At 44.5% G+C, this 68,492-nt stretch overlaps 2 protein-coding genes and 1 non-coding gene across 4 annotated transcripts in view; 2 read left to right on the forward strand and 1 right to left on the reverse strand.

Annotated features, from left to right (window-relative positions):
• Positions 1 to 13,622: 13,622 nt before the first annotated feature.
• Positions 13,623 to 42,763, reverse strand: b4galt6 (UDP-Gal:betaGlcNAc beta 1,4- galactosyltransferase, polypeptide 6). 2 transcript variants are annotated; one of them, XR_009783916.1, is made up of 10 exons: positions 42,226 to 42,763; positions 32,110 to 32,226; positions 29,324 to 29,437; positions 29,127 to 29,251; positions 24,008 to 24,124; positions 20,646 to 20,833; positions 20,404 to 20,526; positions 20,094 to 20,195; positions 17,751 to 18,594; positions 13,623 to 17,475 (listed from the first exon to the last, which is right to left on the reverse strand). XR_009783916.1 is itself a non-coding variant. In XM_061737380.1 (9 exons), the coding sequence occupies exons 1-9, from the start codon at positions 42,338 to 42,340 to the stop codon at positions 18,447 to 18,449; spliced, it is 1,149 nt and encodes a 382-aa protein (XP_061593364.1). In that variant the 5' UTR covers positions 42,341 to 42,763; the 3' UTR covers positions 13,623 to 18,446. The 2 variants fall into 2 exon arrangements, 1 of the variants encoding a protein (XP_061593364.1); XM_061737380.1 differs by having other exon boundaries at positions 13,623 to 18,594.
• Positions 42,764 to 47,808: 5,045 nt separating this feature from the next.
• On the forward strand, positions 47,809 to 47,880 carry trnap-ugg (transfer RNA proline (anticodon UGG)). The gene has a single exon. It is a non-coding gene; the product is annotated as a tRNA-Pro (tRNA).
• A 19,542-nt stretch (positions 47,881 to 67,422) lies between these two features.
• LOC133458009 (uncharacterized) overlaps positions 67,423 to 68,492 on the forward strand; it is an 18,905-nt gene continuing 17,835 nt past the window's right edge. Inside the window, exon 1 of the mRNA XM_061737462.1 lies at positions 67,423 to 68,492. This exon is cut by the window's right edge and continues 433 nt beyond it. Coding sequence (XP_061593446.1) covers positions 67,423 to 68,492 — 1,070 coding nt within the window.

Here is a 68,492-nt window from a genome sequence, read left to right on the forward strand (position 1 = left end):
CCTCCTGCCCTGCACTTCAACATCAACAACATTCAATTCCAACGTTATTAAATAATGGTCGGATAAAAGGGAGTTAACAGGTGACACCAACAGATCATCAGTTTCAACACCATAGGTGAGAACGAGATCGAGAGTATGACCAAAACAATGCGTCGGCCCGTCCACTTTTTGTGAGATACCCATTGATTCTAGAAGAGAATTGAAAGCTAATTTAAGATTATCGCTTTCAACATCCATATGAATATTAAAATCACCCACTATGATGAATTTATCTGTACTGATCAATAATCCAGAAAGGAAATCTGAAAATTCAGACAAAAACTCTAGATAAGCGCCAGCAGGGGGCCGATACACTACGACTAACACAACTGGCTTCTCTGATTTCCAGCTCGGAAATTTCAGACTAAGCGTGAGGCTTTCAAACGTATTATGATTGCACTTAGGTTCAATTTTTGTTTGGAGACTGGAGTTATAAATTGCTGCGACTCCTCCGCCCCGGCCCGTGTTTCTAGGAATGTGATGATTAAAGTAGCCGGGCGGAGTTGATTCATTCAAACTAACATACTCTTCATCCTGTAACCATGTTTCTGTTAAGCAGAAAATATCACTCCTGCTCTCTGTAATTATATCGTTTACTAACAGAGACTTGGAGCTTAATGATCTTATATTTAGTAGTCCGCATCTAATTTTTCGGTCTCTTATTGGTACCAAATGTGCATTGGTTTTAATTTTTACAAGATTATTTTGGTTAACGCCTCTATAACGCCGCACCTGGTGAACTAGTGGAGGGCGGGGAACTGCAACTACTTCTATTTTGCTAGGCACCTGGTTAGAGTTACCAGTTACATCATGTAATCTTATAGTTTTGTTGGCAGGCGTTGGTCCTCGAGAAGCAGCAGAGAAGTGTGTTAAACTACAGCTCTGCATCCTGGCCTGGATCCTGCGATGTCAGGGAGAGGGTCTAATGAAACAGGCCAAATTACTAGAGACAAGAGCAGCACCATCCCGGGTGGGATGAATGCCGTCTCTTCTAATCAGACCGGGCTTTCCCCAGAACGTTTCCCAATTGTCAATAAAGGCCACGTCGTTTTCTGAACACCACCGATACAACCAGCGACGGAGCGAGAGCATGCGACTAAACATGTCATCGCTGGTCAAATTGGGGAGGGGGCCAGAGAAACCTACGGAGTCCGACATGGTTTTAGCGAAGTTACACACCGAGACAATATTCATTCTGGTTACTTCCGACTGGCGAAGACGGGAGTCGTTAGCTCCGACATGGATGATAACTTTACCATATTTACGATTACCCTTTGCCAGTAGCTTCAAATTTGCTTCTATGTTGCCCGCTCTGGCCCCCGGGATACACCTAACTATGGTCTCTGGAGTCGGCTTCACATGTCTGACTATGGAGTCGCCAATCAACAGGGTCGGCTTCTCAACGGGTGTGTCGCTGAGTGGGGAAAATCGGTTAGACACATGAAGCGGGTGGTGGTGTTCCGTGAGCCCTTTACTACGCTTCCCCCGAACCGTCACCCACCGGTCCTGACTGGCCGGCTGCTTGGGAGCTGCAGGGGAGCGGCTACCCTCAGCTGCTATGGGCCGGTCCGCCGCTAGCTTAGCCTGGTTAGCTGAGGTGGCTATCGGACTATGGTCAAATTGGCAGAACCGGACCTCTAACTGACTGAGCCTCGCCTCCAGCCCTGTAAATAAACTACATTTTAAGCACTTACCGTCTTCACTAAAGGAGGCAGAGGAATAACTAAACATTTCACACACTGAGCAGCAAAGAGGTGAAACGGTGGGAGACGGAGAGCCCATGCTAAGATGCTAACGGAGGCTAACGGACAGAAAATGTATTGGTGATTGGTGACAGTGAAAGTTACGGAAGAGAAAATGAGCGAGTGTTGAAATAAAGACAGTAATGTACCAGATATAGTGCTATTTTACCAGAAAACAGTCTAAGTTTAAGACAAAAAAGTCGGGAGAGATCTGTGCCTGCACGCCGTGCAGCAGCAACGGACCGCAACACCAGGAAGTGACGCGATGCGTGACGCAGTACGTTACCCAATCAGCAAGCACGCAAGAGAATCCAAGCACCACAGAGAATCCAAGCTGCACCTCATCCCATCAGGGCAGTGCCTTTATTACCATCTGAGCAGTTTTGCTTTTATATATATATATATATATATATATATATATATATATATATATATATATATATATTTCTCTTTTCTTTTTTTTTAGCATGTTCGAAATAAAGTTTTTCATTCACTCATTCATTCATTCAATCGGAGGGAAGAAAACCAAAAAAAAGGACAAATTAAGTTTTGGACTTTCTTCAACACTAAAGACAAAAAGAGATGCTGAGGGAGCTGGATGAAAAGGAGGAGGAGAGGGAAAGGAAGAGGGATGACCAGTTATCTAAGTTAATTGACATTTGTGGGAAGATGGAGGACAAAATGTAGTTTTCTTCATCATTTTTTCATTCATAATTTGAGGTTCAATTTCATTTGTTTTCATTTTATATTAGATCACACTCGGCTTCAGGGGAAAATGTTTTTTTTTATTTTTTTTATGCATTTATGGAATTACTCTGTGTCTATTTGTATTGATTTATTCTATTACTTAATACATATAAAATAACTACAAATGCATATCAGAACAACATGATGGATTTCACTAGGTATTATAACACTTATACCCCCCCCCCGGTGGTCGGTCGCTATCAATCTGGTTTTTAGCTCTGCAGTGTTACTACCTTACAAAAATGAAAAGGAAGCAGACAACCACGCAATTTAAAAAAAAGAAAAAAAGAAAGAAGGCAAGTGATGAGTCCAATGTGGCCCCAGCAGCAGAAGATATTAACAAGGCTGTAGCCACTGATGGATTAATTATGCAAGTTCATTTTAAGGTAAGATATCAAATCACCCTACCCTCTTATAAATCTGTTTAAGGGAAATATTTGACTTTTTTTTTTTACTCTCTCCCTCTCTTTCTCTCTTCTGCCCCCTCCCTCTCCTTTTTGCATTTGGACTTTAACTGTTTGAAGTTAAACTCGGATGTCCCTGTGATATTGTTGCACTGACATAGTGAATAAAATACGTTGCGTTTGTTAGATACGCTTTTTCTGCTCTCTGCTGCTTGCCCCATTGGCTGAATTGACGCCACTGAGGGAGGAGACGGAGAGAAACTCAGGCTTTATTGAAGTAAACCTGCTAGCGAGCAGGTTAGGTTCACAGGCTCAGTTGCCGTAGTAACTGACTCAGAGTTTGAGTTAACTCGCTTTCTGGAACTGAAAACTCTGGATTTCCCTCATCTCAGGCTTAACAAACTCAGGATTTTCACTAAACCTGCTTCCTGGAATACCCCTCTGGGGTCCGTTTCACAAAGCAGGTTCAACAAACTCTGAGTGTAATCCTGAACTCTTAGTTGATCTACTCTGAGATCGGAAACTCTGAATTTTCGGTTCCAGAACAGCGGATATGAGGTAATTTACTCAACTCTAAGTAGTTTCACCTGGAGTTAAGCTCGTGCGTTAGGGAAATAAAAAGCCATCATCAGTAGAGCGCTGATACAAGGATTCACCATGGCAACCAGCACAACAAAAGACTTTTTATTTTTTTTATTTTAAACTTTATTTATCATTTCAATTTACAAAATTCCTTTGAGGAAACATTAGTTTGCATCTGAAGATCCACATACTTCACGCCGTGTCCTTTTTCACCCGAATGGAATTAGTGATTTTAATGCGCGCATACGGTGAATTTGAACATGTTTTTCGAAAAAAGAGTAACACCGCAGCACAGAATAATATAAAATTAATTTAACAGATCTCTACATCATTCACCTGCAATCCTGTGGAACTCCTTGATAGCTTGGACAGGTCACCCGTCCCTTGAAATACGGAATTGTTCCGTAATTGAGAATTAAAAGTTGCGTTCCGTATTGAACCAATACAGACACATATTATGCCAGGGGTCTCCAACTCCGGTCCTGGAGAGCACCTATCCAGCATGTTTTAGATCTTTCCTGCTTCAGCACACCATGATACAAGGAGCTGTGTCAGCAACAGAACTGCCCGGACCTTGATGACAAGTTAATGACGACCATTGATTAGAATCAGGTGTGTTCATGCAGGGAGACACCTAAAACATGCTGGATAGGTGGATCCAGGACCGGAGTTGGAGACCCCTGTATTATGCTCTTATTTATTCATGTAATAATATACAGGTGGAGGTCGGAAAATGTGAATATGTTGCAAAACTTCATTCGTAGTAAATTCAACTTAAGTTGAAACAAATATTATTTCCCACTACATGCAAAGTGAGATATTTCAAGCCTTTATTTGTTATAATTTTGATGATTATGGCTCACAGTTTATGAAAACCCCAAATAAAAAATCTCAAAAAATTAGAATATATTATGAAATCGTTAAACAATTCAATCATCAAAATTATAACAAATAAAGGATTAACATATATTTCTTTGCCTGTAATGAGACTATGTATAATGTACATGTATAACGTGGTCTGATAACCATCTCCCGACGAATATTTAATTCTCTGCGCATTAATGCTGCACCTTCATCAATTGTGTCTTCATCAAAAGGACATGCCATGTTCGTGACAATGGACTTCTAATATATATACTGACTCTGTTTTTAATGACAGACGGCAGAACTTCGCCAAAACTCGCCTTCTGACTGAATGAATGAGGAAATGAAATGTGCGTGTGTCTCTGAAAGAGGCGGAGACGCAGAGAAACTCCAGGTTTCACGATATAAACCTGGTCCCGACCAGGTTAGGTTCAGAGCGTCTGTTACTACGGTAACTGACCAGGTTAGGTTCAGAGAGTCTGTTACTACGGTAACTGACCAGGTTAGATTCAGAGCGTCTGTTACTACGGTAACTGACCAGGTTAGGTTCAGAGAGTCTGTTACTACGGTAACTGACCAGGTTAGATTCAGAGAGTCTGTTACTACGGTAACTGACCAGGTTAGATTCAGAGCGTCTGTTACTACGGTAACTGACCAGGTTAGGTTCAGAGAGTCTGTTACTACGGTAACTGACCAGGTTAGATTCAGAGCGTCTGTTACTACGGTAACTGACCAGGTTAGGTTCAGAGAGTCTGTTACTACGGTAACTGACCAGGTTAGATTCAGAGAGTCTGTTACTACGGTAACTGACCAGGTTAGATTCAGAGCGTCTGTTACTACGGTAACTGACCAGGTTAGGTTCAGAGCGTCTGTTACTACGGTAACTGACCAGGTTAGATTCAGAGCGTCTGTTACTACGGTAACTGACCAGGTTAGGTTCAGAGAGTCTGTTACTATGGTAACTGACCGAGAGCTTAATTACCTCTCTTTGTGAAACAGGCTAGAGTTACCTCTCTTTCTCTGGTTTGAGTTACCTCCCTTTGTGAAACGGAAAACTCAGAGTTTCCCTCATTTCAGGGTTAACAGACTCAGAGTTCTCACTAAACCTGCTTTGTGAAACGGACCCCAGAACATGAACCCCCGAGCAATAATTACTTAAACATAACAGAAACAATGGCAGGTAAAAACTCCCCTAGTGGGAGTTTGAGGCTAACTGATATGTTCAGACACAAAATCAGAAATAAACTGGGTTTACGACTCTGACAGCAGCCTGATTACTCAGTTAAACAGCTGACTTTTCAGCAGCACCGAGACAAACTAACAAAAAAAAGCGTTGCCGCTTGAAGTTTCTCTCTCTCTCATTTTTTAACTTGATATTGAACACAAGCCACAGATCCAGCAGCACATATATCATCTCCTCCAGGTTCTACATCTTTAGTGTTGTTGTCTTCTTAGTTTAGATCACATAATCAAATACGTCACAGCAGCTTCTCCAACCTCCTACTTCTGCTCCAGGTGATGATTGTAGTGGAAAAGAAACCAGGACCGTTGAGTAGAGCCGAGTAGGTGCTGGTGGAAAAGCGCCATAAATGTATGATTGCCAGAACGCAGCGGTGGGCTGCTTCGTATAACCTCAAACCATTACCGAACTTTGGGCATACTGTCCTGATGGGAAGGTCTATAACCATATTCACCCGAATATCATGGTGGTGGAGGCGGGCCATCGTAACGTTTCTCTCGTAGCGGGGTGAGCTCTGTTTCTTCCTGATGTCACTTCCGCCTGTACCACCTTGGACTTGGGGTGCTCCCAATATCCAGAGCCACCTGGGGGCTAAAGTGTGAACCTGATTCTCCACCCACTCCACGTCTGTTTGCATTTTATTTATGTTTTAATGTCTTTGTAAAGCACTTTGAATCACCTTGTTGTTGAATTGTGCAACAGAAATAAACTTGCCTTGCCTTGGACCTTTACTAGAGCTGTCTGGGTGCTGCGATGTGGCTGGAAACCTGGCTGGAAGACATGAAAACAGTCATCTAGTGTCAGGACGTTATACAACTGTTGAAAAAGTGCTTTTTCTACGATTTTACTTTGAAACGGGCCGACAGATGTTCATAAGTGACATGTCTAGATAGATTGCTCAATCTTTAAAGGTGGCTTAATGAAGGCTGTTTTTAGCGACTGGGGAAAATACCTGAAAGCAGAGACGTAATTACAATCTCTGCTCTGAGGACATGCAACGTGCAATACTTAAAAAAAAAAGCACAAAAAAAACCCCTGAAGAAATGAAGTGTCTGTACTGGGACAAGATTTTTTCCAGTGATGAGTCTTGTTTTAAGTGTAATGAGATTTTCTTTACTAAAATGAGACATTTTAACTAGAAATAAGACAAATATTCTTGTTAAGATTTGGAGTTTTTGCAGTGTGGAGGGTGTGTTTTAGCTCGGGGAGCATGTCAGCAGCCCACAGTTTGGCGTAGACAGTCACCACCACATGCTGCTGTCCCTGTTTTCAGCTGAGGCAGCACCACTTCACCACAATGACTAACTGAGCTCACAGAGAAACAACAAAACAGGCCTTTTCAAAGGGCAGCAGCCCAAGCTGTGTTTGTTGGGTTGTTCTTCTTTTTCTCTTCTTTTTAATTTTCTTTACAAGAGCTTGTACCTAGTGGTTAGCACCGGGGGTCTTTCTGTGTGGAGTTTGCATGTTCTCCCCGTGCTTACGTGGGTTTCCTCCAGTTACTCTGGTTTCCTCCCACAGTCCAAAAACATGCATGCTAGGTTAATTGATGATTCTAAATTGCCCGTAGGTGTGAGTGTGAGTATGGCCTGTAATGAGCTGGGATAGGCTCCAGCAGACCCCCGTGACCCTGCAGAGGATAAAGCGGGTATAGAAAATGGATGGATGGAAGAGCTTGTACCGAGTTCTCTCTCCCTCTGTGATGCCCTATGTATTTGTATAGTGAAATCTTAAGTTGGGTGATTTTATTGTAGATTTAGGGTGCTTTCACACCTGTCACGTTTGGAGCAGTTGTTCTGAAACAGGGAGTGTTTCCCCCTAAAGATCGGTTGGTTTGGTACATTTGAAAACAGAAATCGCGCTGGGATGCGGGACAAAACAAGCGAGCTGAGATCTCCTAGGAGAGGTGGTCTCGGCTCGCTTCCATTCCAGACCTGGAGCGGTTCGTTTGCAGTGAGAACAGAATCCACACAGAAACCAACTAGCCACACTCCCTGCTCCATAGTTGTTGTTTTTCCCGGGGTACGGAAGAGGAAACTCCTTCCGCCTTCATTTCTGACCAACAGTTGGTTCTCATGGCATTAGTTAACAGCTTTGAACCGCTACAGACGGTTGCCTTGTGAACACAAACGCCACAACTGTATCGATTTAGACCCTGAATTGGAACAAAACAAACGGGCCACAGGTCTGAAAGCACCCTAAGTTTAAGTAGCCTAAATATTGATTTAACATAAATAGCCTGTCTGTGTATTTTCATTGTACCCACCTGTTCATTTTCATATAAAAGTCCATCTACTCTAAAAGCTTTGGTCATAATTATTAATAGGTAAGCAATGTCATAATTGGCCAATATTATTAGACACTCCCCCTGACAATGCAGGGTCCAGGCCAGGATGCAGAGCTGCAGTCTAACACACTTCTCTGCTGCTTCCCGAGGACCAACGCCGGCCAATAAAACTGTAGGATTGCATTATGTAATTGGCGACTCTAACCAGGTGCCTAGCAAAATAGAAGTGGTTGCAGTTCCCCGCCCTCCAAAAGTTCATTAGGTGCGGCGTTATAGAGGCGTTAACCAAAATAACCTTGTAAAAATTAAAACCAATGCACATTTGGTACAAGCCAGTTATGTGACTATTTGTATAGAAAAGATCTGTTTGAAGTCCTTCAGTCAGGGTTCAGAATGCATCATAGCACAGAGACAGCACTGGTTCCAGTCACGAATGACCTCCTTATGGCCTCAGATAAGGGATTAGTGTCCATACTGGTTCTACTGGACCTCAGTGCTCCTTTTTGGCGCTTTTGCATTAGTACCGCCTTAGCCCGGCTCGGCTCGTCGCGGCTCTTCCCGTTTGTCCCCCTGTGTGTTTTTCCACAGCCAGGGGAGAAGTGGGGGGTGGGGTGAAGCTGCTGTGACGTACTCGATTGCGCAACCGCTTTGTTCATGTCGGCGCTGATCAGAAATCAGCTGGAGCCGCGAGCGGCTGAGAAAAAAACAGCCCGTCTACATCCCTTTTTTAATTCTCTCGACAGCCACCAGGTTTATGAACATCTGCACCTCAGAGTTGGATCATCAAACAGACGTTTTGCGCTTAATAATAAAATCGCTGCGAGCCGCGGGTCGCTCTCGCGCTGACTCCCGCTTCCTGATTCAAACGTTTGACGGCCCCGCCCCCCGACCAATCAGAGGCGTGGAGGGTGGTGACGTCCCCGCCCCCCGACCAATCAGAGGCGTGGAGGGTGATGACGGGCCCGCCCCCCGACCAATCAGTGGCGCGGAGGGTGGTGACGTCAGAAATAGTCCCTGCTCAGCCCTGATTAGAACCTCACCAGAATGGTTACAGAAATAGTATCGGCTTGGAGCGGCTCTACCCGCCTCAGCCCCTAGTGCAAAAGCGCAAAACGGGTAGAACCGAGTTAAGGCGGTACTAATGCAAAAGCGCCATTTGACACTGTTGATCATGGCATTTTACTGCACAGGTTAGAGCATGTTATTGGGATTAAAGGGACAGCTCTACGTTGGTTTAAATCATATCTATCTGACAGGTTCCAGTTTGTTCATGTACATGAGGTTTCTTCAGAACAGTCAAGGGTCTGTTATGGTGTTCCGCAGGGTTCAGTGCTAGGGCCAATCTTGTTTAGTTTATACATGCAGCCGTTGGGAAGTATAATCCAGAATCACGGCATACACTTTCATTGTTATGCTGATGATACGCAGCTCTATTTGTCTATGAAGCCGGATGAGACAGAACCGTTAGTTAAACTTCAGGCATGTCTTAGGGACATCAAGGACTGGATGTCCAGAAATTTCTTGCTTCTAAATTCAGATAAAACAGAGGTTATCATTTTTGGTCCAGAGCATCTTAGGAAGGGATTAGATGGTGTTGCGATGGCTTCCAGTGCAACTGTGAGAAACCTTGGTGTTGTTTTCTATCAGGATTTGTCGTTTAAACCATATGTTAATCAGGTTTGTAAAATAGCAGAAAAACTAGTTCATGCGTTTGTATCTTCTAGACTAGATTACTGTAATGTGTTGTTAGCAGGATGTCCAAGTAATTTGCTGAATAGGCTCCAGCTGATCCAGAATGCAGCAGCACGAGTGCTGACAGGAATCAGCAGGAGAGACCATGTCTCTCCAGTGTTAGCGTCGCTCCATTGGCTACCTGTAAAATTCAGAATCCAATTTAAAATTGTATTACTTGCATATAAAGCCCAAATCGGCTTAGCTCCGCAGTATTTACAAGATTTGATAGTGCCTTATGTTCCTGGCAGAGCTCTCCGTTCTCAGAGTGCAGGTTTACTCGTAGTTCCTAGAGTATCCAAATGTAGATTTGGAGGGCGGGCGTTCTGCTATCAGGCACCATTACTATGGAACCAACTTCCAATCTAGGTTAAGGAGGCTGACACCACCTCCACCTTTAAAACTAAACTTAAAACATTTCTGTTTAGTAAAGCCTATAGTTAGTGTTTAGTAAACCTCTAGCTGGTGTTGGTAAATCTCTAGGTAGTGTAAATTCTAGTGTGTTAGAGTCAGTAGTCATAGTTGCAGCTATGGAACAAAACTATAATAGTTAGTCTCAAATATAGCTTGGTGGTAGATATGCTGCTATAGGCTTATGCTGCAGGGGGCACCGACATGATCCGCTGGGTGGTGCCTCTCACCCTTCTTCTCCCTTCCTCTCTTCTCCATTTCCGTTTTTATTTATTATAAATATCTCATAGCTATCATTTTTGTCCATCGTTCCTGTAGTTTCTGGTGCCGGCCCCCCTTTTTTCTCTTTTGTGCATGTTTGCAGGCTGGAGCCTTGGGAGCTGCGTTCTGGACTGCGGTCCCGCACCCACCCGCCCATCCCCGGTCATCCCGTTGCTGCTTCCACCTGCCTACATGGATGTCTGCTGTGTGCCTGCTGACGACCCCCCCCCCCCCTTACGATCCAGGTCCTGTTCCAGGTTTCTTCCCTCCTAAAGGGGAGTTTTTCTTGCCACTGTTTGGCTTAAGGTTTTTCTCCCACTAGGGGAGTTTTTACCTGCCATTGTTTATGTAATAATTGCTCGGGGGGTTATGTTTATGTTTATGTTCTGGGTCTCTGGAAAGCGTCTAGAGACAACATCTGTTGTATTAGACGCTATATAAATAAAATTGAATTGAATTAATTACATTTCTTATACACTTTTCTTTTTTTGGGGGAGACTCATCACTGGAAAAAATATTCACCTGTTTCAAGTAGATTTTCACTTAAAATAAGTAGAAAAATCTGCGAGTGGAACAAGATTTTTTTGCTTGTAATGAGAAGATAAATCTTGTCCCACTGGCAGATTTTTCTACTTATTTCAAGTGAAAATTTACTTGAAACAGGTGAAAATTGTCAAATAAGTTATTTTTCTGGTAATGACTCTTGTTTTAAGTGTAATGAGATTTTTTGACTAAAAATGAGACATTTTAACTAGAAATAAGACAAATATTCCTGGTAAGATTTTGAGTTTTTGCAGTGTGCCGGAGTGTCTGCCTGTTTTTATCCAGTGATTTGATTGGATTTGTGTTTTTAGGAGGCTTCTAATTTATTTGATATTGTTTTAAATCTATTGATTCATGCAGACGTGGCGTAGTATTACTTTTTATGTTTGGATTGCATGTTATATTTGCTATGTTGGTTTTATCCCACCTTAAAAAGGCGACACCTTCTGTATATTTCCTTGAATTTTTGCCAGGTTCATCCTGCCTTCTTTCATAGTGTATTTAGGATTGTTTAATTAGGGATATTTTTAAATCACTGGAGCCTAGACACTGGGTATTCCTATGCAGTTAATGTCTTTTTATGATAATGTTAACTATCGCATGTTGCGTCACTGAAAGAAAACTAAAAGCAAGAACTTTTTACTTTGAACCACTTCTTTGTGAAGTTTATCCGTGCGGTCTGGTTACCGATAGTGTTCCCTCTGGGTGAAAGTCCCAGGGCAGTGCTGTTGGTTTAGTTTCACTTAGGAAAGCATGCAACTCTAACTTTTTTCTTCTTAGGAACATTATTTTTCAGCAACTTACTTATTTCCTTGTGGAGATTCTGTCCATGTTTGTTCCACCAAGACTCCAGATTATTATAACGTTAGCCATCTGTGATATTCTCCCTCCTTTCATCTCCTTACTTGCACCAAATTACCTGGAACAACTGATCATTTCTCAGCAGCGAACAGCGACCCAGGGCTTAAAGTTACAAAAAATCCTGAGCCTGAACTTTTTTTCCGGGAGCGGGGGCAAGCAACAAGAAATAATATCATTTGAATATTATTTTCCTTTTCACTATGGATTCTTTTGTTATCAAGTTTCACTAGTTGTCATTGTGTTTGACGGGGTATAAGATGACCTGCAATCTAAAATATGAATTATTTTAAACTAAAGGTCATAATGTTATAAGGGCAGGTGAAACTCAGGCAGGCTAATTGGTGGAATTATTGATTAGCAACCATTTAATTCAGTAAAGGCCTATATATATATATATATATATATATATATATATATATATAAATATATATATATAATCTCACGACCGTAGCTGACGTGCTGACCACGTGCACGCCCTGCAGGTCGTTCCTCGTGCACGTCAGCAGCCGCAAACACCAGACTGCACGCGCTGCTCAGACTGGGCCCATCCCACCCTCACATTTATTTGATAGCATTTACAGGAAAGGGTGAACCAAAAAAATTATAATCAAATGGCAAATCTGTAAAATTTACAAAACATTAAAAAAAAATGAAATATGATACTTTTAAAAGATCACTTTATTCAGAGGATCTATGAAGTTTTTCAAATAAAGATTAACAAACAAACTCCGAGCTGAGATGTAAACAGCTGCTGAGCCAGTACCATCAACGTCTGCTGTAGATACATGTACATACAAGTACACGGCACACTGTAATACACTATATATCCAGATGCTCTTTGTTTTGGTTTATGCTCCTTTTATTATATTTTTTATGATGTCTATTTTAACTATTAGTTAATCATCTTGTGTTTTTTTTCTAAGGTATTTCTTGTTTTACTGTCTGAAGTGTATAATAGAGGGGAGGCCACTCGATAATGCTCTCAGGTTTCTGACCTCTCCAGCACATTTTCTTTTTGTTGTTTTCTTGTTAATTTCTCTAAATGCATTCCATTGTATTTTTTTCTATTCTTCTTTCAAAAATTTGCAAATAAATCAAATGAAATCAGTGTGTGTACATGCTTTACTGTCAAATAAATAAAGCAGAAGTTGTCTAGAAGCGCTGAAATCTCCCATGTTCGCGCTGAACGGCCCGGCCTGGCCCAGTCTGGCCCGGTCTGGCCCGGCAGCAGCTCGGGGTTGAGCTGCTCAGCAACGCCGTCAACAGGAAGCTCACGCCAGCATTTTCCTCTGGAGGTCCGTGTTGGGAGGACAGGGGAGGCCGGCGACTCTCAGCTCAGCTCTCAGCTCAGCTCTCAGCTCAGCTCTCAGCTCCTCCACGTCTTCGTCAGCCCTGCAGAACCTCCGGTAGCCGCTCCAAAACAACACGGCACCAGCTCAGCTGCTCTCGTGGTGGCAGAGGGGGAATCCTTTGGCAACAACTTTTGGACTTTTGAACTCTACAGATCATTATGGAAGAGTATTAGGGCCATGCAGGAGAAAAAAATATTTGAGAAGGGAAGATTTTTTTTTATTGTGCACTTCGAGAAAAAAGTCGAAATGTTGAGAAAAAAGTCGAAATGTTGAGATTAATGTTGCGATTTTGATAGCATTTACAGGAAAGGGTGAACAAAAAAAATTATAATCAAATTGCAAATCTATAAAAAATAAATAAATAAAAATAAACATTTAAAAAAAATGAAATATGATACTTTTAAAAGATCAATTTATTCAGAGGTTCTATGAAGTTTTTCAAAAAAAGATTAAAAAAACAAACTCCTAGCTGAGAAAAAAGTCGAAATATCGAGATTAATGTTGCGATTTTGACAGCATTAACAGGAAAGGGTGAACAAAAAAATTATAATCAAATGGCAAATCTGTAAAAAAAAAATAAAAAATTAAATTAAAATTCATTAAAAAAATGAGTGTTGCATTTTTTTCTCAATATTTCAACTTTATTCATGAAATTTTTACTTTTTTCTCAACCTTTCTACTTTTTTCTTGAAATTGTACTTCAACATTAATCTCGACATTTCGACTTTTTTCTCAACATTTCGACTTTTTTCTCGAAGTGTATAATGAAAATAAAATCTTCCTCCTATAAAATATTATTTTTAGTTTTCTCCTGCCTGGTCCTAATACTCGTCCGTACTGACGTAGATTTTACCGCCACTGGAAGAAAAAAAACACACTGGAGAAAACACTAAACAAACGAGAAAGCCCATAAAGCATGATATGGCCCCTTTATTATCATCACTTAAGATTTAAAATAAATAGATAAATAAAAAGAAAATAAATTGAGGCACAAATACTGCAAAGTGGAATATAGTTGTCCACCTGAATGTCGTCAGATGCTTGTAAAACACTTAGAAGAGTTGTTGTGAGACTGGGCGAGCGCTGGAACGAGGACAGAAGCAGGTTCCCAGTTTAACCCTTAAGCCATCCGGGTCAGTTCCATCCCTGAAACGACCCAACCCATCCTGGTGAATCCCCCCCCAAACTAACACAAGGAGCCGTGACCCGCCAGTCAGGTGTTCCTGCCGTCTCGTAGCAGGAAACTAAGGCGTGTGCTTGTGTGACGGGCGAGAGACGACCTGGGTAACAGCGCCGCCCTAACGGCCGGCTACCCCGCAGCTCTGGGGTTCAGGGTGCAGGTGAATCCCGACGGCGAATGGAAGGATCAGACGCTCTGCTCCTCTGATCCACATCCCAAGCGTTAAAGCTGCGAGGCTGCGATGGGCCCAGATGCAGGAGCTGCAGCAGCTGCAGGAGCTGCAGCAGCTGCAGCAGCTGCAGGAGCTGCAGGAGCTGCAGGAGCTGCAGGAGCTGCAGGAGCTGCAGCAGCTGCAGCAGGAGCTGCAGCAGGAGCTGCAGCAGGAGCTGCAGGAGCTGCAGCAGGAGCTGCAGTAGCTGCAGCAGCTGCAGCAGCTGCAGCAGCTGCAGGAGCTGCAGGAGCTGCAGGAGCTGCAGGAGCTGCAGCAGCTGCAGTAGCTGCAGGAGCTGCAGGAGCAGCAGCATCTGTGTGGTCACGAGTCCAGCATCAGCGGCGGGAGCACACAACAAAAACACTTCTCTGGCCACTTCCAACCACAATTATCTTTTAGAAATACCTGCCAAGTCAAAATACCCTTAATAGCAATAACAAAAATGCTTTGGTGCACATTAAGAACCCAGATATACTTGCAGTTCAGACCGCGTACGCATCATGGCCGCCACGCGTATCCTGCATTCATTTGACGCGCCAACGTGCACGTTCTACTACCACTGCTACTAAATATTTAATCACTTTTCCAACTGTTGCTCTGCTTACTGCCCCCTATCGGTCACCGCCGGTACCACGCGCTCTCCTCACGTACTACACGAGCGACGTTGCAGTTGGTGCTGCACGGGAACGGACGTGAACGCAAGAAATATGCAAGTATATCTGGGGCTTAAGATATCTATATCTTAATTCGGAATTAATTATTCCGAATTAAATCATTCAGAATTAAACTATTTTCCTTCGAGTTTACATGGAAATAGTAATTCTGAATTGAGGTTTCCATGGAAAACACGTTTGATGGTCTTTCTCCAATTCCTCTTCAGGTCTGGGGGTTGGGAAGGTTCTGATTGGGAAGGCGGTAAACGTCTTTACGTATTACGTAAAGACGTTTACCGGAGGTTATGTCTACCAGAAGAAAAACTAACTTAGCCGTTACAACTTTGGAAAGCTCACCATTTTGATGTTTCCTGTTTCCATCTGTTCTTTTAATTATTTCTATTTATTAAATAAATGGTCTCTGCTCTTGACCAGCGTTTACTGCTGCTGCATCTTGAAACTTTGTTTGGAAAACCAGCCCAGCGCGGAATATAAGCGTCATGGAGACAGACGGGCGAGGGAACGAGCAGAAAGAAAGACCGGAATTAATTTAAAGAGGAATGAGTGTAAACATAATCGCAGAATTATTAAAATAAAAATCTGAATAAACCAGCCCCTTACTTTGGAATTAAGTTTAATTCGGAATGGCCATTTTCATTCAGAATTAGGTGTTTACATGGTAATTTTTACTAATTTTAAATCAGATTTAATTTTAATTCTGAATTAAAGAAGAATCAAACTTCCCATGTGAATGCACTGAAGGTGGAGGAGCGTTGGCCCGACGCCTGCGGCGCCAGAACTTCCCAGGCCCGTGAAACACCAGCCGGGGAACAAAGCTCCCGGTTCTCCGGGACAGCCTGGTGAGCCTGGTCCCGCTGGTACCAGCAGCTCTGTCTGGTGACCCGGGCTGGTACCAGCAGCTCTGCAGCAGCTCTGGGGGGGGAGAACCAGTGCCAACCATCTAACTCCCGGGCTGTGGTTCTTTGAATATGATTGATTGACGGTGGGTTCAGCCAGCGGCTCCTGCTCCTCCTCCACAACGGTCATACCATAGACATAGACACGTAGACGCCGCATCCAGCACTGAGCCGGACGTCAACGTCGCCGCCATATTGGATGTTCAAGACTGTGCTGGAAACTAATACAAGTAAATGGACTTATTTTCATAAAGCGCCTTTCTACAAAGAAACATATTTTAAAATGTTCAAGTAACAAAATAACATATTTGAACCATTTTTCAGACAATAAAATAACATGTTTTGTTGATGAGAAAATATGTTTCTCTATTTTTCTTATTTTTGTGAGGGGGGATATATATTGTTTTTCGGCACTACCTTGTTCTCTATAGCTGATATAACATGAATTACTCCTGTGTGGGATAAATAAAGTTCTTATTTTTACCATCTGATTAAATTAAATATATTATATTTGGTGCCTAACTGTTTCCCAAGTATATTAGTGCGTGTGTGAATGAATAAATGAGACGTAAAACGTACATGTCTTTGTAGAAAGGCTCTTTATGAAAATAAGTCCATTTACTTGTATTAGTTTACAGCACAGTCTTGAACATCCAATATGGCATACGTTTGGATACGTTTGGATACGTTTGGGCTGAAGGAGCAAAGCGGTGGCCCCGCGGTTGTGCCCCGTACTAAGAGAAACGCTGCTCTTGTAGGAGCCGTCGGTTAAAGCCCATCCCCCCCACCCCCCCCCTGCCACCGGTTCGGTACGTTCTGCACCGATGGAAACGGCCGTTTCAGGGACTCCAAGACCGGGGCCGGTTCTAACCGCCAGGCTGCAGATATTACACACGCGCTTCAGCTGGGAAACCAGACTGACTTCCAGGTCAAACACGGCCAAAGTTCTGATAGAACGGTGCAGAAATGAAGGAAACAAGAGAATTTGTGGTCAAACTCAAAACCTGGACCCTGAGGAGAACCCTGACAGCCAAACATCTGGTCTCTATCCATCGCTCAAGTGCTCAAACCTTTAAAGAATTAAAGTTTTCACAGCAGATGCCATTCAAGAACAGCGGCGTTGCGGGCCGTGAAGGTGCAGACACGTGTTCTCTCATTCTGGCTCCCGTCTGAAGGCCCGCGGCAGCGGCCCGGACCAGCCCCGGGGCCCCCCGGGGCCCCCCGGGGCCGCGGTACAGCAACAACGACAAGCTCCACCATGGGTCACCACTGAAAAGCTATTTAATCATAGAAAAAAGATGCAAACACCTCTGAGACAGAAACATCCACCGGTGGGAGACTGAAGTGGCACTACAGCGTGTCGTGACACTCTGGCAACTGTTTTTTTTTTTTTTCCTGGAACAAAATCAGGTAGGAAAGATGCCCGACCCCCCTACCGAGAAGCAGCTCGACTCTGTTCACAAACACACACAAAGAAAAGCACAACAGAAGGCAAAAGTAAAAATATACACATCTCCACCTGATGAAGTTGGTTCTCTTTCAAATGAAATAAAAATGCGGTAAACTTAATAAATTAAGGCATGCAATAAAAATAATGACAAATCTGTTTTTGAGCCAAACACGGTTAGAAGATCCTCCGCTCGGGGAAGAAGCTCATCACTCTGATTAAGTTCTCAGAACAAAGGTAGCTGCCAAAATACAATTCAAACCAACCGGACTGTGACTCACCACTGAGGCTCGTATTTACATGTGTGTGATCTGCGTTGGCGCATGGAGAAGCTCATATTTACATCCAAGTTGTTGCAGATTCAGCAGCAAGTGCAGCAAAACAAAACTTCCTGAATCAGAGACAATAAATACAAAATCAAAGGAGAAATGAGGCCTGGGACCAGGCGTCACCTCCGTGGGCCGCCCTTCCTCCCGGAGGATTTCTGGGGCCCGACGAAATGATATGTGTCAAAGGATTTGGGTGATTTTTTGGGGCTCTTGGGGTGACGGTGGCAGATCAGGAGTGAAGCAGTGCAGATGTGAGCAGAGCTGAGCTTCTGCCACGTTAAGGCTTTGCAGTAAACATCGGAGTGAGATGCTGCTGAAACCAGGACTGGAGTCGGCTGGTCGTTACGCTAGGATGAACGGAGACATGCAGCAACACGTCAGGCACGCACACACCCAGCCACACACACACACACACACACGCACACACACACACACCGCCGACAGCTCACTGCCAGGGACTGGTACACTCCTTAACTCCTTGTTCTTCTTTTTCATTTTTTTAAATCCAGATTCTCTTTTTTGCCACAGTCAGATTTCTTGGCAGCGTTTCCAGGTGCGATTCCCTCCCTCCCAGCGTGTGCCTCGGTTGGTGGGGCCCCGGGGCTCCCCGGGGGCCCCGCTGTGGGGCGGTGGGGGTCCAGGGGGCCCTCAGTAGTCTGAGATGGGGGCCAGCTCGGGAGACAGGTCCACGGAGATGTTCTTGTACAGGCAGCAGAGGGAGGTGTGGGGGGTGTAGCGCAGGTTGTTGAGGCCGTCCAGGTGCTGCCGCTCCTTAGAGTACCGCAGCAGTTTATACCTGCAACACAGGCTCGTTAGGGGGGGGGAAATATACAAAAATACATGCATCGCAATTCTCCCCGCCCTTATTTAATATCACTTAATTGAATTTAAATCTTTTATTTCGAGCATAAAATAATTATAAAAACAAGAATTTACACAAAACATCAGAAAACAAGAATACAAATAAACTGTCATTAAACAAAATCAAAAAGAAGTAAACCTTCATTCCCGAAAGGGAGTAGGAAAAAGTAAAAACTAATGAGGTCCTACCCCTTGTTTCTATTTCAATTTTACTCGAATACAACATAGAAAAATAAAAATAAAAAAATATAACAGCAAGCTTTACTTTATCAAAAAATATACCTATTATTACAAATATAAAAATATTAAAGCACTTCATTACAATATTATACCTGAGCATTATAAATAATATAATTATATCTATCTATCTATCCATCCATCCATCCATCCAGCCATCCAGCCATCCACCCATCCATCCATCCATCCATCCAGCCATCCATCCACACACTCACACCCACACCTTATCATAAACAATATGCCTGAGCATTATAAGTATTATACCATCATTACTATGCCATATACATATAGAATCCCAGTCCTTATATACTACAATACCATAAATTACTATACTATATTAATACAGCATATATTAGGCAAAGGCTCTGAATGATTCACCTACTGGCCAGTGGGGGCGCTGTGTGCAACATTTTCTTATGATTGGCGTTTTGTGGACGGTGGCTGCACGCGACCAAACAACAATAAAAAGGCGGAAAATCTTTCAGATCAGACGTTTTTACTCATTTTGAATTCCCATTTAAAGAAGGAACATGAGAAACGGACAAAAGTAGGGAGGTGTGTAAGTTGTGCCAGGCAGAACTAAAATATAACAGCAACACGACAAACCTGCGGAACCACTCAAGCCGATACCATGCGGATGCAACAACCTACGGCTAAAACTGTGGACCCAAAACAGATGCAACTGGACAAAGCCTTTGTCTGCAAACTATCGCCAAGATCTGTCCGCACACAAGATAACGGAGTCTGTGGCGTCTTCATTTGTAAGGACCTTCGACCGTACAGTGGTTTTAAGAAGATGGTACACACTTGAACCACGATACACGATCATGTGACACAGAACTGTCATGTGTTTTTCATTTTATTTTAACTTTTGTACTACAGTCCAAATGCACGAGTGAGCCATTATGGTGCTGCTAAGTTTAATTGCTCAGTTCATTTCTATGTGAAGTAACATGCCACGTTATAGGCATGAAAATAAAAATAATGAAAAACTGCCAACAGCTATTTGTGTATTTCTAATTCTTACTGAATGGTTATCGAAGCATTTAAATCAATATCAAATCGAATCGTGAGGTTCTTAACAATACCCAGGCCCAGGCCTCATGTCACTCCTTTATGCACCAACACCCCTCCGGAACAATTAACTACTTTTTTTAATAAATAACTTCTTTATTTTAGAGAGAAAAGTGTCCTCACCTGCCGAGGAACTGCACCTCTCCTCTGTGATGGTGAGGGATGGACTTGTACTTGCCGATCTCTCCCTCTGGCCGCGTGATGTTCATGTCAGCGTAGTGAACCCTGAGGACAAACAGCAGTCAGTCAGGGGGGGCTGTGGAGCCAGACCGGACCCCCAGACCAGACCCCCCGACCAGACCCGGTGTGTGAAGGTGTGAAGGGAAGTGAAGGTGTGGAGGGGAGTGAAGGTGTGAATAGATGTGAGGGTGTGGAGGGATGTGAAGGTGTGAATAGATGTGGAGGTGTGGAGGGATGTGGAAGGATGTCTCACCTGTTCCATAAATCATCGTCCTCTCCTCCCCAGCCCCAGAAGGCGTTGGGAAAGCCATTGATCTTCCTGAACTGCTCCACCGTCAGTCCACTCACGCCACCAAAGAACTCACTGTAAGGAAGACTGCAGCAGAGAGAACCTTCAGACCAGAGAGAACCTTCAGACCAGAGACGGCAGGCCTGGAAATCAAGTGGCTGCTGGACGACGTGGCATCCACAGTGAATCTACCGGGACACACTTACATGTACATGTACTTATCCAGCTTGGCAGCAAAGTGGCGGGGCATGTGACCACAGCCGTAGTAGTTCCGGTCGTTCTCAGGGATGTGGTCCACGTCGTGGAAGATCAGGCAGTCCCAGTCCACGTCCTTCATGGCCTCCATGAATCCCACGTTGAACAGCATGGCTCTGTTGAAGGGCTGCGTCCCGCTCTGGAGACAGACACCCATCAGTGAGGCACCGCCGCTTCAATGGGCCAAGCTGAGCCACGGTAACGCAGCGTTACGAGCAGAGTCTGAATGGTCCAGGACCAAAATACGGATCCAGTATGAACCTTCCAGACCCCTCAGGTCATCTGGATCTGGTTCTCATCAGTTCCCATGTTCACTGGTACTTTTAAGAGGGAGTCTCAAAACTTGATTTTGTAATGCTTTTTATTATTATTTTAATGTCTCGGTAAAGCACTTTATTGTTAAAATGTTCTAAACAAATCAACCTGCCTTGCCTTGCCCTGCCTTGCCCTTGTCTTGCCCTGCCTTGCTCTTGCTTTGCCCTGCCTTGCCCTGGCTTTGCCCTGCCTTGGCCTTGCCTTGCCCTTGCTTTGCCCAGCCTTGGCCTTGCCTTGCCCTTGCTTTGCCCTGCCTTGGCCTTGCTTTGCCCTTGCTTTGCCCTGCCTTGGCCTTGCCTTGCCCTTGCTTTGCCCTGCCTTGGCCTTGCCTTGCCTTGCCCTTGCTTTGCCCTGCCTTGGCCTTGCCCTTGCTTTGCCCTGCCTTGGCCTTGCCTTGCCCTTGCTTTGCCCTGCCTTGGCCTTGCCTTGCTCTTGCCTTGCCCTTGCCTTGGCCTTGGCCTTGCCCTTGCCCCTGCCCTGCCTCTGCAGCAGCTCAGTGTACGCTACCCAGACCCGGACATACAGAATCTCAGCCCCCCGGAAGAAACGCTGCAGTATTAAACCGTGTCATGCACCAGTTCAGGCCAGATTAGGGTTCAGGAAGAGAGAGTCCCAGCCGTCAGTCACGAGGTACCATGTCTGAGCAGTGTGTCCTACTCAGGCTTTTGGATTTAGGAGTTCAGGTGTCCCCCCACATGCACCAGCACAGCGTCAGGACCACTGTCAGGAGCCATTGCGTCACTCCTTCATATAGTTTTATCTCTAAATCCAGAACTACCGGTACTTTTATTTGGATGTCAAGTTTCATCTTTAAGACTCATTTTCAAACTTTTCAAGCAACTCATTGGATCAGTAGTAAATTATATTTCTGGATAAAGAGGGCATTTTGATCTTTGCCACATTAACAAGAGATGTTGAGCCATAAAGCACGCAACAGGTCCACTGGGCGGTGCCCCTCACCCTTCTTCTATTCTCCTCTTTCCTTTTTCTCTTCTCCTCTTCCATTTTTTATTTATTATAAGTATCTCATAGCTATCGTTTTTGTCCATCGTTCTTGTAGTTTGTTGTGCTGGTCTGCCTCCCCCTTTTTTCTCTTTTGTGTATGTTTGCAGGCCGGAGCTTCAGGAGCTGCGTGCTGACTTGCAGTCCCCCCTCTGATCATCCCACTGCTGCTTCCACCTGTCTGTGGGGATGTCTGGTAGATGCTGCTGAAATCCTGGCCTGCCTGCCTCCCCTCCCCTTCCCGACCACCCCCGTCTGTCCAGGTCCTGCTCAAGGTTTCTTCCCTCCTAAACGGGAGTTTTTCTTGCAACTGTTTGGTTTTTCTCCCACTAGGAGTTTCTTCCTGCCATTGTTTACGTTATGTTTATGTAATAATTGCTAGGGGGTTATGTTCTGGTCTCTGGAAAGATGCTAGAGACAACTTCTGTTGTAATAGACGCTATATAAATAAAATTGAATTGAACAGAGGTTTCTAGCAGCAAAAAGAAAACACACATTCGTTTATGATCTTAAATGTGTCATTGGTCTGTAATTAGCCACCGTGTCGTTACTTCTCCCAGGGTCTGTGGTCAGCGTTGCTCTCAATCAACAGCACTGAGTATTACTCCCAACCAATCACCCTGGAGCTTGTCCTCGTTTCAATAGTTAGCATTTCATGTAGCTATTTTAATTGCTTTCAAAATCACCTCAGTTTCGACAAAGTCAGTCGAGATATTTTTGAGTTTTGTCAGAAGCTTAAAAAAAAAGAACTTTCGGGCCACTCGGTGGCGCAGTGGGTTGGGCAAGCGGCTCATATCCACCACCATCTTACCACTGGATCAGGGAAGTCATGGGACATCTAACTGGAAAAGATCAGGTCCACTGAGACATTGTAGAGGATCTGGCAACCTTTCCTGAACCTTGTGGAGGGTATGGATGCTGATAATATCATGTAAAGGTTTTCATTCATTTTCATTTATATTGGCCCTGTGTCTGATGATAATCTGGCAATATATGTTCATTTTTATTTATTTTTTTACTAGTTTTTGGGGGATATTTTTCTGTTTGTTTTTTTTCTTCTTCTTGTTTCTCTGTTTGACTGTATGGTCCTGTTATAATAATATAAACTATAAAAAGACTGATAAAAAACAAAAGCAAGCGGCCCATGTACTGAGGCTACAGTCCTCCTGCAGTGGTTGCAGGTTTGAATCCCAGCCTGTGCACCTTTGCTGCATGTCATCCCCATTCTCTCTCTCTGCCCCCTTCCTGTCTGCAACTTCAAAAAGGGGCCCACTAGAGCCCAAAAAAAAGAGAAAACTTTCAAAAACAAGGATTTAACAGCATTCTGGTGGCTGTGCAGATGTTGGAATAATTATGTATATAGGTATAAATAATTATGTATGTTTGAGTTATCACTTGTCATGTCTCAACAATAACTCTGAACTTTTGACTGTGTTCCTTGTTTTTTGTATGTCTCGACTGAGACTTGCAGAAAAGCAGAAACAGCAGTTTCGACGGCGCTGCAGGGGAGCGTGGCTGATGCTCACATCCCCTTATTATCAATGATAGCGTTTTAGCAATTAGTAATGTATGTGAGTGTGTTATGAGACAACTTATTTATCAGACAGGAAAGCAACGGTCAAATGTCACCAGGAGAAGTGGGACTGCACCCTGTCTGACCCTCAGACAGTTATCTGTACCAATCAGCATACAGTATTCTCTACATTAGAAGGTGTGAGCAGCCTCAACCTCTTTCCCTTACGCTGACTCATGTTTATGTAACCAGGGCGTTCCCAATCAATAAAAGGTGAGGAGAGTGCTGAGACTGGCAGAGTGGTTTGGAGATTGTAACTGTATGGCCTTTCTTTCCTTATATGTCTGATGTTTTAGGTGCTTAGACCTGACAGCTGATTCTGCACCGGAGAGATGAACGAGTCACAGAAGATGAAAGGCTGCTGAGTCCCAGGCTCGCTCCGTCCCCCCCGCTGAGCGCCGGAGCGTTCTCTGTGGAACGTACCTGCTCGATGACGTAGAAGGCGAACTGCAGCCGCTGCCTCTGCAGCATGGGGATCAGGTGCTGGAAGAGGATGGGGAGATGCTCGTGCCGGTTTCTGAAGGGGATCAGGATGGCCACCTGCACACATGAAGGAGAAACGGATCACTAACCAAGTTCTGAGGGGCAGTTTCTGCTGATGCCAACAGCTTGTCTGTTAAACAGTGGGAGCCTGTCAGGTCTGCTCCCGTTGAGACAACACCTTTGTTGGGTTTGGCCCTCTTCCCTGTACAAATACACAGCTGGTGTGCTGGTGACAGCAGCGTGATGGCCGGTCAGGAGGCCCGGCATGGGAACGCCACAGACAATACAGCCGCTTTAAAAAAAAAATGCTCTCCCTGCAAAGCTCCAACCTTTATCAGCAAGACGGAAACGACACGGTCCAAGGGTCTTCATGACGGACGGAACGACGGATGCTTTCTTTAAACGAAGGATGATATCTGAAATATGGAGGTCATAGATGATATCAATTATATGGAGGTCTGCCCCCCTCTTTTTATTTTTCCTCTCTTCTGTGTATGTTTCCAGGCCGGAGCTTCAGGAGCTGCATGCTGACCTGCAGTCCCATGGCTAAACAGCGTCCACTGGAAACCAATGCAAGAGGGGATATTTGTTCTGAATGGCTTGATCAGCAATCCCCTCATCAGAGGTCAGAGGAGCTGGGGATTCCCCATGGACTCATCCATTCGTGAGTACACTAAACTCTTAGGACAACTAACAGACTTAGAGCCCAGATATACTTGCAGTTCAGAACGCGTACGCATCATGGCCGCCACGCGTATCCTGCGTTCAATTACCAGCTGGTCCCAGTCTGATACCAGCTGGTCTGACACCAGCTGGTCCCGGTCTGATACCGGCTGGTCCCGGTCTGATACCGGCTGGTCCCGGTCTGATACCGGCTGGTCCCGGTCTGGTACCGGCTGGTCCCGGTCTGGTACCGGCTGGTCCTGGTGTGATACCAGCTGGTCCAGGTCTGATACCAGCTGGTCCAGGTCTGATACCGGCTGGTCCCGGTCTGATACCAGCTGGTCCAGGTCTGATACCAGCTGGTCCATGTCTGATACCAGCTGGTCTGATACCAGTTGGTCTGATACCAGCTGGTCCCGGTCTGGTACCAGCTGGTCCCGGTCTGATACCAGCTGGTCCCGGTCTGGTACCAGCTGGTCCCGGTCTGATACCAGCTGGTCCCGGTCTGGTACCAGCTGGTCCCGGTCTGATACCAGCTGGTCCCGGTCTGGTACCAGCTGGTCCCGGTCTGATACCAGCTGGTCCCGGTCTGGTACCAGCTGGTCCCGGTCTGATACCAGCTGGTCCCGGTCTGGTACCAGCTGGTCCCGGTCTGATACCAGCTGGTCCCGGTCTGATACCAGCTGGTCCCGGTCTGGTACCGGCTGATTCAACGGTCTAACATGCCATCTCCGAGGTCGCTGGCTCCGTTTCCTTTGTCGAGATCACAACCAAAGCAATGTGATAATCTCCTCTTCATCCAATGGTGTCATGTAAACTTGTTCGTTGTTCTAATCTGCTACTACCGTTACGACTAAATATTTAATCACTTTTCCAACTGTTGCTCTGATTACTGCCCCCTATCGGTCACCGCCGGTACCGCGTGCTCTCCTCACGTACTACGCGAGCAACGTTGCAGTTGGTGGTGCACGAGAACGGACGTGAACGCAAGCACCAACTGCAAGTATATCTGGGCTCTTAGGAGTAAAGTTTAAACTTTTCTCTGACCCAATAACATTTCAGCAATCATTTAGACAGAATACCAACAATGAAGTAAGCAACAGCAAGCACGTCAGGGGTTTTCTCATTCACAACCTAACACCAGGTCCAATCTTTCATTTCCCGTGCAATGGTAGGCATGGGAGGACGTCTGTCCCTCCCCAGTAGGGCTGCAACTAACAACTATTTTAATAGTCGACTAGTCACCGACTATTGAAACAATTAGTTGACTAATCGGATAATTCGTTTTTTGTTTTTTTTTATTAGTATGAGGTTGCTTTAATTATGTGGCAAATGATAATAAACACAAGAAAGATGGCACTAGAGCCCTGCGCAAGACTGTTTTCTTCATCCTGCTCCTGCTGAATTTCTGACCATTACCGCCTGCAACGTGTTACACTCCCGCCCCTCCCGCAAAACTCTGTGAATTTATGCCCGCACGGCGCACAATAATAGAGATGCATTGATTTAGTGTCTTCTCCCGTCCCGCAAGAGAAATCTATCTGGTTTAGCTTGATGGATGATTGACAGTTCATAGGTCACCTGACTGAAAGTTAGATGCAAATCATTGTCATCATCACACAATCTATTTCACCTTTCACGCATCAATTATGATTGAGGTTATACCAACGAGAGTAGCTGTGATAATACTAATAAATAACATAAAATAAACAAAGTTAACGAATGAAACGGATTAATTTAACAAATGAAAATAGGCTTAATATCTTACCAAGGCGAGTCCCTTTCGTTCAACACTCCGACGTGCTTTCTCTTCCAATGCTCGTGCGTTACCGACGTGTTCCCGTGATAAGCAAGGTCGGCTTTGCAAACCTTGCAAGTAATCTTTTTATTCACCGTATCCAGGCTAGAATGCTCCTAAACCTTTGAACTTTTATTATGCGCAGCTGCTGTACAGGACGCCATCATTTTGTTTTACCCGCCACCGCTCTGCAGAGACGCTATCGTGCATGCATGACTCTCGGCAGAGATTGTATAGAAGTGAAAAACACGTCTGGCGACAATTGTCGACAATGGAATTCATTGTCGACAATTTTGGTTATCGATTTTTGTCGACGAATCATTGCAGCCTTACTCCCCAGCCCACGGTAGGCATGGGAGGACGTCTGTCCAGGTCCCGCTGTTGACATGTTTTAATGCTATATTTGGGGACAGCCGTCCTGCTGCTGCTGGTGGGAGACAGAACGTCCTGCTGGTGGGAGACTGAAACTCTTGCGTTACTGCTTCAGGCAGCATAGAGGAAACATCTGGAGACAGCTGCAACCATGTGCTGATGAAAAGATGCTTCTCTGCCACTTCTAGTGACTTTATGTATCTGGACCAGATCGGGTCTTTATCAGGTCTCAAAACCAGGAAAGTGCAACCTCAGATGAACAACACACAAGTTTTTATCTCATCATTTACTGACTTTACTGAAAATGCAGAAGTAACATATGACAAGTGAATTGCTGGGAGGATTCAGCTGTAACGCTTTTAGCTGCAGGAACGGGAAGCAATGGTTTCCTGTATGACTGTATCAGAAACTGATGGTCATGCTGCTATACATTGTTCAAGTGTTGCTTCAGTCTGCAGACAACTCTTCAAAAAACCTGGATTCTCTTGTTCTGCAGCAGATCTGATGTGAATGTGCTGCTGTTTTCTGCATGTGGCAGTTTCAGCCCAGCTCTAAGGGCAGGACATGTGAAGATGAAACCCTGGGAAGCACCGTCCTCCCTGTGTGTTCTGGTTCTAACTCTTGGTATGGTTAAAAGGCCAGCAGCGGAGGACCTCAGGGTCCACGAGGGTCGATAGGGGAAAATTAGTGCAGACAAATACGGAGAGCCAATGTAGAGCTGCAACACTGAGTCCTGCAGCTCTGGGCAACCTGACGGGGCCTTCCTCCCGCTGAGGGAACATCACCAGCTCCATCAGCCGTGTGTCTCACGGGGAAAAAACTGCTGTAAACATGGTTTTTACTGGTGTTTTGTTTCCTAACCAGTAGGGGTGTAACGATACACTAATCTCACACGATACACGATATTGATGCAGGTGGTCGTGGGTGGCTGTAGCTTGTATTACGGAGCACAAGTCTTTTCCTGACCCTGCACCCCAACCTGGGACTTGCTGATTGGGCCGGAGCTTCGGGAGCTGCGTGCTGGCCTGCGGTCCCCACCCCTGGTCATCCCGTTGCTGCTTCCACCTGCCTGCTGTGCTGTTGCCGTCCCTGACCCACCAGTCTGGCCCTCGGCAGGAGGGTCCCCCCTTATGAGCCTGGTCCTGCTCAAGGTTTCCTTCCCTCCTAAAGGGGAGTTTTTCCTTGCCACTGTTTGGCTTAAGGTTTTTCTCCCACTAGGGGAGTTTTTTACCTGCCATTGTTTATGTAATAACTGCTCGGGGGTCATGTTCTGGGTATGGGTCTCTGGAAAGCGTCTAGAGACAACTCTGTTGTATTAGACGCTATATAAATAAAATTGAATTGAATATTGAGGTCACAATAACGATACGATATTATAGCAGTATCTTTTTAACAACCTTGAATGAGGAACATATGACTGGAAAAAAATTGTCTTTTATTTGAAAGACACAAAATACAGAACAATACTGTGCGTTTGCCCTATTGTTACAGTTTGTAATGCTTTATAACTGTTTAAGTTTTAAAGAGAAAGCCAGGCCAACCATTTTCCACAAACTGAACTAAAAGTAAATGTCAGGTTTGCATTATGCATCTTCAGTTTCAAACAAGTACAAATATTTAGCCACAAACTGAATAGTTTCTCTAATGTATGATTTGACTTTTTTTATATTCTTTCTATTCTGATGTAAATCAGGGACTATAATGACACTAGTCAGTTTATCTGTAGTGATTAGTCTGTTTTAGATTGGGCGGAGTGATACGCCACAGTACGGCACTAGGTGCTGTGTTGATGTTCTAAAATCCTACACTGTTGAGGGACATTAAAGTACACTGGAACTCAGCAGAAGTTTCCCCGTGTTTATCCTACACACGACCCCAAAAAAAGGTTTAATTTAATAAGGTAAGGCTTAACTCTAAACCAGCCTTATAAAGTTCAGAGCTCAAAACCCTGCAAGAGTCCCGTGATCGGGACCAAAACGGGACTAGTTTCTTCTGAGCGGAGTCAGATTTTGGTCCGCGGGTCGAGGCGCGGTCGGCACCAATACACTGCGCCTTACTAGTAAACACAATAGATTAATATTAATAACCCAATATCGCGATACAGTTTGTCACCTCCACGACACGTATCGTGACGTTTTTGTATCGCAAAATTTCGTGGCACGATATATTGTTACACCACTACTAACCAGTAAGCGATTCTTTTTTCCCTGACGCGCAGAAACCCACCTTCCATCGAGGTTTGCAGTCTTTGGGTTTCCAGTGGCCTCCGAACTCCATGTCAAAGAACCGGGTGAACTTGTGCTCCGTCTCCTCCATGGGGATCTCCGTCATGTTCACGTCCATAAGGCCCTCTGTGGAGAGGAGTGTTAGTGGAGCTCCCTGCATCCAGACATCACAACAGAAACCCAGGGAGATGTACTGACTCATAGAAGGTAGTCGCTCTGGGCAGGGCAGGTTCTGGGAGTAGGTGAAGTTCTCGGGGAGGTACGTCGTTGGCTGCACCAGGTATTCGCTGGAGTTACTGCCGTCCGGGTAGTCTGCAAGGTAAGGTGGGACAGAAACCAGAGGACCGTCAAAACCACCGCCCAGCATCACATGTGGAGTTCAAAGATGTTGTTAGTATGGCTGGGCGATATGGCCTTTTATTAATATCTCGATATTTTTAGGCCATGTCATGATACACGATATATATCTCCATATTTTGCCTTAGCCTTGAATTAACACTTTGATGCCTACAATCACACCAGTATGATGATTCTATATGTCTACATTAAAACATTCTTGTTCATACTGCATTAATATATGCTCATTTTAAACTTTCATGCAAAAAGGGGGAATAAGTCAAATTTACCAAAACTGTATTTATTAAACAGTTACTAAGCAGTGAGTGGCACAAACAAAAAGTGTAATTTCAAAACAGAAAGAGCACGTTGCATCTCTGACTCCCCGTCTGAAGAACATCTGCTAAGAACATGTTCTGGTCCTGGTTTTACCAGGATGACCAGGTTTTACCTGGTTTTACCAGGATGAGCTGCTCTGAGCAGGAGGGCCCTTACAGCACCTTTATATTAAGACTATTGTAGGTGTAGGGACTGCAATGTTTCATCCTCTCCTCCTTTACTTTGCATCACTTTCACTTACTTTTAGAAATATGACGTCATATAGTCTTGTTTGACTTTGTTTGGATCATAGTGATTGATTTCATGTGGCCACATTTAAGCAATACTAGGTGACATTTCTCAGTTCTGAAAGAGAAAAGCCTGAATTATGGTTCCGCGTTAAATCGATGCAGAGCCTACGCCGTAGGGTACGGCGTAAGGTACGCGGCAACGTGCGCTTACGCTGTAGGCTCTGCGTTGGTGTAACGCGGAACCATAAATCAGCCTAAAGGCTCGGCTGCGCGTGTCGCGCTGAGCGGCTCCTCGGCTCTCCGGAGAACCGTGCGAGGAGAAAACATCCCCTCCCGTCTTTACTAAACTGGTTTGCTTTGAAAAGAGTCCGTCGCCCGTAGCAACCGCGCGGATGAGCTCACGGCGCAAACGGGCCGAGTTTGGGAAAATTAAAGTTAAGTTAAAGTTAAAGCGTGGTGGAAGTGACTGGTGCCAGACAGCAGCGCCAACACCAGCAGTTGGTCGGGGGCGTATGACGATGCACACACGACAGCACGTGACTGACGTATCTAACAGGGTGCACTTGTTCTAAGTCTCAGAGAAGGGGAGACGAGACGAGAGAGTGAGAAAAGCCTGTAATTTAATGCCCGCGGCTAAAAGTAAATGCGTGACAATTTATACTCGAATATTCACGATGGAGTCATTTTGTACATCGCACAGAGTAGTAGCCGATACATCGACTATACTCGATATATCGCCCAGCCCTAGTTGTTAGTTGTGAAAACTGTTTTTAACTGCAAACTGACATCCTGTCCTGAGAAAAGTGGAGGTCCAGAAAGATGTCCAGAGGCTCAGGTCTGGACGCCTCGCTGCCAATAGGCATTTTGTGACGAGTCAGGGTCGATTATCAACATCAAGACAGAAGGAACTGCTAATACAAGCTTGTCATCATAACACCACCAGTAGGGACCACCAGTAGGGACCACCAGTAGGGACCACCAGTAGGGACCACCAGTAGGGACCACCAGTAGGGACCACCAGACTGGTCCGTAGTGCCACATGCTCAGGTCTCAGGTAAGTGCAGCGGTGGATGTGGCCCCTGGTTTATTCTGCATTCATCCTCCGTACAAAGGGATCAGGTGGCTATAGAGGTGCGACTGGCACACAAACACTCCGTACCCAGGCTGGAAATAAAGCGGCTCGGGTTCTCACTGGGCGCACGTGTGCCATGCTCACAGCACCACAGGAACAGCGTTAGAGAAGCCCTTACATCCACCCTAACTGCCTACGTTTACATGCAGTCAAGATTGGGGTTAAGGTCAATATTCCGGTTACTGAAACATTGGGAATAATCTGTTTACATGCGTGAGCAAACAGGGTTATCCCTGTTTACATGGTGATTAATCATTTGGGATATCTGGATCAAACCAGCGACGCATGGGGAACGTCATGACGCAATTACAGTCATTTCTGCTTCTTCTTCCTGAATCCAAATCAACAACAACAACAACAACAACAACAGCAGCACGGTGGACAATCAACATCCCAGTAGAAGTCGCCTTAACTTAATTTAATAATTTATCATGATATTTCTTCATCAAACTGTCTTTTATTATTCTTTTAAATGTAATGTTTGATTTGCATTCTTCAGCTTCTGTATCCAGATTGTTCCATGAACTTATACCTTTTACAGAATCACAATGTTCCATTAATTTTGTCCTGAATTATTTTTTTTTTTTTAAGATCTCTGTTCCTTTTAAGTTATACTTATTTTCTCTTTTTTCAATTTTTGTCTGTATATTGCTATATATTGATATATATATATTGATATATTGAATGTTATGAATTTTCCACATAATTTGCAGAATTCTGTGGTCCACTAATTCAAACAAGTCCCTGATCCTGATCCTCGATGTGGGGATCTGGTTAGAGGAGGAAAAGCCCTCCGTTCCATCCAGGGCTGACTGTTCTGTTGTTGGGAGGACCGTAGGAAACCAAACCAGCTGAACTGGTGTGAACATGAGCCTCATGCAACCGCACAAACACGGAAGCACAAAGGGCCACGACACGATGATTTCCAGTGAGGGGTGCAGACCTACCCGTCCCGTTGAGGGTGCTGTTCTTGTTGGTGTACAGTCTGATCATCTGGCCGATGGTCCGGACATTGTCCCTCAAGATGATTCCTTGGGCCTGCACCATGAAGAAGTATGTGTTGGCTGATGGGAAAACGAGAAATAAGACATGTTAGTCCACCAGGCGGATTCAGTTACTGGCTCACATCTGTTTCCTGTTCCATCGTGTAAAATTATACCCAGCAGCAGCTGAACATAAACCCCTCTTCCAGCGAAGGACGGGGGGAACAGTACAGAGTTGATTCTAGTTATCATTACATTACTGTTTACTGAAGCGTACTCTTAAAGTAAATACTTACCTGCGGTACTCTACTGTCCTTACTTTTTCCTTTGTTTCCTTTGTTATCCAAGCGTACTCTTAATTTAATACTTGTGATTTTTGAAAACCGCGCAAAGTTATGGATAAGCCCTGAATGCAGGCATTGTGATGTAGAATTGTCAGATTGATTTTATTCACCGTACGAATTGTTACAGATTACTTTTGTAATCCTGGTCTTTGTAGGTTTTGACCGTATAGAAACGTAATTCTTGCCAGTGTAAGAATGAGATGAACCTGCTTTACTCTACTGCCCTTACTTTTTAACAACTGGTGCTTTTTATTATTTTACTTCTTTTCTTATCATTTTATTACATTTTATTTGTTATTTATTGTTTAATTGTGTCTTGCCACTTTTAATATTGATGTAAAGCACTTTGAATTACCTTGTGGTGCATTGTGCTATTATACAAATAAACTTGCCTTGCCTATCTGATCCGAACCTGAACATGGACGTTTGGACCCGTCTCTGTTGACGGCTGAGCAGCTGCAGTTCCAGGCCAGTGGTGTTGCAGCACAAACGTACGTCTCCACCACCAGTCCTGCTGCAGCTCTGACTGGGCCTTTCTGGGAACTGCTGATCAGCATTTCCTCCAGTGCAGTGTGGGGGCGACGGTGGAGTCAGATCTGGAGCAGCACGGTAACAGGTGTCCAGACGGGTCGACTACACCGTCACCTGACAGTCTGAGCACCTGCCGGATCTGCTTTACTGGTACTGGCACGCAGTTGGACCCCAGACACACAATCCCAGTATGATGCTGACTGACATGTATAACGCGTTAATGAAATGAATCTCTGCCATATCTAAGGGACGAGAAAAGGTCCAAGAAAATGTGCAACGGGCCCAGTTAAGAGCCCTGGGGTACCTCTGTGACATTTAGCTCAGAGCAAACCGGCAGAAGGAACTGATGGACAAACGGTCTCAAACGGTCTCAAACGGGTCTCTAGAGATCTGACAAAAAGTGTTTAAAGCTTGGACTGACAGCTGGGAGAAGAATACTTTAGACTTAGCGACGTAAACACCTAGGCCGTTGTTGAAATAAAATCAATTTTCTGATTCTAAAATCGATTTTCATATTAATTTCTAAAAATAGATTTGTATGTCTAAAGATCAAATTTTTTTTTCATCATTACAACTTTTGGTATTTTGTTTTGTTATGTTGGACAAAATAATAACTGGTGCCATGTGTTTGCCTTTAAATATGTTTAAAGGTATGAAAACATTAAAGTTTTCAGTTATAATTGCATAAATTGTCTATATTTCATTACTTTATATACTGTCTTGGGGTTACATTTGCACAAAATGCTAAAAACCAAGTTCTCAAAAATTAAAAAACGAAATACTTTAGTACGAGAATGGAAAAAATTTAAACGGAATGTGGGACAAAATAAAACCGATTTCATACAGTCCTATCTCTGTTTCCTCCCTGGATCTGTTTGGTAATTCTGACCCACGATGTTTCTGAAAGCAGTTCTATCAGCATTCTGGGAGCTGATTGGTCCTTACAGCATCATTAGCTGCAATACTTGCTGTTGAATCTCAATATAATACTAGTATTAATATGTTGTATAACTACACATATAATTCATGCAACTGCTCAAAAAACTGTTTTAAAAACACTAACCCAAATCAACATCGGAATCGAATCGGATCAAATAATTGATTCTGAATCTTAATCGGAATCGAATCTTGACATTTGAATGGATCCCCAGCCCTATAAACACCAGATGTGATCTTTGAAGTAAAAGCCTAAAAGTGCACACATCAGTCACATGTGAGGACACGCTTTCCATTCAACTGAATGAAAGTGTGTTTTTTTGCAAAAGCCTTTAATGCAATGAGAAGAGAATGATGGAAGACTGAAGGCAACCAACAACCCGGAGACCCGGAGAGGGGATGAGACATGATATCAAGGCTGTACAGATGCATACAGGCCTCCCTAAAGGTAAATACTCTGCATAGCAACAAAACAGAAGCTGCTGGGACAACAAGAAGGAACAATCAGCAAATCACAGCAGAAAACCACTTCCTCCCATAAGTGGAAGAAATACGGGTAGAAAAATGTCACAAAACACCATCAGCCCAGAAAAGCAACATTATGTGGATAAATGTAGCGAAATATAAACACTTTTACCTTCAGGGAAGAAAATCCATGGCCGGTGGATTTTCAATGATCTAGTGTTTAATGCTCTGATACAGTTATTAGCAGAGTGTGACACGACTGGTCCGGGTGCAGCGGAAACGTCTTTAATGAGCATTTTACCTTCTGAGGTAAAACAGCACCAGCAACCACGATTTACAATATCTGATCCACTCAGCTGGCTAAATGTATAATTTTAATCACGACATTAAAGAGGTTACCATCTCTTTTAACCAGCAAACGGGCTCATTTTATGAAAAGTGGTCAAAATTAATTGACTTTGTCAGCACGTGTAGACCAAGCCGCCGTCAACAACGTTCCCAAAGAAAAAAAACCACCGATACCAGAAAATAAAGATACTGAACTTGAACTCCAGCAGCTCCCCCACAGGAACTATGACATGAAACTTTGAGGCCGTTCATCTAGACCAGGGGTCGGCAACCCAAAATGTTGAAAGAGCCATATTGGACCAAAAACACAAAAAACAAATATGTCTGGAGCCACAAAAAATGAAAAGTCTTGTATAAGCCTTAGAATGAAGACAAATGGCGAAATGTTGAGAAAAAAGTTGATTGGTCGAGAAAAAAGTCGAAATGTCGAGATTAATGTTGAAGTACAATCTTGAGAAAAAAGTGGAAATGTTGAGAAAAAAAGTGGAAATGTTGAGAAAAAAGTCGAAATGTCAAGATTAAAAAGGAAAGAAAAAAGAAGAAAAAAGAAAAAAAGGAAAAGAGAAAGCGAAAAAAACAGAAAATAGCTCCAGGAGCCACTAGGGCGCATGCGGCTCTGGAGCCTTGGGTTGCTGACTCCTGATCCAGACTGTGCCAGTGAGATAAAGCAGCCGGGGATCAGACCCCAGGGACGGCTGCTGGGAGAGTAGAGGGACGGCTGCTGGGAGTAGAAGGACGGCTGCTGGGGGAGTAGAGGGACGGCTGCTGGGAGTAGAGGGACGCCTCGGCGAAGCGCCTGGGGAGGACGGCACCTCTGCTGGATCACTGGGGGCAGCATGAGCAGAGCAGTCTGGAGGAAACACTGCAGATCCCAGCAGAAGGGGGAGAGTCAATGACTACGTTGCCATGCAGTCAATAACCCTTTTCTAACCAGAATATTAGCAATAACCCGGTTACACGGCCATGTAAACACCAATGACCCCTTTGAATAACCGGAATTTGCTCATATTCCGGTTTTTAAAAACCTGAATATGACCCCTGGGTTACTCCTTTTAAAACCCGAATATTCGGTCATGTATATAACCTAACGGGATATCCCCATCAGAAGGAACATGAATTTGTTTTCTGCACATGCTCTGTTCACAAGGAATCCTGGTCTTTTGAGTCCAGGAAGTTTTTATAAACACGGAGAAACCAAGACCAGGAGGAGACTAATCACTTTAATCACTTCATAAATGTAATGAAGGATATGAACATTTCTGCATTTGTAGACGGTAGAAAGTACCGGGATAGCCAGATTTACAAGAAGGTGAGAGAAAAGTTGCGCGAAGCAGGATTTGTACGAACACCAGACCAGATCAAGTTTTACATCAGCTGGGTAAAACAAAACGAGCCTCAAGATCTTTTAGACTCATCTCTGGACATAGAACGACCACCTTTGGTTAAGGGTTAAGGGATGTGCACGGCATCTAAAAATACACACGACTGGCAAGAATGTTAAATTGGGTGCGAGGGTTCACGGCTAATTGTAAAGGAGACCTATTATGAAAACCAGGTTTTCTCTTGCTTTAACATATATAAAGTGGTCTCCCCTCAGCCTGCCAACTCAGAGAAGGAGGAAAGCAACCACATTCTGCAGTGTCTGTACAGCCGCCCGGATGATCCGTCCAGTGTGATGTGGATCTACGAGCCAATAAGATTCTGCTCCTGTCGTTGCGTAACGACGGGAGCGATTTACATCGGTTGGCTTCCGATGCGTCAAACCACACCCACGACTAAAGGCTGAGTTATGGTTCTGCGTCAAAACAACGCCGTGTGGTACGCGTCAACCCGTACCACACGCCGTAGCCCACGCCGTCACTGACGTGCACCTCCCAAAAATTGTAACTACGCGTCGATGCGACGCAGACCAAACGCAGACGAGAGGGCTGTGATTGGTTTGCTTGGTAACAACGCATTTCCGGTTTCCGGTTTGAAGCAGTCGTGAACTTTCAGCGCTCTTTTCTTCGTGTATGTGTGATTTTTTTTGTTTTTTGTTTTTTTGCACAATAGTTGTCCTTATCTATTTGATTCACTGTGACCGGAAAAAGTCGGATAAACCATTCAGGAAAAGATTGCAAATTAGCGGTCACGTGGGGTACTGCACCGCGGGGAAATGGAGTGACGGAAAAGTCTGAAGGGTTCACGACGGCGTCACGGTGACGGCGTAGAACCATAATTCAGGCTTAAAGGGAAAGTTCGTTTTTTTACAACCTGGACCTTATTTCTGGCATTTTTTATGGTCGTATACTCACCCAGGCAAGTTTGGTGTCATTTGGAGTCCTTCGGAAGATATTAGGGGTTTTTTGCGAGCCGCTTCTCCATATAAATGGTAGTGAATGGGGCACAGCGGGACACAGACGATGCAGCGTCTAAATAACACATGATTGCCGCGAAACTCTTCATTTATTTTAAGAATCATTAGATCTGCTTCCAGGACCTGTTGTCTACATCCGGGGCTGTGTGTGTAACAAATAAATCAGTTTGTAAACAAGACCTCTGAACTCATGACGTCATCTCTGTGCGCGCGTCCCAGACACAGCTCCGTGTACAGCTGGAGTTCGCTACTGTTAGTTTACTGTTAGTTATTTGAAACATGTCTGAATATTTGTCAAATTCAGAGGTTGTGGACGACGACTTTGAATATGATGGACGTCCTTACCGTTTTGAGCCGGAGTATACGGCTGAAGAGCTCACTGAACGGAGGACAGAGTGCGCGCAAGGTCCAGGTTGTAAAAAAAACAAACTTTCCATTTAACTCTGGCCGGAAACAACAACAACTCACTCCGCCGGCCGGAGCTTCCACCATTTTTCCGTAGCGGTGTATCGCGTCATTCAGGCAGACAATCAGCGTAGAGCCTCATTATCATAGCCCCGCCCACTCAGAATCCCGCATAGATAATGAGGTTAGAGAAAGGGAAGATAAAGACATGGCTCATAGGCTGAATTTCTAATTTATTTAGCAAAAAAAAATCAAAAGCTTGTTTTTAAGACATTCAAGGCCTGTTTAAAATAGGTATTAGATGCCATAATAGGTCCCCTTTAAGTTTTTCTGGCTAACACCCCATAAAACAGATGAGTTCACATCTTTTCATGTTTTTCTGCGGATCCGAGACCACAGACGTCCAGACTCCGACACTGATACACTTTTTAAAAACAGAATCCCAATCCAAACTTAACAGCTCTTAAAAACTAATACAGGAAGTTATCAATAAGGCTTTGAAACTTCCTGTGTTGAGTCATCAGATGGAGATGTGAGTAGCTGCACTGAGCTAACTGTGCGCCATTACCTTTCTGTCAGAAATCTGTCATTATTTGCCACTGGGATACTTATTTTTGAAAGGCTGGGGTTTCTAGAGGTAGCATGAAGGTTTTTAGATGTAACACGAGCAGCCTTATAAATTATTTAAGAAGCCATCAGGTGAAAAGGGACCATTATTAGGTCAAACGGGAAGCTGGAGGAACCTCAGCAGCAAACTCTGGAGAAACGACACAAGGAGAAACGCACAGCAATAACGGATTGAATTGTAGAGCAGATGTAGAGCATATGTAGACCGGAGGTAGACCTGATGACCATCCTTTTCGGTCAATGAAAATGTCTGATTTTGCTTCCCCTGCTCACCTGAACCTGAACGAGCTGAATGAGGACCTGTAGTCCCAGCAGAGTGGGTGATAATATTTTGTATTTTGTAGTTATTCATCTTTTGCAGTTTTGCTCTCCGTGCTCGTCTGTCCAACCGAACCCTGCAGTGCCACTGATCTGCTGAGGTGTTGTCCTGGGGACAAGCGGTCAGCAGGTCTTTGATCCCATCTTTTTCTTTTTTGAAAAATTGCCGACATAAGAATTAGTGCTCTGGTGAATTAGTGAGGGCAATATGTGAACAAGTGTTGTTTACGGTGCCGTACCATCTGGTCCCAACACGCTCACCACTCGGCTTTGTTTCAGACGTAATACTCTTTAAAGGATTACTGTAAATGATACCGGGAGTGGTGGCGACCCGGCTGTGAGCCGCCTGCTTTAGCGCTTTAAGCTAACCACTTTAGCACCAAATACACAGCTTCAGCCTCATGTCTAAGCCCCCCACACCCACACCCACACCCCCCTAGTCTCTATATTCTATATCTAATGGCAGTTTGTTCATGAGTGTGCATGCTCTCGGGAGCGCTAGCGACCGGGCTTCTATCAGTCTCTGGACAGTTCTGGAAATTTATGGAAACACCTTTATCTAGTCTAGTGATTCTCATGAGGACAAGCTGCAACTACACTTGAGGCACACATTGTGTGCACACCCTCCTCCATATCAGGAGTGACAAACAGTTTCATTTGCTGCTGGAGCTACCATAAGTCCAGAATTCATTTACCTGGGACGGCAGACGGGTCGGCAGTATCCAGACCAGGGGCCTCATGTATATTGTTCTACTTATGAGAGACGTGATCGCGGACATCCACAATGTGTAGGACTCAATACACATGTACATTGGTCTTAATCCGTCATTATATAATACGCGTGACAATAAAGCAGAACGAGGAGCCGTTTTTCGTCCACCAACTTAAGTTCTGGTGTCGGTTCTTAAAATACAAACAAGAAAAGGAGAGAGTATAATGATGCACTAATGCTAAATATTGACATCCACAAACCCTTACGATCATAATAAAACCACAACTCTTCGCGGAACGCAACACAAAGCAAAGGACAACAATACTCATAATGCAATGCAGCTTAAATCTGAAGAAATATCCCCAAATAAATTATTTTTTCCAGGCCTCAACTTCTGACAGGACTGTCTCCAGCTCACAGCCGATGTTTTTTTTTATTTGTTTTACTTGTCTTTGCAAGTTCCTTGTTAGGATGAGCGGTTTTTAATAGATAGTTATCCTCATTGTCATACTCACAGGGATCTACTTGAGGGAGGAGACAGGGCGGAGTGTTGTGCTCCCGCATGTGCACTCAATTCCACGTTGATTGTGATGTTCAAAGAAACATGCGTGGATTTGGGCGTTTTGAACATCTGAATTTTTTTTGCATAAGCAAGAATTCCACGCACGGATTCACATTAAAATCCATGCACTCTTTGTACATGTGGCCCCAGCTTTGCCTGGGTAACACATGACCAGTGAGTGACAGACTTGTGCAGAGCGTGATGACAGGTTGCTGGCGGAGTCGGAGCAGGGAAACCCCAGCGGCCCTCAACGCCCTGACCTGGGAACACCCAACCTTCTGGTGCTGGTCCCAAACACAAATCAATGGGTTCTAGCGGACTGCAGGATGCACCACACCCAACCTGAAAGGGCCCCTAAAAGCAGGGAATAAAGGGACAAAGGGCTGGAGGGGGGCAACGCCACCAGACGTGTTGTGGGAATGAAAGTGCTACTGTGACGTTGTTGAATGTGGGTTTTGAAATGGTCGCTGCTCACCGGAAAGGTTTTACAACCTTTATGCCTCGACATCTTTTACAGGACCGTTTTACAGGACCGCCGTTCCCGACCGCCCCGACCGTCCCATCCTGCGACTGCTTGATCGCGGGTCACACGTAATCTCTCAAGCAGCCGCATTCACACATAGAAGCCGGTATCTGCTCAAACGTGAGGACTGTATGAATGCGTTTCCATGCATCAATAACCCTTAAAACCCGAATATTGGCAATAACCCGAATTTGCACGGCCATGTAAACACCAATAACCCTTTTAAATAACCCGAATTTGCTCATATTCGGGTTTTTTGAAACCTGAATATGACCCCTGGGTTACTCCTTTTAAAACCCGAATATTGGGTCATGTAAACACCAAACGGAATATCCCCATCAAACGGAACAGGAATTTGTTTTCTGCACATGCTCTGTTCACAAGGAATCCTGGTCTTTTGAGTCCAGGAAGTTCTTATAAACACGGAGAAACCAAGACCAGGAGGAGACTAATCACTTCATAAATGTAATGAAGGGTATGAACATTTCTGCATTTGTAGACGGTAGAAAGTACCGGGATAGAAGATTTACAAGAAGGTGAGCGAAAAGTTGCACGAAGCAGCATTTGTTTTGAATTTGGATACAGGAAGAAGAAGCAGAAATGACGGGAATTGCGTCATGATGTTCTCCACGTGTCGCTCCAGATATCCAGATATCCCGAATGATTAATTACCATGTAAACGGAATATTCCCAATGTTTCAGTAACCGGAATATTAGCAATAACCCGAATTTTGACTGCATGTAAACGTAGTCTGTTGTTCACATAGAACGCAATCTGACCTTTTTTAAAGACTCTAACATACAACTAATTTACTCGGAATAAAAACCAGTCCACACCGAGACGGGTCCGGTTCGGATTCTGTTCACTCAGAAGGCTGCTAGCAACATTATTCATGCCCGTTGCTTTGGGCGGGATCCATGAACGCCAGCGTGTGACACCGAGACATCCAGCTAAGTTCATTAATCACACTGCAAAAAAAGCTGTGTGTGTTGGCCGTCCCAAGGTTGACGGGTGTTTCTGAACGTCGTCTCAAATGATGCTCCGCTGACGTTTGAGCAGGATCCACAAACACGCGGCCCAAATACTCAACAGAGCCAATGAATGAAGAGGCAAAGCATAAAAGGAAGCTGGTTCCTTTTCAAATCAGCAGTTGCTGTTTTGCGAATGTTCCCAAATGACTGGATGTAAAACTCTTCCTCTATGAACCACAGCTGCTCGACTCTTCTTAGTCAGCTCTGTCAGGGATTTCTCCTTCACAAGTTCAACAGGATTGTAACACGGGCAGCCCTGGCGTTTCTAATCTCAGGTAATCCCCCCGCCCCTCACCCCTGACGTGACCAGGTGTTCTGACCATCCCGCTAACGTTTGGGTGCCAGCGGACCACCAGTCTACCTGGCTCTTAAACAAATACTTCCTTTTACCGTGGAACAGACACTGAAGGACAGATGTTTGGGCTGAGGTGATGGAATGACAGCTGTTCTGAGTCTTTAGTCTGGCAGCTACCAGAGACTCCCAAAACACCCACAACTATGTCCTCGGTCCCAGACTAAAATCACACCTGTCCCAATGGTGTTTAACATGTGGGAAGTGAAGGTGGCCCCGTGAAGCCCCGGTGAGGGGACAGGGGGGGCCCCGGTGAACCCAGTGAGGGGCCAGGGGGGGCCCCGGTGAACCCGGTGAGGGGTCAGGGGGGGCCCCGGTGAGCCTGGTAAGCCCGGGAGCCCGATGAGGGGCCGGTTCACCGGGCCCCCCCTGGTGAGGGGCCCGGTGAACCCGGTGAGCCCAGTGAGGGGCCCCGGTGAGGAGGGGGGGCGGCGGCCTGCAGCGCCCCCCCCCCCTCCCCGGGTATCAGCTCATGATCAACTCATGCGGCGTTAATCCCGTCAATAATCCCGTCCTAATCCCATTAACCGCCCCCTGTAACGCGTCCAGCGGTCCCCGGCTCTACTGACCTATTCCCGGGGCCACGTAGATGAAGTAGAGGCAGGTGGTGGACATGGAGAAGAAGAAGATGAAGGCGAGGAAGGAGCGGTTGGAGACCCGCAGCAGCCGCCTCCAGTCCATCATGTCTGCCCTGCTGCACAGCAGCTCCACAGCAGCTCCCGCTCAGCTGAACCGAGCTACGAGCTCCGGCCGGCGGCCATGCGGCCTGGCGGGGGCCGGGCACGGGGGCCGGGCACGGCCCGGGACACGGCGGGCTGGGGCTAGCAGCTAGCCGGCCGTGCGGTCGGGGTCCAGTCGGGTCCAGTCGGGTCCGGTCGCGGGTCCAGGCTCAGGCTCAGGCTCGGGCGGGCTGTGCGGGCTGGGCAGGGCGGGAACTGCGGACTCTCATGGCCGTCCCCCCGGTGCAGCAGCAGCACCGAGCCTCCGCTCCGCTCCGCTCCTCCGCAGCTCCGCAGCTCCACTAGGCCGGAGCGACGCTGGCACAGGGCGGGCTGCTGAAAGACGAGCCGGGCATGGTGGTCCCCCTGCTGGCTGTCCCCCCTGCTGCCCCCCCGGTCCCCCGGATCTCAGTCCCCCCCCGCGGCCGCTGCTCCGTCACTGCCCGCTGCTGCTGCCGCTGCTGCTGGAGGAGGATGGTGGATTCATTCACAGGCGGACATGTCTGCCTCGGTTCCACTATCTGCTGGCACTGCAGTACCGTATCCGGTATGTGGACCACCCCCAGCCCCCCCACACCCACACCCCCCCGGTCTCCATGGGAACCAGCGCGACACAGCCCCGGCCCAGCTCAGGGACAGGGGAGCATATCTGCCCTGTAACACCCCACCTTTCCTTTGTCCTGCCAACATCAGTCACAATCAAGCCGTTTTTATTTCTCTCTTAGATTAAAGAACGACATTCTGCAACTGCAACCCGGTTAAAAAAATGTGTAAAATACCATCCATCCCTCCATTATCAATAGGCTACCCGCTTTATCCTCAGCAGGGTCACGGGGGTCTGCTGGAGTCTATCCCAGCTCATTTCAGGCGAGAGTTATACACCCTGGACAGGTATCCAGTCCATCACAGGGCCATATACAGGACTGTCTCAGAAAATTAGAATATTGTGATTTTGTGTAATGCAATTACAAAAACAAAAATGTCATACATTCTGGATTCATTACAAATCAACTGAAATATTGCAAGCCTTTTATTTTTTTAATATTGCTGATCATGGCTTACAGTTTAAGATTAAGATTCCCAGAATATTCTAATTTTTTGAGATAGGATATTTGAGTTTTCTTAAACTGTAAAAAATTTGAATATTCTGGGAATCTTAATCTTAAACTGTAAGCCATAATCAGCAATATTAAAATAATAAAAGGCTTGCAATATTTCAGTTGATTTGTAATGAATCCAGAATGTATGACATTTTAGTTTTTTTAATTGCATTACAGAAAATAAAGAACTTTATCACAATATTCTAATTTTCTGAGACAGTCCTGTATATAAAAACAACCAGACATACTCACATTCTCACCTAGGGGAAATTTATAATCACCAATTAACCTACTATGCATGTTTCTGGACTGTGGGAGGAAACCGGAGTAACCGGAGGGAACCCACGTAAGCACATGGAGAACATGCAAACTCCACACAGAAAGGCCCTGCCGGGCCAGGGAGTTGAACCAGGAACCTTCTTGCTGTGAGGCAACAGTGCTAACCACCGTGCTGCGCCGTAAAATACCAATAAAAAGAAAATGCTGAAGTTTTTAAAAATCTAAACCTGTCCATTGGCTTCCAGAAGCCAGCATCTCATGTTCGCCTCTTGATATGGACTCAGACACACTGGTGTCACATCACTCACAATCAAGCCTCTTTTCTTTCTTTCTGAGATTAAAGAACGACATTTTGCCTGTAAAACAACTCCAACCCGGATGAAAAAATGTGTAAAATACCAATAAAAATAAAATGCTGAAGTTTTTAAACAATCTAAACTGAAATCACAATAGGGCAGAGAAAAGCTGACCCAACATATACGCAGAGTTAAGCCTGAATTCTGGTTCTGCGTAAAACCTACGCCGTAGGGTAGGCGGCTACGCGGCTACGCGGGAGTCTCTCCGTAGCCTACGCGGTAGCCTGACCTGCACCTCCCAAAAAATGGAACTACGACCCAACGCAGACCGAGAGGGCTGTGATTGGTTTGCTTGGTAGCAACGCATTTCCGGTTCTGGTTGGTGAAGCAGTAGTAAACTTTCAGCGCTCTTTTCTTCGTGTGTGTGTGATTTTTTTTTTTGGTTTTGGTTTTTTGCACAATAGTTGTCCTTATCTCTTTGATTCACTGTGACCGCAAAAACCGGAAGCTATAAGTATCAACTAGCGCTCTGGGGGGGTACTGCACCACGGAGAAATGGAGTGACGGAGAAGTCCGAAGGTTCACGATGGCGTCACGGCAACGGCGTAAGCTCTGCATTGGTTTAACGCAGAACCTTAAATCAGGCTTCAGGGACAGCATCTCTGAAAGGAGAGGGTCGAACCTGCTCCAAAACCCCAACCTTTCCTTTCTCCTGGCAACATCAGTCACAATCAAAACTCTTTTCTTTCTTTCTGAGATTAAAGAATGACATTCTGCTTGTAAAACAACTGCAACCCGGCTAAAATAAATGTTTAAAATACCAATAAAAAGGAAATGCTGAAGTTTTAAACAATCTAAACTGAAATCACAATCGAGCATGACCCAACATGTACGCAGAGTAAGGGTGCTTTCACACCTGGGGCCTCATGTACAAATAGTGCGTGGATTTCAACGTGAATCTGTGCGTGGAATTTTTGCATACCCAAAAAAAAAAATTCAGATGTACAAAACTGCGCGTACGCCCAAATCCACGCATGTTTCTTCAATCAGCGTGGATTTGAGTGTACATGCGGCAGCACAACACTCCGCCCTGTCTCCTCCCTCAAATACATACATTTGAATATGATAATGAAGATAATTATCCATTAAAAACCGCTCATCCTAACAAGGAACTTGCAAAAACAAGTAAAACAAATTAAAAACACATCGGCTGTGAACTGGAGAGAGTCCTGTCAGAAGTTGAGGCCTGGAAAAAATTATTTATTTGGGGGCATTTCTTCCGATTTAAGCTGCATTGCATTATGGATATTGTTGTTCTTTGCTTTGCGTTGCGTTCCGTGAAGAGTTGCGGTTTCTATTATGATCGTACGGGTTTGTGAATGTTTATGGGCAGCGTTAGTGCATCATTACACTCTCCTTTTCTTGTTTATATTTTAAGAACCGACACCAGAATTTTTGGTGGATGAAAAACGGCTCCTCGTTCTGCTTTACTGTCACGCGTATTATATACTGACGGATTAAGACCAATGTACATGTTTATTGAGTCTTACACATTGTGGACGTCCACGATCACCTCTCTCATAAGTATAACAATGTAAACAATATAAACTTATATTTAAAACATGAAGCATTACGATCTGATTCCTCTGCTGCAGAAATAAAGACAATTTGTGCCGACGGGATTATCGAAGTGCAAACGTGAGAAATAAAGAGTAAAGTTGCTGTAACTCGAGTGTTTCATCTGCAGGAGAGACCGGTCTAGATCCCGGTCCATCACGGGAGAAACACTTTCTGGATCCTGCAGCACCTGCAGCTGACTCCATATCAGACTCTGAAAGTTGCCTAAACATTCAATAAAAACTTTATTCATCATTGCTGAATCACATCAGTTCATACCAACCAACCTTTCTGTGACATGTTAGTTTTATTTTAAAAGACAACTTTACAGAACCGGTTTTTCGCTGTAAAATGTATTTTAATGTTTTTAATTGTAAACCAGCTGATGGTCCAGTCTTAGTCCTGGACCGGCAGATCCAGACTAAACCAGCTGATGGTCCAGTCTTAGTCCTGGACCAGCAGGTCCAGACTAAACCAGCTGATGGTCCAGTCTTAGTCCTGGACCGGCAGATCCAGACTAAACCAGATGATGGTCCAGTCTTAGTCCTGGACCAGCAGGTCCAGACTAAACCAGCTGATGGTCCAGTCTTAGTCCTGGACCGGCAGATCCAGACTAAACCAGCTGATGGTCCAGTCTTAGTCCTGGACCAGCAGGTCCAGACTAAACCAGCTGATGGTCCAGTCTTAGTCCTGGACCAGTATCACGGTTGAGGGGCTGCATATTGTGTTACACAATGTCCATCACCCAGACGTTGCTGTCAAGAATTTCATTGAATTCAGCACGAAAGTCTGGGAAATCTTCGTAGCAGTCAGGTATCTCTAGGAACATTCCACATGTTCGTCCAATTGGACGTCTTGTGAAATCAGACATTACTGAGAACTCAACAGTGATACTGTCTGACAGAATCAAATCGGATCCTGTGCAGAATCTTAGAAATGTACCAAGTTTTGCTTCATCCAGTTCCCTAATATACCGTCTGAGATGATGTTCGACGATGCTCTTTTTGCTTTGCCGTCAAATCTTCTGGAAACTATAACAGCCTTGACACCTTCTTAGTTGTTGGTTTAAGGTCGCTGTACATCTTGGTCAGCTCTTCATAATTCAGACTCATCTGTGGTTTCGTGATGTCCCTCCAACAATCAATTACAAACTTTGGCTTTTGCACAAGTTCTTTGTGGGACATTTCTTCCAGAATTCCTGGAAGGGTGTCTGCTGAGGCTCTTCTTCTGCATTCGTTGTTGTTGAGGAAAACAAAAGGTCATCAGGTTCAACAGAGGAGAAGTCTTGTAAAGCTTGCATGACGACCTCTCTATCTTGGCAGCTTGTGAACTGAAAAAAGACTTCTGTCAGGTCACTGTACACTGCTCCAAATAACATCTCCTCAATGAAAGGGGGTACAAGCTTAATAAGAAGATAGTGGCGATCTTGGTATCCTTTCAAGAAAATTCTGCCAATGGCTTTCCAGGTGTCAGTCTTGAAATCGTGTCTGATGAAGGATGAAGGATGAACTTTCCATGTTGTGTGCAGCGGTCATAGAAATCCTGCCAAAATGTACTTTAGACATCTCTGAGAAGCCCTGGGCCACTACCAGCTTCCTCAGAGTTATCTGGTAGTAATCGCCTAATTTCCAGTGGTCTGGTCAGAATCTCAGGGTCAGAAAAAGCGTCAATCATGTCACAGAAGCAATTTGCATGGTGTATTGTTATCATTTTTGGTAAAGTTGCAAGGTCAGGTGTTTCAGGCTGATAAATCAGTGTGTCATCTGGATCAAACTCAGCCTCTGTGTCTGGGCCAAATATAATTTCAGGGTCAGAAGGGTCACACATGGTGTGTCCTGTTTCATACTCTTGAAAAACAACTGCATCCTCCTGTAAGATCTCTGGTAAAATAAGATTGATCCCTGAGAACGCTGGGTGATCTGTGATGACTGGGGGATTTGTAGACATTGAGAGATCTGTGACAACAGGGTGATGCCGACTGCTTGCCTGGTCTTGGTCTTGATCTGAGTAACTGGGTGACAGAGATAAACTTCAGTAACCTCATCCTGGCCCTCCAAGCTCAAACAATCATCTCTGAGTTCAGAGTCAGTGTTAGAGGCATCGTCAGCTGAGCTTTATTTTGGCCAGGTGGTGATGTACGTGGCTCGTTGGTCTAGGGGTATGATTCTCGCTTTGGGTGCGAGAGGTCCCGGGTTCAAATCCCGGACGAGCCCAATTTTGCGGAAGTGGTAGCCTAGTGGTTGCAGAGGAGGGCTGGGGCCTCATGTACTAAGGCCCAATCTCAATACTCCCCCTACTTTTCTTCACTCGCCCTTCTTTTCTCCACTCGCACTTCTTTTCTTCCCTAACCCCTAAAAAAGAAGGGAGAGATTTTAGGGCACTTGAGATCTAGGGCACTTGGCCCAGGTGCCTGTCCCATTTCTCCCCCTACCCCTCGTTTCCATCCCCACCCTGATCAGGAAGCAGAGAGCCAAAAGCTGTTTTAATTTCAGCTGTAGCGCTGTTAATATGGCAATTATTAAGTTTTAATATTTTTTCAGGTATAAAGGTAACCTTAAGATCCACAACCTGGGCTCAGTTTATCCAAATAACGCCTGTTAAGAAATTTGACCCGATGTTTTCGGAGATGAGAAGAGCCGCCGCCCCCGGGGAGCAGCCTCGGCTCACAGCCCGAGAAGAGACGTGTCCGCCGGGTCAAGCTGCTGCGTCGCCCCGGGAGAGAAACCTGCAGCTCTGTTGAGAATTATGCTGGCTGAAATAAATCATTTAGGAAGATGTTGGTTTAATAGATGAAATCTAACAGTTGTAGCTACGCCTGTTAAGAAATTTGCTCCGAAATTTAGAGATTTCTGTCTGCCGGCTCCGGAGTTTGGGTCCGCGTTAAATCGACGCAGAGCCTACGGCGTAGGTTACGTAGGCTCTGCGTTGGTGTAACGCGGACCATAAATCCCTTTATTCTGGCGTGATCTTCCGCAACTTTATCTGAAAGTGTGTAAATTACCCAGATAACAGCTGGATTACTTTGTGGTTTCTGAAGACTATTATATCAGAAACATCCAAAACAAATCTGACGAGTCACAGGATTATTTCTCTCTATTTCTCTGAGACGAGTCTGCCTGTTTGCCTTCGGTCGGCGAGTCAAATCGACGCAGAGCCTACGGCAAAAGCATTCTGGGAAATTCTTATACCCCCTCGCTCGCCAAGTCAGCATCTGAAATCCCTCGATTTGAAGGGGCTATTCTCAGCCCCTAGCCCTCGTTATGCCCCCTCCCCCTAGGTGAAAAGAGGAATTGGGACACCACTACCTTCACGGGAACGCGCAAAAGTTAGGGTTAGTGAAGAAAAGGAGGGCGAGGGGGAGTATTGGGACGCAGCCTAAGAGTGCGTGGATTTCAACGTGAATCCGTGCGTGGAATTAACAAGACCGCAAAAATTCATATGTACAAAGCTGTGCGTACGCCCAAATCCACGCAGGTTTCTCTGTACATCCCAATCAGCGTGGATTTGAGCGCACATGCGGGACCACAACACTCCGCCCCGTCTCCTCCCTCAAATATATGTTTGAATATGATAATGAAGATAATTATCCATTAAAAACTGCTCATCCTAACAAGAAATGTACAAAAACAGGTAAAACAAATAAAAAAAGAAAACATCGGCTCTGAGCTGGAATAAATAATTCATTTTGGGGCATTTAGGGGTGTCGGACTCCAGTCCTCGAGGGCCGGTGTCCCTGCAGGTTTTAGATGTAAAAATTAAACTATTAATTAATTAAAGAATTAAAATTCTGGAAAAGGCAGTTTCAAGCCAGTTATGTGACTATTTGTATAGAAATGATCTGTTTGAAGTCTTTCAGTCAGGGTTCAGAATGCATCATAGCACAGAGACAGCACTGGTTCGAGTTACGAATGACCTTCTTATGGCCTCAGATAAGGGATTAGTGTCCATATTGGTTTTACTGGACCTCAGTGCTGCTTTTGACACTGTTGACCATGGCATTTTACTGCACAGGTTAGAGCATGTTGTTGGGATTAAAGGGACAGCTCTACGTTGGTTTAAATCATATCTATCTGACAGGTTCCAGTTTGTTCATGTACATGAGGTTTCTTCAGAACAGTCGAGGGTCTGTTATGGTGTTCCGCAGGGTTCAGTGCTAGGGCCAGTCTTGTTCAGTTTATACATGCAGCCGTTGGGAAGTATAATCCAGAATCACGGCATACACTTTCATTGTTATGCTGATGATACGCAGCTCTACTTGTCTATGAAGCCGGATGAAACAGAACCGTTAGTTAAACTTCAGGCATGTCTTAGGGACATCAAGGACTGGATGTCCAGAAATTTCTTGCTTCTAAATTCAGATAAAACAGAGGTTATCATTCTTGGTCCAGAGCATCTTAGGAAGGGATTAGATGGTGTTGCGATGGCTTCCAGTGCAACTGTGAGAAACCTTGGTGTTGTTTTCGATCAGGATTTGTCGTTTAAACCATATGTTAATCAGGTTTGTAAAATAGCGTTTTTCCATCTCCGTAATATTGCAAAAATTAGGAAAATCCTCTCGCAGAGGGATGCAGAGAAACTAGTTCATGCGTTTGTATCTTCTAGACTGGATTACTGTAATGTGTTGTTAGCAGGATGTCCAAGTAATTTGCTGAATAGGCTCCAGCTGATCCAAAATGCAGCAGCACGAGTACTGACAGGAATTCGCAGGAGAGACCACGTCTCTCCAGTGTTAGCGTCGCTCCATTGGCTACCTGTAAAATTCAGAATTCAATTTAAAATTTTATTACTTGCATATAAAGCCCAAAACGGCTTAGCTCCGCAGTATTTACAAGATTTGATAGTGCCTTATGTTCCTGGCCGAGCTCTCCGCTCCCAGGGTGCAGGTTTACTCGTAGTTCCTAGAGTATCTAAATGTAGATTTGGAGGGCGGGCGTTCTGCTATCAGGCACCATTACTTTGGAACCAACTTCCAATCTGGGTTAAGGAGGCTGACACCACCTCCACCTTTAAAACTAAACTTAAAACCTTTCTGTTTAGTAAAGCTTATAGTTAGTGTTAAGTAAACCTCTAGCTGGTGTTGGTAAATCTCTAGGTAGTGTAAACTTTAGTGTGTTAGAGTCAGTAGTCATTGTCGCAGCTATAGAACAAAACTATAATAGTTAGTCTCAAATATAGCTTCGCGGTAGATATGCTGCTATAGGCTTATGCTGCAGGGGGGCACCGACATGATCCGCTGGGCGGTGCCTCTCACCCTTCTTCTCCTCTCCTTTTCCCTGCCTCTCTTCTCCATTACCATTTTTATTTATTATAAATATCTCATAGCTATCATTTTTGTCCATTGTTCCTGTAGTTTCTTGTGCCGGCCCCCCTTTTTTCTCTTTTGTGTATGTTTGCAGGCCGGAGCCTCAGGAGCTGCGTTCTGGCCTGTGTTCCCGGCCCTCCCCCCCCTCTGGTCATCCCATTGCTTCTTCCACCTGCCTACGTGGATGTCTGCTGTTGCTGCTTCCGCCTGCCTGCACCCCCCCCCCCTCTGGTCATCCCGCTGCTGCTTCCACATGACTGTTGTGTGCTGCTGATGCCCCCCCCCCCCTCTGGTCATCCCGCTGCTGCTTCCACATGACTGTTGTGTGCTGCTGACGCCCCCCCCCCCCCCACCTCTGGTCATCCCGCTGCTGCTTCCACCTGCCTGCTGTGTGCTGTCGACGTCCCTGACTCCCCCAGTCTGGCCTTCGGCAGGAGGGTCCCCCCTTATGAGCCTGGTCCTGCTCAAGGTTTCTTCCCTCCTAAAGGGGAGTTTTTCCTTGCCACTGTTTGGCTTAAGGCTTTTCTCCCACTAAGGGAGTTTTTACCTGCCATTGTTTATATAATAATTGCTCGGGGGTTTATGTTTATGTTTATGTTTATGTTTATGTTCATGTTCTGGATCTCTGGAAAGCGTCTAGAGACAACATCTGTTGTATTAGACGCTATATAAATAAAATTGAATTGAATTGAATAGATGTTTCCCTGCTTCATTCCACCATGATACAAGTGACTGTGTCATCAACAGAACTATCCAGAATTTGATGACAAGTTGGTGACGATGATTAATTAGAATCAGGTGTGTTAAAGCAGGGAAACATCTAAAACATGCAGGACACCGGCCCTTCTGGGATTCTGTTTGACACCTATATTATGATGTTCTTTGCTTTGCGTTGCGTTCCGTGAAGAGTTGTGGTTTTATTATGATCGTACGGGTTTGTGAATGTTTATGGGCAGCGTTAGTGCATCATTACACTCTGCTTTTCTTGTTTGTGTTTTAAGAACCGACACCAGAATTTTTGGTGGATGAAAAACGGCTCCTCGTTCTGCTTTATTGTCATGCATATTATACTAACGGATTAAGACCAATGTACACGTTTATTGAGTCTTACACATTATGGATGTCCGCGAACACCTCTCTCATAAGTATAACAATGTGAACAAAATACATTTATATTTAAAACATGAAGCATTACGATCTGATTCCTCTGCTGCAGAAATAAAGACAATTTGTGCCGACGGGATTATCGAGGTGCAAACGTGAGAAATAAAGAGACCGGTCTGGGTCCCGGTGTCGTGCCAAAGAGTGATTGCCTGCCAGAATCTGATTTCTCCCCTGAAAATGGGTCTTTTTACCTGCCAAATATTGATTGAAGACCAAATACAGTTAATGAAAAGTTGTTTCTGCCTAAATCTGACTTGATCTCATTCTTGAGTTTCATAATCTGAAACTCTGACGTTGTAGCGCTCTCGCTCAACGGGCTGCTGTGCGCGCTCCCGCCGCCACAAATCAGAAGAAATCAGATTCTGGCAGGCAATCACTTTTTGGCACAACGGTCCATCACGGGAGAAACACTTTCTGGATCCTGCAGAACCTGCAGCCGACTCCATATCAGACTCTGAAAGTTGCCTAAACATTCAATAAAAACTTCTTTCATCATTGCTGAATCACATCAGCTCGCAACCAACCTTTCCGTGACACCTTTTTTTTGTTTAAGACATCTTTACAGAACCGGTTTTTGCTGCAAAATGTATTTTAATGTTTTTCTGTCCAGACACAGTTATGGGATGTTTTAGGATCTGGCTTTTATCTCCAGTAGTCCTCCCATACGGTCGTCATGACGACAGACAGATGTCCGACCTGCAGCAGCTCCAGCTGAAGCATCATGTTGGTCTGAACCGGAGCAGCTGGTCCAGTTCAGGACAGAGATCCAGGAGGATCCTCTTGGTACCTGAACCAGCTGATGGTCCAGTCTTAGTCCTGGACCTGTAGATCAGTTTGGTGCCTGAGGACTCGCTCCAGATCCTGCCATCAGCAGGTTCCTCTAACGGAGCCAAAGCTCCATCAGGATTTGCAGGTTCCATCGTTGAGCTCCTTTAGTTGTTTGTTCAGATCATGTGGTTGATTGTGAGATTGTTGCAGCTCCACTCTTGTGTAATTTATCTGGTGATGTCGGGACTGTCATGTTCTTCACGTGGTCGTGAACTTATTGTTGACGTTACGTTTCCTCATATTCTGCACTTCACTGCATCACCAGTGAGTGTCGCCAACGGACAAAACCTCAGAAAAGTGCGTAAACCAGCCTTGGTGTGTGCGTGAAGGACCGCAGCTTTCTACGTTCACGTCATTCTTTGTACATCCGACCGTGAGCGTTGAAAGTGGCGTACGCACGTTTTTTGTGCGCCGCACTCTTAGTACATAAGGCCCCTGGAGTCTGGAGGATCCAGGTTCAAGACCCTGCCAACTGAGGTCAACCACTTTGGGCCCCTGAGCAAGGCCCTTAACCCTTAATGCTCCCCGTGCAAACGGCAGACCACTGCTACTAGTTCGACTAGAAAATTGATTAAATGCAGAGAAAGAATTTCCCAATTGTGGGATTAATAAGGGAATAAATAAATAAATAGTAGAATTTCAGCTTTGACAGTGTCATATGGTGCCAATAGAAACAATCAGAAAAAGAGTTTTGTTTAAAGTCCCATACATCAAATGTAAAGTCTGATTCAAGGCCTTTACTTGAAACACCTTTTGGGAAAAAAAGACTCTTCCCATCTTTCATGATCTCATTAAATCCAGCACTGATGTCCATAACAACCTTTCTAGTGCCTCTTCCTTGTTTGGCTCTAACCTGTTTAGTTTCATTTTTTTCCTGGTGTATCCAACCGATCTCAATGGCCCGTGTAGTCAACTTTCTTCTGGAATCTGGTTTAGAGGTTTGTGGCTCCTCTGCACTTTTTTTATTTTCCTTTCTTGTCTTCATTTTTTCCCTGAGTCTTTCAAGAAGACTCACTTTGCGCTGTGAGACAGGCTGTTGATTTCTGCAAAAATTGAAAAGTGCAATTCTACAGTATCTCCATATGAGGGAATGTAGTTGGCCAAAGCTGAATTGTCCATAAGCTGGATGACATCAATGTCGATCTACAGAGCAAAGGAAAACCATGATAAGAGTAAGGAAATATCATGCTATTACTTTCACACATTCTAATATGTTGCCGTGGAATACAAAACTAAAATTGACAGTGAGCTCAATAAGTCGACAGACAGGGACACACTGTTAAGTGTTTTAACTTTATCCTATTACTTTGAAAGTGAAATGACACGATGACTGTCGTTAAAGTGCAGTTGCCATTGCTTTAAAGGGGACCTATTATGGCATTTAATGTATATTTTAAACAGGCCTTGAATGTCTTAAAAACAATCTAAAGCTTGTTTTTTTCTACATAAAACAGAAATTCAGCCTGTGGGCCATGTCTCTAGTTTTACCGCTTCTAACCTCTTTTTCTGTGAGTGAACCTGAGGGGGCGGGGCTATGATAATGAGGCTCTGTGCTGATTGGCTGCTTGAATGACGTGTAGCAGGGGAGGGAACAAAGCCTCTCCGGGCAGAAGAGCCGGCTGCATTTCCCATGCCAGGGAGCTTCTGCGACAAAATAAATTCCATTGCTTTATTTTTTTGTATTGGACTGTCCTAACTGGCCGCGAGTTTAACGGTTTATGCAGTTATGACACGGTGTAAACGGATCTTAAAGCCTGATTTACGGTCCTGCGTTAAATGGACGCGTACCCTACGTCGTAGGCTCTGCGTTGGTGAAACGTGGAACCATAAATCAGCCTTTAGTTCCCTGAACGGGGAACGGGTCACCTCGTCTTCACACTAATTCACACAGGAAGATTTCTAAACAGGTAAACCACAGTTCTTTACTCCAATTCCTCAAGACAAATGAATCATGTTAACTGTAAATAAATCACAACACTGAATTTTCACAAATGACAACTTTATTGTTAAAAAATAAAATATAAGTTCTATAAAAATAACATGTATGCACTATTGCTGGCTCAAGGAAAGATCGTGCATTTCTTCCAAAGGTGTCTGAACAGCTTCAGGTGCTTGGAAGATCTGAAACCATAAATAGAAGAAAAATGTATTACTATTAGAGCTCCGGTGGTAAAACTGGAGCCACAGGGGCCCAGGGCCCCTCACCGGTCCGGTCTGTGAGCAGCTTCGGCAGCTCCGGAACTGCTCACCAGTCCGGTCCGGTGTGTGGCCTCCGGTGCTCCGGAGCTAAGCTAAATACTTAGCCCATGCAAAGATCATACTCATGGACAAATATAAATAACATAAAAAAATAACGTCACTTACCGCTGACTCGTGTGCAGTTGCCGGGTCCGTACTGTGGGCACTGATCCTTTTATGAGGGTAAGTGTCGATGCAAAACCTAATTTTTACTGTCCCCTCGCTGTGGAAACAGCCAGCGCTTCTAAACAATGGCGGAGCTGGTTGTGGGCGTGGTTTCAGCAGCGGAGGAGACCGAGGGCGTGGTTTGCATTTTGGTGATGTAACGAAAATGCACAAATCTAAACGGCTCGTAGAAGTCACATGACACTGGAAGATTCAGTGGGGCGGGGGGAACAGACCTTGCAAATTTTCATGGGATTTCATCTTCCCTGTGTTGGCAGGGTAAGGGGAGACCACTTTAAATCTTTATATATTTAAAACAAGAAAAAACGGGTTTTTCATAATAGGTCCCCTTTAATTTCATGCATGTAAAATCATCAGCGAAAAAACAGCAGTCCTATTTGTTTATGTTACGCTATTTAATTATTTATATTCATAAAGTAATCATTTTCATTTTGCCAAAAATTCCTTCTATATGCCCAAGACTTTATGCTCAGGCCAAACTGGCCAAGAGTACCTGGCTGCAGGCAAGATGGCCGACAAGGGCGCGGCCATACTTCCATCCATACCGGAAGTCCATACCGGAAGTTGGTCTTCTTCGTGTAAATTATTTTTTTTATTTTTATTTTATTTTTTTTAATTTAAGATTTTCAATCAGTACAATGTTAACAAAACTTCACATTATGCAGTTTCACGTTGAATCATAACATATAAAGAGTATTACTCAAATAAAAAGCAAAACCAATGCATACCGGAAGTCCATACCGGAAGTTGGTCTTCTTCGTGTATATTATTCAAATATGACGGAGGTAGTTTACAAGCGGCCATAGAACGAAAATTATAAAACATTACACATTATATAACATTACATAACATTTTTATATATATATATATATATATATATATATATATATATATATATATATATATATATATATATATATATATATATATATATATATATATATATATATATTACACACATTACACATTACATATATACAAGAACCCGACTTGGAGTTCTTTTTTGAAATCAACTTTTTATTCTCCAAATATAAAATAAAAAAACAAACATACAAAGAAAAAAGATCAAAAACAAGGGAAAAGCATGAACAACAATGAGGAGGAACAAATTAAACTGAACATAACAATGAAAAAATAATGAACAATGACTGTGGGGTCAGCATCAGACTCCCACTGGCCATCTTGATCTCTGGGGGGGTCAGACTTAAAAAAGGCTCCCACTGGCCATCATGATCTCAGCCTTCAGTCTGGTCATGCCCTCTCCTTCCAGGATTTTGATCATTATCTGAAAAACAGTTAAATGATCTAATCATACTCTAACGTGTGCACTGTTTTGGTTTTATGTTTTCCAAAGGAATAAAATATTGACCACCTAATAATTTCCTTCCATTTCCCAAGGAAGCTCTATTGACCATCTCACCTCTGGGAGCATCACATCAGAGACTAAATCCAGCAGTCTAATCTCCCCTCTCTGTATTCTTGCTCCTATACCTGTGACCTCCTCAATCACTCTCAGTAGCACAAAGATCTATTGAAAATAAAAGTACAAATCAATAAATTCATCTTTTATATGTTATATATCTGTGAACACACGTATACATGACTGATGGCATTTTCATTTACCCGTTGGTCACTCAAATTCAGCGTCCTTAGCTTTAAGTGCTGTTTGAGGTTAATTGAGGTGGATTATATATATATATATATATATATATATATATATATATATATATATATATATATATATATATATATATATATATATATATATAATGTGTGTGTTTCATCATTTTTGAATCGCTGCTTGTAAACTAGTCTATTGTAAACTACCTCCGTAGGCTATATATATATATATACATACAGTACATGCTTTTTATTTTGTTATATATGTATATAAATAAGTAAAAAAAAAACATCATTATTAGTAAGTACATTTATATTATAGAGGCTAAATATATATATAGAAATTTCATTTAAGTTCATTCATTAATTCTATCCTACAAATGATCACATTGTAAAAAGATTCAAAAGAAATATCGATTCAAAATGTACTTTTTGTTCTGCAAATTCTGAAACAATGACACTTATTCTGGCTGTGCCCCATTGTTCAAACGTTTTGGAGTGATATGTGTAATTTTGTGTCTGAAAGAATTGATATTGATTTTATTTATTTTGGAAGGATGTGTTGTTTGGTGTTTTTGACCATGTAACAATTAGAACAAAGCCGAAAGAAACATTTATTATTAATTTGTTGATTATCCTCGCAAAATTCCACATCCACAAATCCAAATTCTTACGCAAAAAACCCCTCTTTTTTTAATTTTCATTTTGAATTTAAACAGTATCTGGACTCTATTAGGTTTTCTACTAATTCAAAAGCGATCAAGACCATAAATGTACAGTATGTAAATGTTTTGGCTTTCTGTTATAATTTCATCCCCCCTGGTTGGTTATAATGTGTTGTGCTTTTTGTTTTGGTTTTTATTTGAGTAATACTCTTTATATGTTATAATTCAACGTGAAATTGCATAATGTGAAGTTTTGTTATCATTGTACTGTTTGCAAATGTTAAATAAAAAATAAAAAATTAAAAAAAAAATAAAGAAAAAAAATTTGAATAATATACGCGAAGAAGACCAACTTCCGGCATGGACTTCCGGTATGGATGGAAGTATGGCCGCGCCCTTGTCTGCCATCTTGCCTGCAGCCAGGTCCCTCTCATACTGGCCGCTTTTGTATATAAAAATATAGAAGGAAAAAGACAAAATAATAAAAAGTATGATTGTATGATTCAAGTGTTAATTGTTCACATTTAGGCTTACATTAACTCATGCATCTATTTGACACAACTTCCTGCATTCTATTCTTATTGAAATATTTAATGTATTTTATTCTTATTTAGGTTGTTTTAAATGTACTATAAAAATAAACGTTGACTTTACTTGAAAAATACTATATATTGCAGGAAAAAAAAGATATTGTAATGTCAGCTTTTTCTAATATCGTGCAGCCCTAATGTATCTCTGTACAGAATCAGCTGTGTTGTAGTCTGAACAGACTATACATAAGTGTATTACGAAAAATATCTGCCAAAGTAATAGTGGCTGGCACCACTATTTACTCACACTGAGTGGCAAAACATCAGCAAAAACAGCTGCAACTAGTGGAGAAGACGGGATAACAGCCGATTATGGGCTTAAATTAAAGGCAGTTGGACTTGACATTGACCCGTACAGTTTCCCCAAGAACCAGTGGTCCATGGACATTAATATTTTGTACAGTTACCCCAAGAACCAGTGGTCCATGGACATTAATATTTGGTACAGTTACCAAGAACCAGTGGTCCATGGACATTAATATTTGCTACAGTTACCCCAAGAACCAGTGGTCCATGGACATTAATATTTGGTACAGTTACCAAGAACCAGTGGTCCATGGACATTAATATTTGGTACAGTTACCCCAAGAACCAGTGGTCCATGGACATTAATATTTGGTACAGTTACCAAGAACCAGTGGAACATGGACATTAATATTTGGTACAGTTACCCCAAGAACCAGTGGTCCATGGACATTAATATTTGGTACAGTTACCAGGAACCAGTGGTCCATGGACATAATATTTGGTACAGTTACCAAGAACCAGTGGTCCATGGACATTAATATTTGGTACAGTTACCCCAAGAACCAGTGGTCCATGGACATTAATATTTGGTACAGTTACCAAGAACCAGTGGTTCATGGACATTAATATTTGGTACAGTTACCAAGAACCAGTGGTCCATGGACATTAATATTTTGTACAGTTACCAAGAACCAGTGGTTCATGGACATTAATATTTGGTACAGTTACCCCAAGAACCAGTGGCCCATGGACATTGATATTTGGTACAGTTACCCCAAGAACCAGTGGTTCATGGACATTAATATTTGGTACAGTTACCCCAAGAAACAGTGGTCTTTGGACATTAATATTTGGTACAGTTACCCCAAGAACCAGTGGTCCATGGACATTAATATTTGGTACAGTTACCCCAAGAACCAGTGGTTCATGGACATTAATATTTGGTACAGTTACCCCAAGAACCAGTGGTCCATGGACATTAATATTTGGTACAGTTACCAAGAACCAGTGGTCCATGGACATTATTATTTGGTACAGTTACCAAGAACCAGTGGTCCATGGACATTAATATTTTGTACAGTTACCAAGAACCAGTGGTTCATGGACATTAATATTTGGTACAGTTACCCCAAGAACCAGTGGCCCATGGACATTGATATTTGGTACAGTTACCCCAAGAAACAGTGGTCTTTGGACATTAATATTTGGTACAGTTACCCCAAGAACCAGTGGTCCATGGACATTAATATTTGGTACAGTTACCCCAAGAACCAGTGGTTCATGGACATTAATATTTGGTACAGTTACCCCAAGAACCAGTGGTCCATGGACATTAATATTTGGTACAGTTACCAAGAACCAGTGGTCCATGGACATTATTATTTGGTACAGTTACCCCAAGAACCAGTGGTCTTTGGACATTAATATTTGGTACAGTTACCCCAAGAACCAGTGGTCCATGGACATTAATATTTGGTACAGTTACCCCAAGAACCAGTGGTCCATGGACATTAATATTTGGTACAGTTACCAAGAACCAGTGGTCCATGGACATTAATATTTGGTACAGTTACCAAGAACCAGTGGTCTTAGGACATTAATATTTTGGCCACGAATCCAGTTTCCTGATATTTATATGTACTTAATTTCTACACCGGGGAAAAACACGAAGCAAAGCTTGAAGGCTTACAAAAGTCTTGACCCTTGGTCCTACTTCAAGCCAGGATTTGTTGTAGAAATTAAAGTGATGAGGACGCCGAACTTTATGATTTGACCATTTAACGTTAGCTACCCAAAAATCCAACATTACCTGATACAAAATAGGAACCGCAAATCCACGTTTCGGTGCCTGGAATCCAGTTGTTTCTACGAATTGCAGCGATCCATTTGTCTCTCTTAAGCTTATTTTTCGTCAGTCTGTAAAACGATAACTCAGATTTCTTGCTAAATCTATGGGCCCGATTTACTAAGATCCTAAATAAAGAGTACTAAATTGCGTGTGCACTGAAAAAGTTTGCGCGTGCTGTTGTCGCGTGGTTTGCGGGTGATCAACTAAGATTGCGTGCGCAATTGATAACAGGTGGAAACAGCAGTATTTAAATGAGGTGTTGCGTGTCTTACGTATTGCGAGCGCAAACTCTGCGCCATGGAGAGTCTGGATGGAATGCACAGTCACAAGTCACAAGCGCAAAATGAAATTTGACGAGTTGGAGTTAGAGATATTAGTGGAAGAGGCAAATAAACACATTCATGAACTACAGAAATTTAAACATTACCAAAAGAAACGCAATATCGGAGAAAACCTGCAATAGAATAAATGCAGTTGGTAACACAAAAAACGGAAAAACGTCTGGTTTTTCATATTTCAATTTTAGGCACAGATCAAAAATACGACATAGAAAAACGGGCCACAGGACTGAATTTGACTTTAATATTTAATTGGTCGGGTTTGCGTGACCCGGCGGTGCTCGGCATGATCTGAGGAGAAAAAGACAATCAGACACAGAGCTGGAGAGCGCTTTGATTCAATCTATTTATGAGTTAAGTTTTTATTCAGATGTCCACAGTATATTGCAAATATTATATATTATATAGCAAACACTGACAGTAAATGTGTGACAGACGGGACCATCATATGGCCGAAAGAAGAGAAGTGTTCAGAACAGCGCACAGAGCGCACACTAAAGGCTGATTTATGGTTCCGCGTCACACCAACGCAGAACCGACGGCTTAGGGTACGCGGCGACGCACACCGCACCGCGACCCTACGCCGTCGGCTACGCCGTCGATTTAACGCAGAACCATAATTCAGGCGAAACTGCAGTCTCTGCGCTGATCCTGACACACCGGGTCGGAGCGGTTTGGTCATGATGTTTAACCTGTGTTTTGTGATTAATAAGCACGGGTTTTAATTAAATGTAATTTACGAAGGATGATTCCACGTTCAATAAGATAAGTAATCAATAAAATACGAAGTTTGGCACAAAGGCTTGGCCTGCTTGTGGGCGAGTGGAGGGGGGCACATTAAAAGAAGGTGCACATATAAGGCGAAGAACTAAAGAAAAAGTGGCCTTTAATAAAACTTGTGCAACCATTTTTAAAATAGCATGCAGCAGAATAAAGACTCTCTCTGCGTATTCTTTGATTTTGGATGTCGCCTCCTTGCCACAATAACGGCAGCAGCAGATTAGCACCTTCCTTTCGAACGTATTAAATACAGACGCAATCACAATACGCGCAATTACTTTCAGGCTTGGTAAATCTCATTGCGCGTGGTAAATTGAGCAATTTGCATCTTCCCGTCCCAGTATTTAGGATTTCTGCCGGGTACGCCCCATATTGATTATTCATCAGGGCAAAAGTACAAACTGAATTGCGTGTGCAATTTTGCGCATTTCAGAGACGCAGTCGTCTTTGCACGCTGTTAGTAGATCAGCTCGCACATTGGTTTGCGGGTGCTGTCAAGTTTGCACAGGTTTTTACGCACGCAAACCTTTAGTAAATCGGGCCCTAAGAGTACAGTGGATCCCACAATAGCTCTTTCCCATTTTATATGTTTTCCAGTTGCTCAAAATGAAAGTTTACGCTGCCACTCAGTCTTTCTGACACTCAGTCTTTCTCACACTCAGTGAGCGTAACCCGCTGTGAAGTCGCATCTGTGACATCATGCACATTCCCTCTATTACCTATTATTTTTTACCGGAGATTGGACAAGTTGTCCTACACTTTTTTAAAAGCCAGTCCTCCATGAGAAAGTCCCTCCTTCAACCAGATAGTACCTCCCTTACAATCAGACCGCTTGAGAGACTGGAAATAGCCTGAAGGCCATACAGGCTAAGATTACTATAAGTTAATTGCTTTTAGTGAGGTGGTTACTCGACCAATAGTCTGTGGTTACCCATGCATTCAGACTTGAGAACATTACGATGTAAATAGCACTAAGTTCAGTGATTATTAGCCAACCGGTCACTACAATACAACAAATTCATGTGTTTGGGGCAGTGTTGTGCAAGTTCATACTTTTCATGAACTAGTTCAAAGTTCAGTTCACATAGTTTAAAAATGAACAGTTCACGTTCATATTTCACCATTTTCATTTTGAACTCGTTCAAATTTAGTTCATTTCAATATTTTTAGGTGAGAAGTACGAATGAAACGCCCCCCTATCCTAAAACTGTTCAACGTATACCAGTGGTCTCCAACCCTGGTCCTCAGGACCCTGTCCTGCATGTTTTAGATGTTTCACTGCTTCAGCACTCTGATAAAAATGACCTGGATGACAAGCTGATGACGACCCATTAATTAGAATCAGGTGTGATGATGCAAGGAAACATTTAAAACATCCAGGACAGGTTTTCCCGAGGATCAGGGTTGGAGACCCTGCTGTATACAATCATGTATTTACTAGTGGTTTTTCAACTTTACTTAGAGGCTGTAAATCTCCAACAATGTGGTCCATTATCAGTGTTTCTACCTGTTGCAAATCCTCCCCCTGAAGGAGCAGCAGTGGGACTGGGGTCGTTTGGGGCTGTTGGGTCTTCTTGCTCTTTCCTGATCACTTTGTTTGATTGTCAAGGACTTGCAGATGTTTTCTCACACTGGATGGATGCTTTACCTCCACATGACGTTTCAAATATAGTAGGCAGACGGACAAGGCAGACGTTCGGAGTTGTTTTCTCAGCACAGGTGGACATCATTTGCTTAGAAAGGTTAGATTTTACCTGTCGGACTCTTTGGGAAACAATGTGTAAAATTCCTGCAAATAATCATAAGCGGATCATCATCTGACGTTGCGTCTGCAACGTCTCTCTCTTCACTGGTCATGTAAAGACTGTACCGGGCTCAGGCCGCTGTTGCCATGGAGCTGGTGCCCATTGTTATGCTAGTGTGTGCACTGCATTGTGGGTAATGTAGTGTGAAGTTGTTGTCTCGTCGAGTATTTTAAATGTGCGCGCCGCCCGCTGGTGAAATGAGAAGGATTATTTCGTAATAATTGGACCTAAACAGTGAAGCTGAAACTCACATAATCTGAACAGTTCACATTCCAGTTCGTGATCTGCAGAATGAACAAGTTCACGTTCAAGTTCTTTACTTGCAAATATGTTGCGTTCACTACCGAGGTCATTCTCAATTTAGGGATGGATGGATGGATGGATGGATGGATGGATGGATGGATGGATGGATGGATGGATGGATGGATGGATGGATGGATAGTAGGAAAGTAGAAACTAGAAAGTAGGAACTATCAGATATCGACCAATCAGAAGAAGAGGTGGGGCTAATTTGCACCAATTATGGTCAAGGACTCAAAACCGAGTCCGATGACACCACCCACGAGTCTTTATGTCAAACCATTCAAAAATGATGGCAGAAAGTAGGAACTATCAAATATGGACCAATCAGATGAAGGGGGGGGTGCACTTTTTGGCGTCTATCGTCGCCACAGAGTAACGCTTTTGACTGAGAAAAGTAATGCACGTTTGGAGACGCACATTTTGATGTATAACACACCTGGGTGCACGTTACGGTTCGGGTGAAGAAGCAGCCGAAGAAATGGCATAAATTGCACCAAAATTACACAATTAATTCAAAATGGCCGACTTCCTGTTCGGTTTCGGCCACGGCGCCAAGAGACTTTTCTTTAAGTTGCGACATGATATTGATTCAATATTATATTATACAAAGATGGTTATTATTATTATTATTATTATTATTATTATTATTAGTAGTAGTATTAATAGTATTATTAGTATTATTATTATGTATAGTATACCATATTATTATTAGTATAGATATCGGATAGTTGAATGGATGAATGAATGGGATGCCTGGGTCTGGGGCCCTCCGTTGTCGGGCCTGCACGGGTGTCGCCCTGTTGGGGGGTTCCCTCTCTCCGGGCCCGTCTCCGTTCCCCCCTGCTGCCTCTGCGGCGGGGCGCCCCTCTGGTCTTGGACGGCCACTTTCGTGGGGGGCGGGTGCGCCCGTGTCGGCGGCCGGGGCGGCTCTGTCTCTCCGGGCAGGCTGGCCCCCTGTCGGGTGGGGGGTCGTTGGCCTGAAGGGTGAGGGCCTCCTGGCCGCGTGTCCGGCCCGGACCGGGTGGCCGGGGATTGCCTGGGTCGCGGTCCGCCGCCGCGGGATCCCTGGCTGCTTCTTCCCGCGCCGTTCACCTGCATGCTGGCTCTCTAGTTTTTGGGGTTAGGTAGCGGTAGCGGTAGCTTAGCTCAGACTGCGATCAGATCTCAAGATTTAGGTCGATTGCTGTTGTTGTTTTGGTTGGCTCCGTGCCGGTTTCGTGTTTTGTTTGTGGTTTTTTGTTGCAGATTTCCAGTGCTTGACGTGTTTCCGTGTGTTCTTGCTTCCTGGATTGGAAGTGGATGTCGTCACCCCCCCCCCAAAAAAAAAAAAAAAAATCACTGGGTTTGTATGTATATTTATGTATGTGTACGCATATGTATGCGTATATATATGTATATATATTAATTATAGTAATAATGCACTTATATATGCTTTTGGTTTCTACCGTCATGGTATCAATCATTAATATGTGTGCAGACAAGGGAAAAAAAAAAAAAAAAAAGTTGCGACATGATACAGGTGTGTACCGATTTTCGTGCATGTACGTCAAACCGTATCGTGGGGCTTGAGGCACAAAGTTTTCTAGGGGGCGCTGTTGAGCCATTAGGCCACGTCCATTAATGCAAACCATTAAATATCAAATTTTTCGCCAGGCCTGGCTTGGTGCAAAATTTGGTGACTTTTGGAGCACGTTAAGGGGGTAAAAAGGCCCTCATTTCGTCTGAAAAATAAAAACGAGAAAAAAAAAACGAGGAAAAAAAAAAATTCCTACAGATACAATAGGGCCTTCGCACTGTAAGTCCTTGGGCCCTAATAAGAGATATTTAGAACAATTCCCTTCGTAGCTGCTAGTCTGGCTGTGTGAAGAGATAAATCACATAACGGCATCGCTCCGAGCACAAGGAACCTGACGAGCAGCAAACTGCATTAGTAGTTCCTCCCCGTCAGTGAGAGCAGGGGCAGCACTTTCATACGAGACGGGAAGATTCAGTCCAAACAAGGACAGCAGAGCTGGAGGGCAACTCCGTATCAAGGTCAGGCCTGCCCAGGGGACGCAGCAGGGCCTAGCGCAGGGCTGAGGGAGGGCTGGGCACAGGCCCCGAGCACCATCAGGTGCTAACATTTCTCCCAACATAAGCACAGAAAGAATGAGTATTATATGCAGTATTTTGACAACTATGCAGAGAAGGAGCAACTAGCAGTGGCGCCACCAGGGGGGGGGGCAGGGGTGACCACGCCCCCACACCCCCCCCCCACCCCCACAAAAAAGCTGGCCACCCCACTTGCCTCAATAAAAAAAACAACACTTGCCGGTCACATAGATTCTATCGTTAGTTGTCGGTTTCATCCCAAATCATTTGGGCCAAATGCATATCAGTAGGCGTTTCTTTAAAGGAGCTTGAGGCAGGATTGAGGCAGGATTTATGAAAATTCGTATACGTTTTAAGTTTTCTAGTAATATAAAAATTATATTACAAAAAATTATGTTGCTTCATCTAACGCTTTTAGATGAAGTGTTTGGAACGCTTCATCTAAAATGTCAGATGAAGCGTTCCAAACCCAAACGAATGAGCCCTCTAGCGTATCTCTCCGTTGCCTTGAACAGGCTGTGTGCTGCAAAATGTGCTGCAAATGGGCCGAATTTCCCGCGCTGTCCTGCGGATGTGACACATGACGCTGCATGCACGTTCTCCCCTTTTCTCCCGTGCCGGCTTCGCTGTTGGCTGCAGTACCCCCGACGGTCGTCGTAGCGCTAATGAGTCTCATTTCTTATTCTTGCCTCAAGCTCCTTTAAGTATTTCTGAGCCTGTATACTACAACAGTATAATAAAATCCTTTATACCACGGTCTGTGTGAATACTCCATTCTGATTGGCTGGCAGGTGTACATTAAAAGTGAGCTGTGGCTTGTTCTAAAACTAATGATTTACACTGAAAACACATTAAAGCATGAATAACTGATTTAATATTTATGTTTTTATATAAGCGGGATAATGCCCTTCGAGGTGTACACTATCATAAATATATGGACTTTGCAGAGGCAAACTGTCCTCTGCTTCGCGTCGGATGCACCCCCTCCCCCGCCCCGCTTTGTCCATATATTTATGTTAAAGCAGCACAATGTAACTTTCAGCTTTTGTTGAGTTTGGTGGCTCCTTTGGACAAAAGTGGTAGTGCTTTACCAGTAGTGTGGCAGGGTTCCTACCATCCACCTCAAAGTTACATAGTGCCAGTGAAGGAGATACAGAACCCTCAGACCATGACAGAGGTTCATTAAACCTGTTGGAAGTTGATGTACCATCACAATGATGATGATGAAATATTAGATTAAGGTGGAAAAGTTATATTGTGCTGCTTTAATGTACACCTCGTCGGGCATTATCCCTTACTTAATGATGGCTTTTAAGTGTGGCCACCTCAGGGTGTGGCCGCCCATATGAAAAGTTTTTGGCAACTAGCATGTGCATAGCAAGACATCCCCTCTGTTAACTCCCTTTGGGGACTTATTGATTACAGAACAGCTGGCAACGGAGTTGGTCCAAAGTTTGGTTCCGTCTCTCTCCAACTAGAAGGTAACATTCCATCACATCTCCAGTCCTCTCTGCTGCTTTCTCCCTCTCAGGTCCTGAAACACAGCGAGCACCTTGCTGGTCTCATATCCGGTCCAATATACTGCAGCCTCCTCTCTCTGCAGGGAGCGCGCATCTCCCCCCGTACCTTCAAAAACACGCGTGCACGGCTTGAAGGTCACTTAAACACAAAAGGCTTTTTTTCGGGGCTGCGGTCCAATATAGCGCATGCGCAGCTTGCCCGAGGACTGCTTCCATGCACAGACCGCAATATGGCGAGAATGCCTGGCAGCCGAGACACGGAGCAGCAGGACGGGAGGGAGGGGGACGGCGGGGACGAGGATGGGGAGGACGAGATCCAGGAGGTGCAGATCACCGGGGAGGAGGAGCAGGAGATCCAGGACGAGATCCAGGAGGTCCGGATCCCCGGGGAGGAGGAGATCCAGGAGGTGCAGATCACCGGGGAGGAGGAGGGCGAGGAGGGCGAGCAGGACTCCGACGGGGATGAGTGGGAGTCCGGGAGCGCAGCTCTGGATCGCGGCGGTTCCGCCGCGGAGATGTGCGTTCTGCGGAGTATGGACCGGGATGGGGGGGGTGGAGGAGTCCCCCGCTCGGAGAGGTCCAGGCTGAGCGAGAACACCCGCCTGGCCACCCGCTACGCGGTGCGCATCTTCCGGGAGTACCTGTCGGAGCGGGCGCACAGCCCGCACTTCGAGCGGCTGGACAAGGACGCGCTGTGCGCGCTGCTGCGCTCCTTCTACGCAGAGGCGCGCTCCAAGAGCGGCCAGGCGTACAGCAAGTCGTCCCTGATCAGCATCCGCAGCTCGCTCAACCGCTACCTGAACGAGCCGCCCTACAGCCGGACCGTGGACCTGAGCCGGGACCCGGAGCTGCGCAGCGCCAACGCGGAGCTGGCGGCCGTGCTGCGGCGGCTGGAGCTGCAGGGCGCGGGCCCGGTGGTGCAGAAGCAGGCGGTGACGCGCTCCGACCTGCGCCTGCTCTACTACGGATCCTCCGTGTTCGACACCCACACCCCGTTCGGGCTGCTCAACAAGGTCTGGTTCGAGACGTGCATGTACTTCTGCACCCGGGGGAGGGAGAACCAGCGGGAGCTGCGGGAGGACTCGTTCGGCCTGGCGGAGGATGAAGCCGGGAGGAGGTTCGTGTTCTGCCGGGCCGGCCCTGGGTCCGGGTCCGGGTCCCGGGGCCGGGTCAAGGACGCCCTGCTCCCGCGCATGTACGAGAGCGGCACGGAGCGCTGCCCCTACTCCAGCTTCGTGCGCTACGTGTCCAAGCGGAACCCGCTGTGCCGCGCGTTCTTCCAGCGGCCGCGGGAGCACGG

This window comes from Cololabis saira, chromosome 13, assembly GCF_033807715.1.
Source record: "Cololabis saira isolate AMF1-May2022 chromosome 13, fColSai1.1, whole genome shotgun sequence".
NCBI classification, from domain to species: Eukaryota; Metazoa; Chordata; class Actinopteri; order Beloniformes; family Belonidae; genus Cololabis; species Cololabis saira.

Bases quoted from the DNA above. Each gene is read 5' to 3' on its own strand.
- b4galt6 (XM_061737380.1), bottom strand. From the start codon at position 42,340: ATGATGGACTGGAGGCGGCTGCTGCGGGTCTCCAACCGCTCCTTCCTC. The intron at 32,227-42,225 runs GTCAGTAGAGCC...TTTTCCCATCAG, and splicing joins CTACGTGGCCCCGGGAATAG to CCAACACATACTTCTTCATG. The intron at 29,438-32,109 runs GTAGGTCTGCAC...CTTACCTTGCAG, and splicing joins CAGCACCCTCAACGGGACGG to ACTACCCGGACGGCAGTAAC.